The sequence below is a fragment of the Sinohyriopsis cumingii genome, chromosome 1, assembly GCF_028554795.1.
Source record: "Sinohyriopsis cumingii isolate HCF-2022 chromosome 1, ASM2855479v2, whole genome shotgun sequence".
NCBI lineage: Eukaryota > Metazoa > Mollusca > Bivalvia > Unionida > Unionidae > Sinohyriopsis > Sinohyriopsis cumingii.
Window position 1 is genome coordinate 39,904,379 of NC_142961.1, and position 72,089 is coordinate 39,976,467.

General features: G+C 36.4%; 1 protein-coding gene and 1 pseudogene across 2 annotated transcripts; both read right to left on the reverse strand.

Moving 5' to 3' along the window:
• Window positions 1-1,005: 1,005 nt before the first annotated feature.
• On the reverse strand, window positions 1,006-35,330 carry LOC149806751 (thyrotropin-releasing hormone receptor-like). Its single transcript, XM_089978393.1, has 10 exons — window positions 35,150-35,330; window positions 33,342-33,445; window positions 29,210-29,725; window positions 28,061-28,182; window positions 27,223-27,344; window positions 8,808-8,931; window positions 7,268-7,470; window positions 5,234-5,324; window positions 4,231-4,415; window positions 1,006-2,234 (listed from the first exon to the last, which is right to left on the reverse strand). Exons 1-10 carry the CDS (start codon window positions 35,155-35,157, stop codon window positions 2,078-2,080), a joined length of 1,632 nt encoding a protein of 543 aa, XP_089834519.1. The 5' UTR covers window positions 35,158-35,330; the 3' UTR covers window positions 1,006-2,077.
• Window positions 35,331-49,726: 14,396 nt separating this feature from the next.
• On the reverse strand, window positions 49,727-53,193 carry LOC149806752 (uncharacterized; annotated as a pseudogene). Its single transcript, XR_016421408.1, has 6 exons — window positions 52,876-53,193; window positions 52,317-52,502; window positions 51,730-51,856; window positions 51,323-51,488; window positions 50,650-51,291; window positions 49,727-50,545 (listed from the first exon to the last, which is right to left on the reverse strand). The product of XR_016421408.1 is annotated as an uncharacterized LOC149806752 (transcript).
• Window positions 53,194-72,089: the final 18,896 nt, after the last annotated feature.

Consider the following 72,089-nt stretch of genomic DNA (forward strand, 5'->3'; position numbering starts at 1 on the left):
TTAGCCAGTTTCTAGGAAACAGATGTCATAGTGTACAGTATTCACGAAACTTCATGATGGTAAGGATTAGTTTCGTAAAATGGTATTCCAGTTTAGAAGATTGAAATGAGTACAGAGGTGTGTTTGGCCATGCATTTCTTTGTTAAATATTGACGACAGGGACTGCAATGTTTACCACGGAATAATTTGAAAGGGATCTTGCCTTTATTTTTAGATGCATTTTATTGTGGTCGAGAAAGCAGTGTAGTGGAATGGCACACGTAGGAGGAGTGCGACATGCGTATCCATGTATTCGCATGACTTGGAGATTTAATAAGACGTATTGATGCTCGGCTGCGAAAGGCTTAGTGGTGAATCATATAAATGACAAACACGAGAAGGCATGCAATTTTGAAGTTATAGTTGCCTTATTTGTGGTCACTGGATGGTTAGAGAAAAATTGCTTGTAGTCTCTGCGAGTTATGGAATCTTCCAACTGACAGCGAATGTTGTCTTGAAGTTCTTTGAAATAGTGGAAAGCAAGAGATTTCCAGCCAAGCACATGCAAGTGTTAGATTCTCTCGGTAGAGAGACACCTTGCGTGTAGTAATGCCTACGTGTCCACCGAGCTGGTCGGCGTAGGGATAACATATAAAACTCTAATACTGGAAAGTAAATCGCCAGAGAGCAGAGGCGTTTACTTAGCGACGATGGTGCAGAGTGACCAGTACCTTGATAGTACATCCGTGTAGTGATACATTGTGGCCGGGGTGTGGGTGGTGTGAGCTGGTTTGGTAGATATGTGCGAGTTTCACAACAAAACGTTTTATATGAAAACATCGCAGGCAATAAAAAACGAAGGGTGACTAAGCAAGATTGAAAAAAATTATTAAAAATTAAAAACAACAAATCGCGTGGCAAATAAGTTCTTTGTATGGGCCTGAAGAATTTTCGGTACATTTTTAGGTTCATATTCATGGTAATACAGTACCTTAATATACACCATAATTAGTAAGAAACACGAACTGGCTAATAGTATTTATTGTTGAAATATGCATACAAATGTTGCTTGTTTTTTCACGACTGAAAAGAAAATGGGCGAGCTTCGACTCAAATGCATGACAGTAACACTTTGGCCATCTATTTCCACATTTTAAAAGGTCCCACAACATATATTTTCATGTAAGCAAATGAATGTGACTAAAATTCAAATTTGAGGAAAATATTCGCAACTGTGTCCAGCTTAAGAACAAATCGGAAGATACATCTTGGGACTTATTGTCTCTTAATCTTGGAATATACATCTTGGGACTTATTGTCTCTTAATCTTGGAAGATACATCTTGGGACTTATTGTCTCTTAATCTTGGAAGATACATCTTGGGACTTATTGTCTCTTAATCTTGGAATATACATCTTGGGACTTATTGTCTCTTAATCTTGGAATATACATCTTGGGACTTATTGTCTCTTAGTCTTGGAAGATACATCTTGGGACTTATTGTCTCTTAATCTTGGAATATACATCTTGGGACTTATTGTCTCTTAATCTTGGAATATACATCTTGGGACTTATTGTCTCTAAATCTTGGAATATACATCTTGGGACTTATTGTCTCTTAATCTTGGAAGATACATATTGGGACTTATTGTCTCTAAATCTTGGAAGATACATCTTGGGACTTATTGTCTCTAAATCTTGGAATATACATCTTGGGACTTATTGTCTCTAAATCTTGGAATATACATCTGGGGACTTATTGTCTCTTAATCTTGGAACATACGTCTCTAAATCTTGGAATATACATCTTGGGACTTATTGTCTTTAAATACTGAAATATACATCTGGGGGTCTTTCAATCTTGGAATATATATCTGGGGACCTATTGCCTCTAAATCTTGGAATATACATCTGGGGACTTATTTTCTCTAAATCTTGGACTATACATCTGGGTACTTATTGTCTCTAAATCTTAGAATATACATGTGGGGGTCTTTAAATCTTGGAATATATTTCTGGGGACCTACTGCCTCAAAATCTTGGAATATACATCTGGGGACTTAATGTCTCTAAATGTGTTTCGAATGTTAAAAGCTTGCTATTTTTTGGGGTCATAGCACTGGAGGTCACTTGCAGAGCGATACAGGGATGTTGTACTAATCTGGGTGCCATAACTTGATTCCAGGTACGTGGTGCTGCGGCCGAGCGGGCGCTTGAGTCTGGCAATGCTTCTCCAGGCTGCATCCCGAAACTGACTGCATAATAATAATAATAATAATAATAATAACGACGATGATAATGACGACAACATTGTGCTGATTTAGACATCTACAACAAAAAAAATTCCCACCTATATATCGCCATAAAAGGTGTTCGGTGGCTATTTGTAACCAAACGGCCTCAGGCTCTAAATTAATTTTTTAAAAAAATCGATTTATCCAATTTCCTTGTCGGTAGCGTACTCAGAAAAGAAAATTGATTTAAAAAAAAAAGGCTTGGTGATTGAAAGGGTGGGACTGAGTTATCACAGGTAGGGAGCTAGTTACTATCTATCTTCCAGTGAATATTTTGATGGGAAGAAAATTGAAGTCGTAGAACAAAATAAATGGGAAGATAAAATTTGCTTACTTACTTAATAACAATATACATAGTTTTCACTCTATATTAAATTCCCAAAACAAATCCCAGCCCCTTACGCAACTTCCCCACCACAATTTGGAATCGTGCACTATACTAGGTGAGAACAAATTTATTTCCTGACAGAACCCTTTACAAGGCGAGAGTTAAAAATTCTTGAACATTCCAGTACGTGCCGAGGACATCATCTGCAACAGGTTTTGCAGACCTTTCTAATGATATAACGACTTGCTTGACTGTATATGGGTATTCTGACAAAAGGAACACGTACCAAGATGCCTGCCTGCTGTGTTTTTGCCCACCTTAATTGGCACATGTGACGTTATGGATTCGCACATTGATTGTAGCCTGTAGCCGTGCAGGGGCAATGCTGATAAGTCAGAATTTGAATGCATAGTTATGTTCGAGTTTTGTCCCTTGTAATTCAAAATCGTTTGGTTTGTTGCTGTAGAGCAACTCGAGTAGGTTATTTAGTGATTAAGTGACGAGGCAATTGGATTACACACACACACACACACACACACACACACACACACACACACCATTTCTCGAACATTCAAAGATAGAAGAATATTTGTCATCGTAAATGGAAAAATCATTGTGGTGATGCACAATAGTTGGTTGGAAATGGATGCAATAGTCCACGTGATAACACAGAATAGTGGGATATAAATAGATACAATAGTCCGTGTGCTGGCACAGAATAGTGGGATATAAATGGATACAATAGTCCGTGTGCTGGAACAGAATAGTGGGATATAAATGGTCACAAAAGTCCATATGATGGTACAGAATGGTGGTTTGGAAATGTATACTATAGACCATCTGCTGGTAGAGAATAGTGAGTTGGAAATAGATGCATTGGTGTTTGCATGGAGATTGTTCAGCTTCAAAATATATTGCATTCAAATTTTGTTATAAGAAGAGGCGGATATATGTAATCCGTCAATGGTATCAAGGTCAAGCCGTCATTTGAGTAAGACGTGACCATTGTAAGGATATGAATATCCTAGACCATGATAGTGTCTTGCACACTGAGACCATGGTTGTGTCTTGCACACTGAGACCATGATTGTGTCTTGCACACATAGACCATGATAGTGTCATGCAAACTGATATTATATTGTGATTGCAAATTAGGAATCAGTTTTGAATAAGTTTTTACAAGGGCTAACTAATTTTTAGTCCTAGGGACATTCTGTTCTGGCAGATCTGTCCAGGGTAGTTTGTACTTTTTCTTTTGACTTTGGAGATCCACCGTGTGCTCCATAATTTTGCCTGCTCAAATACAAAAAAATGTCCACATATTAATTTTTGAACATTACAAGAGGTGTGGCTGAGAACAGCAAGATTGATTGCCCCCCCCCCTTTTTTTTTTCTTTCTTTCTTGGGGACAGGGAATACAATATCAATAATATTAATATTCGAACGGAAAATGGTGGTGACGACAGAGGTACATGCTCTTTTTTGTATGTTTTTCATTGAATTTATTTACAAATTTTGTTGATCAATTGCAATATTTATTTGATTATCTGAAACTAGTGAAAAGTAAACAGACAAAATTTATAATAATTGTATAAATCTGATGTAATAATTATTTAGGTTACTACTTACGAAGACATCCCCATGAATATGTAAGGATTCAGCGTGCTATTTAGGAAGGTCAATGTCTCAGCTGCCAGACGTATTTTATCTCTATAGGCCCGAATGATACCGAACACACTGAGGACTTCCACAATCAGAGGTGTTCCCCAACAGACCGCGAAGCAGACGACAACGACAACCAGCTGTTTAACTACCTGAAAAATAATGAAAATGAAAGATTTTGGCTTGGTGCTTAACGGTACAGCAATTTAAGTAGGTCATTGTAGTATCGAGGCAATGAAAGTAAAGTGCCTTGTCCACGGACACATCACGGTAGCTTTCCCAGATTGGTCCGATGGCAGGATTCGAACGGATATCATTTTGGTAGTTTGTCCAGAACGCTAAACACTGAGCCATCGCGGTTCCCCAAAAGGAAATGTACACTTATGATCAAACATAATTCGTGTAAAACTCCGTGCTGACAGTGTCATGATCATCTTTGCCTCATTGAACTCCTGATCTTTCTTACAAATTGGACGTGCCATGAAACAGATATAAAACAACTTCAAACGAAATGCACGTACTTCTATGAACTTTAAATATGGATTTTAATTACTAGAAATAAAAATGTGACCAGATACATTTATCAAAAAAGAATGGAAAGAAATCAATGTAAAACAGATAACGAGACATGAAAAATAAATAAATTAATAATCGCAATATTGATAAAATGCACTGAAACCGAAATTGATGTGCTACCGGTAACAGCTGTGCAGGAGTAAATGACACCCCCTCAAGATAATGCAATTATCTAAGCATATTTCTAAATCATTAATTCTAATATACAACATACAATTTATTTATTCCTGCATTTCAGGTAGATCTCGATCTTTGAAAGGTAGGCTATGTCAGGCGTCATGTGATCGATAATTCAGTTATGACTTATTTTCAGTAATTATATCATGAAATGATGAGACATAGCAGTCATAAACTTAGCATGCATATTTATTAATTTTGTAAGCTAGATGCACACCCTCTTTCTGCTGGTAACATCGCTCGTCCCTTCATTCCTGCTTGCAGGTGATCCAGGCATTTTTTTCTTCCCCCCGCCATCAATTTTCTTGCTAAAACAACAAAAGCTATAATTAACGTAAGGACCTAGGCGGATGAGTAATAATTGAATTTCCGTCACTTTGGACATTATTGTATTCTGAATGGAGTGTATGTATGTATGTATGTATGTATGTATGTATGTATGTATGTATGTATGTGTATATATATATACATATATATATATATATATATATATATATATATATATATATATATATATATATATATATATATATATATATATATATATATATATATATATATATATATATATATATATATATATATCGATCAATGTATGTATGTATGTAGAGAGAGAGAGAGAGACGGACGGACAGACAGACAGAGCGAGAGATGTAATCAAAGTTTCTTTTGATACAATTCGACAACGGTTGATATTGAACATTATCATATATATGTATTGTAACATTCCATACAATTGTTAGGTACGGAAAGTTGAACTTCGTATATACATTAGATGAAATCCCATGTGTAAATATATCATGATAAAGTGGCGATAATCTGGCTGAGCATTGACAGGCAGTAACAACTGTCAAATCTTAGCAATGTCACTCCCCAAATTGGTAATTTATATTTCTGTATTCATTGAATATTTTACACTGCAGGATGCCGCGTTGCTCACAAAGCATCAGAAGTGGTTGGAGGCGAATTTATTCATTCTGCAACGGAGGGGAGTGGATCTGTCCGAATCAAAGGAGGTATTTCATCACATTTTATAACTGAAAGAACTGCACTCTATGTGATTGCTTAGATACAATTATGAAAATGACGCTCTTATCATGTAAATTCCGCATATGTGTAGCGTATAACCCATGCTAACAATTTCAGATTTTCTGATAGACAGGGATGGATGCTTTAGAAAACTAGTCGCAATGAAAACCCTTAGATTGTTTGCCAAAAAATGATGAAACATTGGTATTAAATCATATAGGATAGAAGCGACATAACGCAATCATTACTAAAATATTACTTCAATACCCTGCGCGTTCTTAAGACAGTATTGGGTATTCAGAGGTACAATTCGCCTGCCCGTCAATTTCTCCGCTAACCCGATACTCGTCTGTTTTGGAATAAACTTTCTATCACCTGAATTTAGTCTGTATAGCCAGAAACTAAAATAGCTGGTGATACACAGAGATCATCTGCGGAAAATGCTTGAAGTTTGACGGCGGATTTGATAGCAGTAACTTTAAACGTTTATCTATATTCCATGCTAACGAATGACACCCTCTTCACAAACCATCGATCTTATCAAGTGTGATGTTTTGTTTTTGTTTTTATTTATATTCATGTCGCCTATTCACTAGGAGAGTCTAGCTAAATTCCATGCCTTTGTCGACATGTTCGATCTAGCCAATTAGATAACGTTTAATATCTTTCGCATGCTACGGAAAGTAGGGATCATTATGATCCAAATTAGGCTTGGTAATATGGTTTTATGTCTCGTAGAAAGCAATCTGATTAAAATCAGATCTCCACTTTATTACGTGAGGATCTGACAGCGACCACTTTGGGGTCATGTTCTTGTGACCTATGTTATTACCATATCAGCTAATCAGATGACGTCTAATACCTCAGCGTTTGGGAGGCTGAGCAGTATGGCTGAAGTACTGATTTCAATGTGTGCCAAACGATTTGATTCACTTTCAAATGTCTGAAAGCCGCATTTCCATTGGCTAATTCAAAAGGTCACACAAGGATGACCCCTAAGCTGTCGCTGTCAGATCTTCACTTTGAACAGTGGAGATCTGACTGCAGCCAAATTGCGTAGAAAGCTAATGATTTTATGTCGGTTGTATAATTTTAAAATCGAATTTAAAACCTAATTAGCTTTTGGATTTAAAATGTGTTACTTTGATTTAAAATGTAAGACGGTTACTTAATTGCACACATTATCACAATGAAGTTGACATGCAGCTGAATATAGACTTACACGCTTTTTCCTCGAAGATTTTCGGAAACCTCGGCACTTTTCCACAAACGGAAGCAGCTGGAGCCGTAGGTGAATGCCATAGTCGAGAGAGGTACGATAAAGAGCAGGCCCATGTAGTAGGTGAAATATAGCTGGAGGTACAAGTCGGAAGTGGACTGCTGGAGACACTCCGGAACTATCGAACCCACAGGCAGGTACAGTTTCTGCATGAATCAGACCGAGAGAGTTTAACCAGCTTTCACACCTAATTATATGGAAGATCGAGAATTCGAAAGCAAACGAAAAGAGTATGCCCACCAAACATGTAAAATAGGTTTAATATATATTTTATGCAACTTTTCAACATGGATTTAGATATTCTTTGGTTAGAACTTTAAAGCAAAGAGCTGCTTTTTTGGTGAGAAAAATGTGATATCTTTAGGAAAGGACTATATCAATTGAATACGGTGAGTACTTAGTCTACTGCCAGAAATAATTATAGTTAAATTATTATAATTGTTCGTGAGAATTACGGAAGAATGATGTTTCTGCAGCAATTATAGAGAAGCCTCATCCTGGTTTGTTAGCGTGCTTGCCATATCTCTAAAAACAAGAGAGGCACTACAGCTCAACCTAGATCAAAACTCGGTCAATCCTGGAATAAATCATGACGCACATTAGGGGATTTTAATGAATGAAGAGGAAAGAAAAACAACTTAGTATTCTTTTTCGACTGTTGCACATAACTGAATTGTGATGGCCGTTTACCCGGAAAAGAACAAATATTAAATTTCCGCGCGTTTCGAGGATTTAGACGATTCTTAAAACGCCTTGCACAATATATCAATTTATAAACGTTTTAGATTTCTTGCTTTGCGCAGAGCGATTCTGGAAAATAAACTGTATAAATTTGCTTTATTTAATTCTGTGTTGTTAGGTTTGAATCTTTGTCATGTTTCATGGGGAGCCGAATAGATTCAAACAAAACAATATTATCAAAGAATGCACAACAGTTCTAAAAATACACAGAAGGGTGAGCTGGATAAGACATAGGACATAATCCCTTATATAATGGCGGATTCGCTTAAAACAATTCCGGAATAATTCGTACTTACTCTTATTTTAAGGGGAACATATACAATATTTACAACGAACTTGATTCCTGTTTTATAAGTATAGACATGATGGCCTTATTGATTTCATTGCTAAATGTGACAACTCTTTCTTGCTGAAAAGAAATATCAGTTAAATTCTCTTGTAAAAGATGAAGTATTTTAATTTTATTTTGAAGGCAGATAAGTAGTATTTCCATTGCAATTAACACTGAACCATAACCAGGATAAACAAAAGGAGAACAACACTTGTAGGGAACGCTGCCTTGATTAAAAAGACTTAAAGCGATAAAGGAAAGAGAGACATTGATAGATGAAGACTCAAGGAAAGACTCATGGTTCCAGCCACCTTAGAAAATGGAGATAGCTATAACACAAATATTTATGCACAGAGAGAGAGAGAGAGAGAGAGAGAGAGAGAGAGAGAGAGAGAGAGAGAGAGAGAGAACCGTCATAAAGATGGTAGGTGTGGCCAGGGTGGATGAGATCAGCCAAGTAAGGAGTATCAGGATCCTGGCTCTGGTCCAGGTACACCTGTACTGAACCTTCAAGGGATGGCATATGGCATAGTACCTGAAAGAAATAAAAGGATTATATATTGTATGCTGTTGGAGTAGACACGCTTGTGAACTTTTACCGGAGAACAAGAGCTTGAGTATGCAAAGTCAACAAGAGGGACGAGTTATAGTAGGAGTATGCAAAGTCTTTTCCGAGTGTTACGGTAAATGCTTGGACACAGCGAACCTTGTAAGATCTTTATTCTTTCACAATCTGATTAAAATCAGATCTCCACTGTCATAGGTGTAGATCTAACAGCGACCGCTTAGGAGTCATGTTCTGGTGAGTTTTGTTATTATCATAACTACTAATTTTATCAATCAATCAGATTAAGTCTTATATCTTTGCGTTTGAGAGACTAAGCAGTGTGGCTGAAGGACATCAATAAGTTCCGAACGATTTGATTCACTTTCAGATTTTTGAAAGCTTCATTTCCACTGGCTCAATAGAAGGTCGCCAGAACATGACCCCTAACCAGTTGCTGTCAGATCTTTACCTATGGACAGTGGAGATCTGATTGTATTCTTATATTATCAAGTACTATGTACATATATGTTATTTCAAATACCAAAAAGGGAAGTTTTATTTTCTTTTATAAACTCGGCTCAATAACTGTTGTCAAAGATCACGTGGGATTACGATGTTTGAGTACGACTAATTTTATCATACAAGAATAAAGAATTGACAGTTGCTTTACAAACATGACGATATTTAAATGCCACATGTTTAGCTAGAATTTTACTACTGGATGGTATTGGATATCTATCATGAAGACAGTCATACATACATGCAAGGATATTAAGAGTATGTGTTGTCTCCCTTTCTTGTCGAATGGGTTCTTGACGTCGTTGTGGTACAGATTATACCCAACAATTTATCAAGGCAGATACAGATAGACATAAATTTTGTTAAGTAGGATTTAAAAATATTGTCATCAGATTAATTTTCGTTATTCCAACCAAACTATAATTTTAAAGAGATCGATGATGTCCAGTCGACTGTAAGAATTAAAGCGACTGTCCAGTCGACTGTGAGGAGTAGCATTACGTCCACTGTCTAGCCGACTGTACGGATTAGCATTATGTCCAATCGACTGTAAGAATTAAGGCGACTGTCCAGTCGACTGTAAGGAGCACCATGCTCATCGATTTGACTGTAAAGAGTAGGTTGATGTCCAGTCGACTGTAAGCATTAAGCCGATTGGACAATCTAAAGTAAGGAGTTGGGTGATTGTCTAATTGACTCACTGATACATAAGGTACATAAGGCTCGGAGAGTCACATTGACTTGACTGAGAGAAACAAGTTTTACCCATCTGAGTGAAATATTAGAACCAATGAATGACGGAACATTATTCACAGTCAAACGCGATGACTATACCTGTGCAGTATGGTTTTGGCTTTTCTTAGGCTGGGAACAATCGATCAAAAACAAAAATGACCTCCTCCGTATCTATTTTAATAACTCAGTATTCTATTTAGCAGGAAATTCTTTATTGTAGCTCACAGTAGAACAGCTTTTACCGCTGACCTTGAATGAAAACACACAAAAATACACAGGCAGTCAGACACACACAGGCAGTCAGACACACACACACACATACGTAACAAATATTACTGAGCAAAATCGTTTTACCTCAGGTACACAACTGACCTATGCAGATCTTGAAAACTAAATTTACACACACTATAATGTAGTGCAACTGTATTATTACAGTTACATTTGTATCTACGTACATAAAAATGTTGATTAATCCCAGGCATACATAACAATCTGTAGTAATACACAACATCACAGCACATTTATTGAATGTTTACGCGTACTATAGATTCTACAATCAAACCACAACACTCCAATTGCACATCTTATTGTCAACAATACATCAGTATTATTTATTCCTTGCTTGATAATTGGTTTAGTTTTGTGGGTTGCACGCCATTTTTGTTTTGGAGCATATTATAGGTTATACCTGGCGACCGGTATATTTGATGGAGGAAGAATCCAGGAAGACCGTGTGAAGAGCCACGATTACAAGGGAAGCTACTGGCAAGCTTTCTCACATACCCACGTTGGTCGAGACGAGACTCGAAGCCACACGGACAGAGGTGAGATTTGTGATCTGTAAATGCAAGAGCATTTGACCACTTGACTACCCGGCTCCCCCAGGCTTGACGACTACAATCATGATTATAGCAACAGAGTTACACAAGTTGGGAAGTATCTTGCATTGCATAAATTCTAATTTACATTTTTATGTCTTTCTCTCTAATATTCATCAACATATAATTTACTTTTATTATTAACGAAATGACATTCTATATATTAAATTTAACATTTAGCTCAAATGATGCCATTGCAAAGTGAATATACTCTCTCATTTCTCTCCATGTTATCCCATCTGTCTCTCGTATATACTCGCTCATACGTCTGGTGCAGCTGCAAGCAACATAGACCCCGATGTACGGCCGCATAATGCGCAAGCAGATCGGGATCGATGTTGTTTGATCTAATGATTACTCTAACAAGCTGCATAAACCCAGTCTGAGCAGTATATAGTTGACTAGGCTTATATATGGTATTTCTGTATTTAAACCGTGATCGCTAATTCTGAATGTGGAACAAAAAAGGTAAATTCCAGGTGAACATGGCTTAATAATCAGGAACCTGATAAATCGCGTAGCTAAAATGGGCACTAAAATTGTCGTTCAATTGACAATTTTGAAATTAGATTTGTCGCTCAAATGCCCTGCGTCCGGAGCTTGCTATGATTTCTAATTGGTTTTCCCTTCTAAATGGAGAAAAATAGCATCAAATGAAATTGATCGCACAGTCTGGCAGCATTGCAGATATGCACCTCATGCCAGAGAAAGTGACACAGTTATTTATAAATGCTAATCAAAACCTCATGTATGTTTGAAACTATCAAGACACACCTTTTAGCACAGCCTTTTACGCACTCCCTCACTGAATTAGAAGCTTGAATAAAAAGCAAAATGGTATATCAGAAAGTAGAATGGGAGGGCGGAAATATTAAATTCAGACCTTGCATATATTTATATTTTTCTATTAGAGTTAATTGTCAATCATTCGCAGGGACGACCAATCTATATAATGAGCACCGTTATACTGTGTTAATAATATCACGAAATAGACCTTTCAGATTATGCATGAGATGTTGTGATTTTTTTTTCATTTACAAATCTAGGACTGTTCATCGGCCCTTTAAGGACTTTTTATTAGTAATCTCTGAATGCAAAGATCTGGAAATCAATTTCAAGGACAGCAATGTAACATCAGACAGAATATGAAGGGATGTAACAGATCTGTGTATATATATATATATATATATATATATATATATATATATATATATATATATATATATATATATATATATATATATATATATATATATATATATATATATATATAAAAAGAATACAGATCTTATAGCGAATAACAATCCTTTCAAGTGCATTGGATCCAGCAAGGGATCACGTGTGTCGGGGTTTGATTTAGATACATGCAATAAACTGACAACGAACAGTGCGAAACTAGTATCTAACTAGCCGAGCGCTTTCGACTCTTTAATGAGTCTTTTTCAGAGGCAAACACAAAACATAGACAAGACAAGCAAATAAAATATAAAAACGATTATGTTTGCGAAACTTTACATGGCTGTTTCTACAGGAATTAAACCTTTTAACTTTATTATGTTTCAACTAGTTTGTTTTAGCTTGTTGCTGATAATGGAAAATATTTGTATTGACCTAGAAATTGGTGAGCCGTAACGACATCTGTTATTTTATGTAAACTTATGTAAGCGCACATTCTATCCCAGATACTTAATTGTTATAGTAGTCATAGACTATTAAGCAATTTTAGAGAATTATTTTCAAGAAAATGTGTCAGCTGCAAAAGATAATTTCATGTGTGCATGGTTGTCTTTTTCTAGTCTTCTTGGTTTAAACCGATTAGTTTCAATTTTCTAAGGCGGCGTATCCAGTAAGATTCATTTTCTTTCCTGGTTTGGGAACTCCATTTGGGGTTATGAGCAATTGCAATAAGTGTTATGTCAGTAAAAGTGTGGCCAGGGGAGGAGAAGTGTTATGCGACCGGGCTTCTGTACAGCTTCTTAGTCATCCAATCAGATCTATGAAGGTTGATCCATTTGTGTAGCTTTTCAGTTTCTCTGACATACTGAAGGCTACAGATCTTACATGTGATGAGATAAATGACATTCTCTGGTTTGCACGTTTTGTTTGGACCATGTATGTTTAGTTTTTCTCTAGTCAGTGTGTTGGAAAATGCCACGGTCTCTATCATATTTTGACCGGTTTTGCACCTTTTATCGCCACAGGGGCCAGATTGACTAGGGTGGTGTTTATTAGTGATTGGCATTAGCTTCGCCCTGACTAGGATGTCCTTGAGGTTTTTGGACTCCGGTAGGCTACTACAGGTTTGTTAGGGAGGATTAACTTTAGTGCGTCCGACGATTCCACGATGGGCCAGTGTTTCCCGATGATTTTACCTACTTTGGGGTTGTCTGGATGGTAGGTCAGGAAAAGTGGTATCCTATCAGCCTTTACCTTCTTTACGTATTTTAGTAGGTCATCGCGGATTGTTTGTTTAGCCCTTTGGGTTGCCTCTGTAATCAGGTCTTTGTCGTAGCCTCGGTATATTAAATGTTTAGATAGCTCTTCAGACCTTTTTTTAGGAATGTTTCATCGTCGGAGCAAAGTCTGCGTCTCCTCAGTGCCTGACTATATGGGATGTTCCTAATGCAGTGTTTTGGATGACAGATGCTTGGGAGGAGATACTGGTGTTTGTCGATTGGTTTCGAGTAGATGTCTGTATGGAGTTTGTTTTCTAATAGTCTGGCTGTTGTGTCCAGGAAGACGTGGTTTGAACTGGAGACTTCTGCCGTGAATTTTAGTGAGGGATGGAAGTTGTTTGCCTTTGATATGAAATCATCCAGACTTTCTCTTCCATGGTGCCACTTCATTTCTATATCATCGAAAAAGCGTACCCACTGATATGGTGTAAATTCAACCGATGCTAAAAAGTTGACCATCCAGTTTTCCCATAAATATGTTAACATACAAAGGGGTCATTTTTGTATCCATTGAGGTTCCATCTATTTAAAGGAAGTTTTCTTCATTAAATTCAAAGTTACTGAGTTTTAGGCCAAGCTCCAGGAGTTGGACAAGGAAGTGTGTGGGTGTATTGTCTACAGTTATAGTTTCCCATGATTCTCTACACGCCTGTATCCCTTCGTTGTGCGGTATGTTAGTATATAAAGATGTGATATCTAAGAAAACAAGCAATGTGTCTGGCAGCAATGGTTCGCTTGCTTTGCTTTTTATGAGGTAATCTGTCGTGTCCCGAAGATATGATAGTAAAACTCTCTTGAAAGTTTAAAAAAAAAATTATTTCTTAACGATTAGTAAGAATGCAAAAGTTTACGTTTAGAATTTTTAAAGAGGTAATTAAGAAAGAAGAGATTTGTCCGTTATTTTTTTTTTTTTTGGGGGGGTGGTATTTTAGTAACCCGCTACATAGTTATCCTTCCTTAATCAAATAAAGTGGAATCAGATCTTTAGCTGTGTTCAGGTTTAATTTGAGAGCATTTATTTATTTAAATTATTTGTTGAAATTACAAAGTGGTCAAAAATACTTTTGAACCAAATAGATATTTTAGGATTATTATGAATTCATTAAGAGACAATATGAAACATCATAAATGTTAGTACATCAGCACTATTTCACACTATTGGTGCATAAACAATTAAAAGACTGGAAATCATTCAGAACACAACTGGAATCCATTAGTAATCATCTATTCTCTTGGACTTGTGATGAAACGTTTAGGACTATTAGGTATTTTATTCACAATACTGTAAGTTCTTTGTAACTTTTTACTTTGTATTCTAGGGAAATAAATTCTTTAATTGAATTTTAATGAACTTGTTTCTTATTACTCTTTTGTTTTTTTAGTTTAAGGCTATAGAGACGTAACAGAAAACTGGCAGCTCGTCCGGGATGCGATTTTGTCTAAAATATTATAAACCTTAGATAAATTTTTTAATTTAACTTCACTTTGTTTCTGAATGTATTTTAGTGCCCTGTCCATATTTGAGAAATATTTAGTGAAACTAACAAGCTTCACAACGTCATCTAAAACAGAGAACTTTATTTTAAATCCTACCCAGGAGTGGTTGGAGTCCTTGAAAAAGAACGAATTGCTTCAGCTTGACAGACAAAATTATCTTTCTGAAGCGAAGGCTTTTTTTTGAAGCAAGAAATAAAAAATATATTTTGATCCAATATTTGGTGGAAAATACATTTTTGGACAAATGTGCTTTGGGTTTGATTAGCTGGTCGCTATTTGGCTTTGAAATGAAAATAAAATAATTGATATTAAAAATCAAATAGAAATAATGTTTAGAAAGTGTCAGCTTCAAAAGAAACGAGGAAATCAAAACTCATAAAGAAGAAAGAAAAATACGATTGCAGAACTAATAAAAGAAGTGACAAAGAGAAGAGATAACAATGCAAATGCAATTAAAATGAAAGGAATTTGAACTTGCAAGAGGACAGCAGCACTCCCCTCTTTTACACACAAGTTCAGGTCTTGATGATGTTAATATAAATATCAGGTTAATACCGGCTTTTAAAAAATAAAAAGAAGTATATAGTAATTTCCTCATTTTGACAAAATGTATGAAAATTTGAAATGGCCAAGACAGCATTTAGAAAATGTTGCTCGTACAGCTGATGTTTAATCCATGACTGACAAAGTTTCATTTGTCCGTAATTCTTCCATTCAGCAGAATGTTTTGGTAAAACAACCATCTCATTCTCATACGAGTTCTTCCAAATCTCAGTCTAGCGCAACTTTTAGGAAGCGAACGTCTGATAAGACTGATCAGAAATTCGTATATCTTCCTACGAACACTTATTGCAAGAAAAGGCATGTCGTTTCTGATTGCTACAGCTTGAAATATAAACAAAGAATAAAGACAGAGCCATTCCAAATTCTGTTCCTATGAGGTCAAAGTCACTGCCATGTTTTGAAATAATACATATCATGGGTCAAACAAAATCCAGCCTGATTTTATTATGGAAAATTATAAACCGTTTATATCGAAATGTTCAATACTACTTTTTGGTGATTCTGTCAAGCATATCCCCATTAAAATATTAGAGTCTTGTATTATCAGGTCTTTGCCTTTTTATATGAGAAGTCTTCTTTGAATGAAAGTGTTCTTATTCAGGTAGGAGAATACGGATTTGTTAATGTTCATCTTCACTATGTAAACGTTTCTTCAGTCTTTGTCTCAAGACCAGTGACAGTCGAAATAGTGACGTCTTTTCCAATGAAGGTTGTGTATTTATTACTAGGAAATAACCTTGCTGGAGATAAGGCTGTAGTTAATCCATTTGTAACTGACAAGCTTGTTTGGATCAGAAAGTCGATTCCATTCAAAAGAAATCCCTGATTTATTCCCAGCTTGTGCAGTTACTAGAGCTTTGGCAAATAAAGCTCTTGAGAATGACGTTGATCAGGAAATTATTCCTTTAGCCGACACATGTTATTGGTGAGATTTTTTGATGAGGTCACTTTTGCTCCTGGTATGGAGCAATCAATAGGTATTGATGAGAGTGATCCTCTTTTACTACTCTTGTTTTTGCTAGGGTGATAAACGACAATAGCTCATTGTCGAACAGGAACAAGATCCTGAGATCTCCTGTTTGTTTCAGAGGGCCACATAAGTACCTAATTGTTTAAAATCTGATCCTTATGAATAATTGGAGTCCACCTGAGGTACACACAGTTGACGAGTTACCAGTGAGCGATCAAATTGTTGTGCCTAAGACGTAGAGGTAGGAAATATTTAGTCTAGCCCTTGAAACTCATTTGGCTTATCATGTAGGAGTTAATAAGACTCATCACAAGATCTTTAATACTTTTTATTGACCGAAACTTAAAAGTCATATTTCTAAATAATGTAAATCTTGTCACACTTGTCACATGGTAGGAAAACCCAATCAGAATATATATAAGGTTCATCTGCAACCTGTTCCTGCATTAGACAAACCATTTAGCAGAATAGTTGTAGTGTTCAGTTTTCATTTAGGTGGAATTATTTATTCAAATTATTATTCACTGGAAATGCAACGTGCTCATCAATAACATTCGTGGACTGAAATGTTAATTTAGAATTATAATGAATACAGAGAAGAACATTTTTGAATTATAATTATTGTGATATATCTAAAAACTAATAGCACGTCATCAGTCTCAGGCAATTGGCACATTCGAGACTTCAGACTCAGCAACATATTCAATATTGGAGCTTATTCGGAATACCACTGGAATTCATTTGGATCTTTATACTTTTGGATTTGTGATAAAACTTAAAAGACTATTTGTGATTGAATTCACAATACTGTAGGGTCGTTTTTAAATTTACGCTTTGCATTCTTGGGAAATAAACTATTTGTTGTATTTTACAAAACGTGTTGGTTTTTGCTCTTTCATTAGTTAGTTTAAAGCTATAGAATAGTAACAAAATATTATATTCCCATCTTTCACTAAATGTGCACGCTGAAAAAAGTTGCAACGCTATTTAATGTTGAGTAATTCTGCGTTGCAAGGTTTATATCCAATCACATATTAGACAGCCCATTTTGAGTCAATATTATCTTCAGCTCTGTACATTGTAGTGTTGAAAATATTACCCTATGCATATGATGACACCAAGATAGTCAAACAGGTTAGAGTTATGATAAGTTCTAAGCGGTACTCGAACCTAAGACGCTTGGCTGTCATGCACCAGCACTCTAACCAAGACTATCGTTCTGTTAGGGGCTCATTCCCCCCCAAAAAATGAACAAGGTTGACAGAACGGACTCGAGATGAGGTGGTAGGGGACAGTTTCTTATATTGGTCTCTGGCAAATTTTGTTAACTTAAGGGTATGGTGTGACTTTCTGAGCTATGATTGTGTAATAATTCAATATGTGGACATATTTGTGAATTTGATCTTTCCAGTTTGTGTTGTTCTTGAAAATAATGTTAGGCATGTACACATCATGTAGTCACTGCACAGTATGTAGCCAGTGAAATACCAATAGTCGGCTAGTTATGTACACATCATGTAGTCATTGCACAATATGTAGCCAGTGAAATACCAATAGTCGGCTAGTTATGTACACATCATGTAGTCATTGCACAATATGTAGCCAGTGAAATACCAATAGTCGGCTAGTTATGTACACATCATGTAGTCATTGCACAATATGTAGCCTGTGAAATACCAATAGTCGGCTAGTTATGTACACATCATGTAGTCACTGCACAGTATGTAGCCAGTGAAATACCAATAGTCGGCTAGTTATGTACACATCATGTAGTCATTGCACAGCATGTAGCCAGTGAAATACCAATAGTCGGCTAGGAAGCAGAGCTAGCTACGTATAGCAGTAGACACGTTGGTTCGAGGCAAGTAAAATATATCAAAAACTGATTGGATGACAACTATTTTGAATAGCATCAAACTATTAAGTACATAATGTATTTCAAAATTATCACCCAGGGAAAGGGCTTCTGTTTGCACCGTGATCATCACGTGTTCTCAAAACTGGCATTCGGACATGAAACATACTTGCATAAATTTGGGAGTGGGATGCATCGACTTTTTATTAAAGAATTTCCACTGACTTGTCAGATCAAGTGAATTATATTGTTATATGTTACTTTAAATATATATATGCAAAATATAGACCTTTTAGATCTCACTTATGTATTTTATTTTTTATTCATTTTTATCTTTGGCAGGTGAATTTAACATTAAATTTGTGCATAAAACTGTCCGTTACACCCTGAATGAAAACCTGCTGCAAGCGGAAATTCACACTCATCTAATGCACAGAGTCACTAGATTTCTATTGAGAAATGCAAACTAATGCACACAGTCAATGGATTTCTATTGAGAAATACAAGCTACAAACATGAAATTATAATTTCAAACTGACATCTATACACCAAACACAGAGGCAAATTGCTTATCCCCGAATCCTACAGGATATGTATGGATGCATGAGTATATAAAATAAATTTATATATATTCACACAAATATAATCAAACAGGTTAGATGGTTATAAGCAGGGGTGAATAACCTGCTCTGCGATTAACCAGACAATCATGACGTGGGTTCGATTCCTGTGTGCAACAAACCTTAAAGTCTGTAACCGATATTTCCCTTATGTAATCATGTATCCATATATCCAACGTGGGACCCATGGATGTGTGTGTGTGTGTGTGTGTGTGCGTGTGTGTGTGTGTAACGTAGCTTTAACAATTGTTCAGTCTTTTCGCCTCAATGTCTACAGTGTGGCAGTTTATAGTCATGTCAATCATGGGGCATGATACCGCAGACATATATCATCATGTGTAACCCACATTATCCTGACATCAGGCCGGACAATCCTTAATTCTGAGCGCCTAGAGAAGCAGCTGTTAGTACCATTTTTATGTCTTTGGTATGACTCGGCTGGGGTTCAACCCGCGACCTCTCGCATCTGAGGCCACCAGAGTGGTACCGATCCAGGTATACACTTGTGTCTCTGTTTTTATTAAGAAAGAAACCCCGGATTTGAATAGCCGCTGTTGAGAACTATTTTATAAACTACTCTTCTGTCGACCTTTTCTGTTGTAGCCTATGTTATGCACTCCGCTTGAGACAAATCACCAAACCCATTAAACTGATGTGTATTTATACATCTATTTTCTCGACTTGACGGATATTGCCGAGCGATGTTCCGATCGGCATTACCCATGACGTTTACGTTTTAACTGTTGTACATTAGAACTGCAACTTAACATATGGAATCGCTGCATCATAACACATCGAAAACTGAATTTTATTGGTTGAAAAAGACAGGAAGAAAACTTAATTCAGCATTCGAAAGCTGCTCTTACATTTGTCATAAGTTTGATTTTGAGAACGTTTTCTTCTCAGTAGCTAAAGTAACCAAGCTGGTGTAAAAACCTTGATGATATTATAAGAAAAAACCTTACTCATAAACAAAATATATTAGATTTCGGTTGGGAACTATTTTTGAAAAGCAATTTTATACATGGGCGTGCATACTATCTTGCTCTCGAATGTACTAGAATGGATCTAGAATGTACTAGAATGGATCTGAAATGTACTAGAATGGATCTAGAATGGATCTACAAAACCCAGTGACACCTTCATAATTCATTTCAATCATAGAACAAAATTGTAGTGAGTAAAAATCCCCACAAAAACACCAAATTACAAGAGAAATGTTTTCTTTTCAATTTCTTATCATTGTTACCACTTATGTACAAATGAAGAAAAGTAGATAGGTCAAAATACGTAAAATATATGAAATCCAGTTAATGGAGAAAGGACACGAAAATGTTATGTCCAAGTAAAATTTGCTAATCTGCCATCGGATAGAAAGAAAAATATAATTTTATAAGATAAGAAGAAAAAAATCAGAAGACACTGATTTACCTACGAAATATATGACGGAGTTATATTTTTCTTGTAACGTACACACAAGACGAACATCAAGACAATAGCGCCATGTAATACTTAGTACAGTTGTATATCAGTCAAGACTGTTATTGAAGCAGTTGTCCGCTGTCAATCAGATTGTTATCATGTGATGAATGATTGCTTGTCATGGCGGGAAGTTGATTCGCCCCATTAGACTAGTTAATAAGGGCTGTATGATGTTTTAATAATCGGAAGAAAGATACACAGTCAACTGAAGTTATTTTCTTGGTATGCATCGTTGTTTAAATTCACAACTTGTGATGTTAGGAATGTTGACAAATATATATATTATTCAATGTGGATCAATGTCGATAAGTGTAAACAAATTTTGTTGTCGTTACGTCATTGAAACTCGAGGTAGATGACATTATTCTTAATAGTATAACTCCCAATCTTTTATTTGAATTATTACACACGAGTCAAACAGCATTTACTAGAACTTGAACCCAGGGCCGGTGTAGTGTTAAATTTTGACCCTAGTTGAATTCTGACCCTCCGGGTCTGCTTTTAATGTTGAAAGTTGACCCAGGGTCAGTTCTTAACGTTGAATTTTGATTTTCACAGTCGTTGAAAGCTGATCGCAGTGTTGAATTTTGATCAGATTTCCGGGTAATTTTTTAACGGATATTGTTTCAAGTTATGCATAAATGGGTTTATGAATCGTCAATAAGGAAATGCTTAGTACGTATAAAATCAACAAAAGCAATGTAATGCAGTACATGTAGTAATGAAATTATGAATATAGTTATCTTCCATATTTGAAATGGATATAATGTAATTTTGTTTGTACTTCGCCTGCTGCGTTCCGTCAAACAATCAAAGACCCTTTCGAGCCTTAACCAAACAAAATCAACCATGGGAATGGAGTGAAAAACGATAAAGCGTTTGAAAAACTTAAAACAGAATTTAATAAAATAACGCAATAATAGCGTAATTCGATCCTAATAAAGAAACGCAATTACTTGTACATGCAATTCCTGTCGGTCTAGGCACATTATTAACTAATAATGGAAAGATTATTGCCTACGCCTGTAGAGCACTTTCAGATGTAGACCAACATTTAAAGAAAGACATCAGAGTAGTATAGTGGGACGATAGGGCGATAATGGGAATTAGCATTACAAACCACCCTCGGACGATATGGTGACAAGATTTATAGCGACAATGGGAATTAGCATTACAAACCACCCTGGAACGATATGGCGACAAGATTTATAGCGACAATGGGAATTAGCATTACAAACCACCCTGGGACGATGTGGCAACAAGAGTTATAGCGACAATGGGAATTACCATTACAAGGTCCCGTGGGACGATATAGCGACAAGTACTTTGAAGTACAACCTGGGCCTGTATAGCGTCAAGGGAAAATTAACATAGGAATATATCATGGGCCTGCCTAGCATCAAGGGGAAATAAACATGGGAATATATCGTGGATTATAAACACTGATACCACATTTAAAAAATAATTTTGTTTTTGGAGGGTTAGGCATGAAAGTCATTTGGTTCTTCTGCTTTTTCTTCTTCTACTTTCTCCGTTTCTTTATCCATCTCCTAAATTTTCCCAATATTCCTTTCTTTTTGTGTTCCGACTCAGGAATCCAGTCTGGATGATCTATCGCTCTACATTTCTCCTGGACATTCATCCAGTTTTTGTTCATTCTCTCAAATGCTTCTTTTTTCTTTCTGTTCTCTTGTTCTTCCTATCTTTTGCCCATGTGTCTTTAACGTTCTTGACTTCTTCTTCCAAGACCCTTTTCATAATTTCTTCTGCTTTGTGGACTTGGTCCCGTCCCCTTTTGACAAAAGCCCACTCTGTCAAATTGAAGATATCATCCAAAAAACACCTGACTTTGATAACAATTTCAAGAGACTGCTTCATTGTTCCGACTCTTACATATTCAGGCGAGATGGAACCTCTCAACTTCTTTACCTCTTTTTCTATCATCCCTTCAATGTTCTCCCTGGCTATTTTCAGATTGTTTGCAAAGTCCAAGCTGCCTGGGAACTTCCATTCTCTTTCAAGTCTTTCCACTACATACTCCGGATCTATCATCCAATACCAACTCTCCTTCAACTGGTTAAACAAGTCAGATACTGCTACCATCTTCTTTTCGCTTATTCCGTAGAATGGCGCGAATGACGGGCCCTTTTTACATTTATATCTAAAGCACGGACGTGAAGGAAAACATCCCCTACTTTTGTCTTCTCATATTATCTACTATTCACACAAAAGTAATGAGACAAAAAACTAATCACATTATATACTATCCACACACGCAGAGATGCCAAATCAAACCCCAAAATCTACCATCCACACACGCCAAGAAGCAGAAACAAACCCACCATTTACTATCCACACACGCAGAAATTCCAAATCAAACCCCAAAATTTACCATCCACACACGGGAGAAGCTAACAACATAACCACAATCTACAATCCACACACGCTGAGAAGCAGAAACATAACCATAATATACTGTCCACACACGCTGAGAAGCCAAATCAAACCCCAAATTTACCATTCACACACGTCAAGAAGCAGAAACAAACACACCATTTACTATCCACACACACAGAGATGCCAAATTAAACACAAAATCTACTATCCACACACGCGGAGAAGTCAAATCAAACCCAAACTATACTATCCACACACGGGGAGAAGTCAAATTAAACCCTAACTATACTATTCACACAAACCGGGAAGCATAAACAAAACCCAATTATAATATTAACACAAAAGGAAAGTTAAACAACCACACACTCTACTATCCACACAAACCTACGCGAGCGCTTACAAACCCCAATAATCTACTATCCACACACGGAGAAGCAGAAACATAACCATAATATACTATCCACACACGCTGAGAAGCCAAAACATAACCACAATCTACTATCCACACATGGAAAAGCAGAAACATAACCATAATATACTATCCATACACGTGAAGGTTTAAAAAACCATACTCTCTACTATCTACACAAACGTACTTCAGTCTTACAAAACCCAATAATCTATCATCCACACAAACGTACGTGAGCGCTTACAAACACATAAACACACACACACACACACACACACACACACACACACACACACAATTACACCAGGAAAGGAGGGAGTGTTTATATAAACACTACTCTACATTCTCACGTTGGCAAATTGAATAGTGTTTCTTTTCTAGAGTTTTTGGTTAGCCCTGAAAAGGGCTGTTTTTTGGAACTCCACATACACCTGTTAGTGATGGCACCTTCCAGGTCTTGCTCCACAAACACATCTTCTGCTCCAGTAATTATCCCAGTTGACTGTAGTAGATGGGACAAATTTGCACAATATTGAGATTATGCTCAGAGAGCCGATTCCAGTCTTGTCGGTTAAATGTGATATTTTGTGATCAAAGGTCCAATACACTATATATTTGGTTTCCGCTCCATATCACCCTTACATTTTGAGGGATTTTGAACAAATAACACATAATACTAGTTTAAATGTAGCAAAAACTTAAGTGATTTTGCTTGCTTTTTGGAAACTCGATTGCTTCCAACTATTCAATTGTATTCGTCAGAATTTAAAAGATTAATGGAATGTTCGCTACCTAAGCACAATATAATTTAATTCCAAGTGAAGGAAGCCATTTTTGGAAATCTTTTAATACAGGTAAATCGTGCTAAATTAGCGATATTTTATGGTCGCGGGTTTTACGTTTTTCTTGTAATAAAATTAAGAAATGTATTTTTAAAATTTAAATATATATATTGTTTACATTTGGTCTAAACGTAAGCATTGTCAATTGATCTCTGCTTCTCTGCATTGTCGGCCGATAGTTACATGATAACCGTTATAAACATTGGTGTATTTATAGGGAGATAAGTTATACCCATGTATATTGATAACAGTTGAAATGATTCGCGTTAAAATGCATGCCATTGTAAGCTTTTTAAAATCTTGTCTATCAAGAAAGGGTCAATGGTTCTATTCCCAATCGATATGATTTTTAAAAAAGAATATATAATGCATAATACATGCCAATGCAAATCTGAGATTTTTATTTGATGTAATATCATGACAAAACAGTTAGCATTATCGATTTTAAGAGTACCGGTGTGCAATTTTAAGATCGTATCAAAATGTCTTAAATGCACGTATATATAAACCGCAAGCGAAGGCGCGGTCACTTCAGAAACATACACGGCATATTAGATCTAACAAGAGTTACATCGCCACGCCTTTTTTGTCGTATCGCTTGAATATTATTTTGTAATTTAAAATGCAGAATGTTTATGAAAATAAAATAATATGCATTTCCCAAAAATAATTTCAAAAATGCATTATAAACTAGAAAACGTTAGAACAAATTGCATATCAATACTTCAAAATTCGATTTGAAATAAATTAATAAAAGAGTGCCCTCACTGGGATTTGAACGCTTATATATATATATATATATATATATATATATATATATATATATATATATATATATATATATATATATATATATATATATATGGTTTTCTTAAATAATACGCTGAACCGCCTAGGCAATTGATCCATCACAAACTTTAAACTGAACGTTAATTCTTATAACCTGCATTTTCATTTAAAAAATCTTAATTTTACCCGATTTACCTACAGTTTCAAATAGACAAAGTCGTTCATTAGTATGCATCTTTAAACCGACTGTAGATGGTTTATTCATTATTCACGGGTTCTTATTTACTGTTATAATTATCCTCAGGGACGTAGCTTGTATATGATTGATGATTAGGCATGTTGAACGGCGAAGCCTCGAACGGCTAGAGGAGTGGGGTGTGTGTGGGTACGGAGCAACATTGTTACAATCTAAAGGCTCTGAGATAGCATTTCATGCATCTTGTTGAGACTTTCTGAACCTTGGTAGTGTTTTAATACTGTAAAAATGAAAAGAAAACATCAAATTCTTATGAACAGACTCGAGTTTGCTACTATCTTGTTCGTATTTTTGCTTCTAATGAATCCTCTTTTCCGTATGTATTGTATTATATAAATATAGATTTCATATCGGTTTCGTGAGTGAAACTTAAACTATTGAAAAAAATCGTCAAAATTCTGTGTAGGCAGCTACGCTCCTGATCATCGCTAACATACTGTTTAGTTATTTACCTGCCCTGTTGAACCTTGCGACTTTACCGAAGTGAAACATAGTCATTCATTTATCAGTTTGTCCAATTTGTCCAAAGCAAAGTTCAGTATTTTGAAAATGTTCCGCATTTTGGGACATTTAAAAAAAAAGTATAACGGAGAGAATTCCGATAGTGACAGATTAACAGCATTCTATTGCACACAATTGTTTCCTTAAAAGAAAAAAAAATTAAGAAAGACACAGCTCAGTGAGTAATAAGTTGATTTCATTTTAGAAGTGGTTCAAAAATCAACGTTGAGTTTTGATAACAGAACATTTTACCCTAAGGTTATAATTTCACCTGAACGGGTCGTTATTTAACAGGACATTAAAAAAGGGTCAGTTTTTAACGTGAAATTTTGATCACGTTGAAAAATTACCGACCGGGTCAGAATTCAACGAGGGTCAAAATGTGATACTACATCTGGGTCGTTATTTAACTGGACATTTAAAACAGGGTCAGATTTTAACGTGAAATTTTGATCACCGTCGTTGAAAAATGACCCGGCGGGTTAGAATTCAACGAGGGTCAAAATTTAACACTACACTGGCGCCAGACCCGGCCAGACTATCTGGCGCCCTAGGCAAGGTTAGATTCTGGCGCCCCCCCCACCCGGAAAATATCAATTTCCAAATTTATAAATAATAAAAAAAAATTAAAAATGCGCCCCCTGAAATCAGCACCCTAGGCGGCTGCTTAGTTTGCCTATATGGTAGCGCCGGCCCTGCTTGAACCCCTTATGTGCTTGGAGATATAGAATAGTTTCGATGTATCCGCATGTCATATGTGGTAACTAATGGTAACAACCGTGTAACCGTGAGTGACGATGTTGCAGCTGAGAGGTTCTTCGAACTTTTAAAATAGTGCGGTGTCCATAAAGAGATTGCCTTTGAAAGGGATCTTAACCTATTTAAGGGATCTTAACCTATTTAAGGAATCTTACCCTTCTTTGCCTGTACTTTTATTTTGCATACCTTTTCTTGAATGCTGAATCTTACCAGGCATTGCATAGCCATGCATTTGCGTTGTATACACATACATACATACATACATACATACATACATACATACATACATACATACATACATACATACATACATACATTTTGAGCATAGCAATGGTAAATGACAATTAAACAGTGAATTTCGACTCACTCTTTTGGATATTTTGTTTCTCAGAACGATAAATAAACAAGAAATTAAAAAGGTAACTAGCTCTTCAAAGGACATTACTGCAAGATTTAAAAACTGAAACTTTGTTCCTCTGACGGAAAAGAATTGGATGCAATTTTTTTTAAAGGAATGTAAGCGAAAGCTTATCGAAACCCTTACCAAGCGTATTTATTTTTCTTCACTTTAGTCATAGGAGTTCGATCGGGATTTAAACATATATTTATAAAAGGCAGTTATTTATATTGTCCGTGTTCTGGTCAAAATGGAATTGACTATTGCTCTAGCATACGTGTGTATATATAAAATATCAGTTGCATTATATTATTAAGATATGCTGTGCATTTATATAAAAGAATAGAAAATACCTTTCGAAACTGACAACAGTTAATGTGACAACAGAACACAGGAAAATGAAATCTCGGAGATAATACGAGAGCTTGCAGGTTGCCTCCACGAAAGTTCCAGCCAGGTGGAAAAACTCTATAACCTGCAAAAATAAAATTAAACCCGTCAATGTTAAGTCCAACATCAGTCGGGGCTAAATATTAAAGTAGAAAGTATGAAAGAGAAAATTATCGATACGTCCCCTTTATTGGTGAATACAATTACCAATTAGTCGAGTCGATAGCACTTCCGGTTTTTCATGGTAATTAGTAGCTGGAGTTAAAATAAGCAAATTATTTGATAATTATTTTCCTGTCAAGCTCTATTGTTCTTTAATTTCTAGAGGCCAGATATGAAAAACATTTAGCAATTTCTTTATGAGAGACCTTGATTTACAGATCTGCGGTTTTGAACTGAACATTGAATAGTTTCAAGCGATCGAGCAATCTGCATTACTCATTCATTACCAAGAAAGGATTAAACTCCGGTAGTAACTTAGTATTACCTTTCCGATCAGACGAGAAAGAAAAAATAATATAAAAATAATAAAAGGTCTACAATAATTGCACCATAAATTGCTCCATAAATTGTTCAGAATATTTTCATATTTATTGACCAAGCTAATTTTAAAACGTGAGCCCGCAAACGTGAACATTCAAGGCTGACTCATCGGTAACATAGTACATTTATATATATTTTATGTATTTACAGTAATGATGCTTGTAAATAAATATCGTTTATGCCAAGGACACTAGAAAACAGATTTGTGTGCGTGCGTACGTGTGTGCGGTTGTGTGTACGAGATATTAAAACAAATACCTTGATTGGCATGGCTAACAGCAGTAGGAGAAGGTCCGAGCAGGACAAACTTATGATGAAGGCGAAGGTAGGAGATTTACACTTCACCCAACGTATCAGCCCATATATTGTCAGTATATTGCCTGAAAAGATTCAGAGAAGTTGTACTCAAGCAGAAACTGCATATCACTTGCATAGGTAACGGTGGAAAATTGTACACAAATTGCAAAATTGTTTATCCTGTAAATTTGGTATTTGGAACAAATGTACTGGTCGTACTTATTACAAAATTAGATATTTGTAACTTTAAAAAGTCTTATCTTCTCTGTAACCTAATGACATTAATTTATATACTTCGTAAGTAGAATATTGCTGGAATTGATTTCGTGTTACTGTATACAAGTCGAGTCCAACTGTACACTGCACATACCTAGAACTGCCGTCGCATAATGTGCCATCAGATCTGTGTCTATGTTATTTGCAACTGGACTCGATTTATAAGCATGTTCATATTGTCATTTTTTGTGGACTGTGTTATCCCTCTTATTAACCCTAATACGTCAATGTGGAGCGTGTTACCGTCCATCAGTGTAATAAATCATCGATGACCGTGTTATTCCTCAATGTATCAACGCTGATAAATCAATTTAATTTCATACTTTGATCTTGACGGAAATTTTTTGATCCTAATTTTTCATACTTTGATCTTGACGGAAACTTATTTAATCCTGACTTTTCATAATTTGATCTTGACGGAAATTTATGCAATCCTAATTTTTCATACTTTGATCTCGACGGAAATTTATGTAATCCCAATTTTTCATAATTTGATCTTGACGGAAATTTATGTAATCCTAATTTTTCGTACTTTGATCTTGACGGAAATTTATGTAATCCTAATTATTCATACTTTGATCTTGACGGACATTTATGTAATCCTGATTCAATTTTTCTTTTTGAAATATATCGTTTAACTCAAAGATTGATAAAGACATAAAAACTTTTTTCTTGTTTTTGTTAACATATTTATCTCTGTCCATTTTGTCTGGAAACTGTAACAGATTGAATGCAAGACAAAGGCACATTTAACCTTTGATTTTATAAAAAGGAACAAAAGGTCTTTGGTGAAAATACCACCCTCAAGTATTGAAAACATAAGCCATGGTTTACCGAATGCCCCGACGATGAGAATGACAATGTAGACGACAACAACGGTGATGAATGTCTCAATGTTGTGCTCTGATAGGGGGTTGTAGACATAGTAGGCCCATATTTCCTCTCGACCTTTAGGAGACAGGGTGGGCATGCTGCAAAGTCCGGTACAACGGCACAGCACGAGGTGAAGCTGTTCTCGGGTGTACTTGTACAACAAATTCCACGTGCCGTATTCCCACAATACAGTGCAAGGAAGAACATCAACATCATCTGGAAGATTCATTATTTGTTTCCTCGTTGTATTTCCTGGCGTTTTTGCGATATTGATTGATGAATACCCAGACGTCGTGTCTTCACAGAGAATGCTTGTATAAGGTGTTGTACTGTTCAGAATGGTTTCATTTTCGTACATTTGTGATGATGACGAATTCGAACAACCTTGATAAGTCGAGGTTTGGTTGGTGATCAGTGTCGTGGACTGGAACGAATTTTCTTGATTCGTGCTTGTGCTCATGTGAATGACATTCGAATCTGTGGTGAATAAATTCAAATTTGATCGGGATGAAAACGAGAAGTACAGTAATAAATGACAAAAGTATGTTAATATATTTTGGATGAAAATAGTACATATTATTGAAACCATATAGATATCGTCCATCAAATTTCAAATTGGTGGCATCAGCAACCATTTTTTAAATTGATTTTGACTGTACAAATTTGAGCGCAAGATTGAAAGTGTTATAAAATAATACTTTTTTCAATCACCATCTCACAGTTGCTTTTTACACAACGCAAACTAGATAAAATATTAAATATATACCTGACTGACATTTAGCAAACGCGTCCATTTTGGACAAAGTCACCGATTGGCAACCTTCTTACCCTTCTTAGACTGAATATTTTGATCGAAAATTTAGGAGTGAATACGGTGTTTTCTGGTGTTCGTTAATTAGAAAACAATCAATTAAATTACAGAAGTTTATAAGGCGAGGTAAAGACGAACATATGGAATGTAAAATAGTGTGCATGCGTTTCAATTTCATATTATTGTGTACAGAGAGAGAGAGAGAGAGAGAGAGAGAGAAGGCCATATGCACCAATCATATTTACGTATGTTAAACAGCTGGAGAGTGATATAGTTTTATACATGAACTTTCAAATTGTCAAACTTAATAAAGGTGACCCGTTGCAATGAGCGATAGAATTAGTTATAAAATGACCATCAACAAACATGCAGTCACAAATCTGTTGCATTACAATGGTTGTTGTTACCATTTATTTTAACAAATAAATAATTACATTTAATTAGGTTATTGACGGGATACGGTAATTTTCTTCCATACTTTACACTTTATCATATATATATATATATATATATATATATATATATATATATATATATATATATATATATATATATATATATATATATATATATATATATATATATATATAAACATGTTCAACTAGATTTAGCCTGAAGATTTATGGGTATTTGCTTCATTGTGGAGGAAAACTACTTATCACAGGCAAACGGAGGTCACAGTGACCTAGATACAGTTTACTCTTACGGATGTCAGAGTGAGCTAATTATAGTTCGCTCTCCCGTGACTTCGCTTGGCCTTTGAAATATGTATCGGCGGAGCAGTCGACATATCATTCTGCGGAATTTGGGCTAAGGAATTTTTTTGCCAATCTAAAGTCATTTCATGGTCTTACTGTTATAGGTTACCACAGATACTATGAATAACTAACTGTTCCCAAACACGTACTAGTCATTGTACGCAGGTTGATAACAGTATGCAAATATGATGTTTGTACACGAGTCCCGTTAGATGAGAAGTTTTTGTGAGAGTCGTCCAGAAGTGATAAACTTTAATATAGGAACATTGCTGACATCAGAATCAAATCGAAACATATTGAATTGTGAACAGTGCTAACGTCCTACCAGTTCTCGTCAGCAACTATTCTCGTGAGCAACCAGTTCTCGTCATGCCACTGAAAAGCGTAGACATTAAAATTTAAATTACATTGGTGATGTCCCAGCCTTTAGTAACCCTCAAAGAATGTTTGAAGAGCACAAATCAACATCGACCTGTAATAGCGTCGATTCAAGCAGCGAACCCGAACAGTTTGAAACCATCGTATTTACATTGAACTGACGGGAGAAGCACGCACTGAATTAGCAAGTGCGCAATAGGGGAGCAATAATAGGGTACAAATACAGACGATTATTTGATTACATCTTCTGCATGTAGTAAGCAGCTAAGCTAATTAAACATACACATTTAAAAATTAAATTAGCGATACATTATTCTGAGATCGAACTGTTTGCGAAAAGTTTGACTGCAACTGATGCCATTTGTGATGTCTATATTCAGAACATTGATGGCACGATTATCACCACCAAGATAACTTGGTACAATCATTCAGAACAAAATGCGTTTTCTGCTATTTGTATCAAATACATGTACGGTCAGCGTTTCGCAATTGAATTGTCTAATAGAAGTTTCTTACAGATAAAGATGAAAACTGATTTTATGTTTTAGTATTGAAAATATAGTGACCAATGATTTTCAAAAGTGAAAAAATGTTTGATTATTTTGATGCAATTACAAACTAAGTCAGTGATAGCTCATCTTTTATACTTTTTAAATATATTTTGAACTTATTTTTTATATAAACAAAAACTTTTTTTCAGAATGCCATGGGGAGTCAAAACATGACGCGATTTTCTTATTTTCTGGATAAACGTTGTACTGGTTTTCCATCCCGCAGATAAAATTAATTAAAAGCTATCACGGACGTATTCATGTCCATTCACACATAGACATGCAAATATCGTATCTTCGACTAAAAGTATTTGCTTTTGAATATTAAACAGAATTAATCCATATATCAGAGATTGGCGATAGATACAACAACCACTTTTTCGTAACTGTCAAGAATGGATTTACTGGATCTGTCAACAACGACATGGTTCTGACAGTGAGATCCTGCCATCGGGTGTACTTGTATACTGACTAAGCTATTTGAGGTACTAGGATGAGTTTTGACAGACGATGACTGCATGACCCAAACTATAAATACAATAATGGGTTTTGACAGACAATAACAACATCATACAGACTATCTGAATTACGAGGATGGATTTTGACAGACAATGACAACAAGATACATACTATCTGAAATACAAGAATGGGTTTTGACAGACAATGACAGCAAGATACAGACTATTTGAAATACGAGGATGGATTTTGACAGACAATGACAGCATGATACAGACTATTTGAAATACGAGTATGGGTTTTGACAGACAATAACATCATACAGACTATCTGAATTACGAGGATGGGTTTTGACAGACGATGACAGCATTATCCAAACTATAAATACAAGAATGGGTTTCGACAGACAATGACAATTAGATACAGACTATTTGAAATACGAGGATGGCTTTTGACAGACGATGACAACATCATGCAGACTTTAGAACGTCCCTATTGGTTATCGAAGTGACGCATTTTATGTTACAACCGACTAAATTCGCGCGCAGTGTTTTGGTTTGAACATAAAATAACCGGATGATAGTGACTTATAGACCATAATTCTGGGTAATAAAGTGAATCTTTTTTTGTGATGTTAAAAGGAAGATTTATAATCATTCCCTGAATGCCTTTCTTCTAATAGTTGATGGAGTAATATTTAAAAGGATATAGCATGGCACATTAGCTTAAAAGGCATTTCAAAAAGCACTTTAGTTTAATTGCCATTCTTATTAAGGAAGCAATCTTTCAATGTGACCTTTTTTTCCAGCCAAATCAGACGACGAAAACGTCTAGACTGAGTTCCTGGTTCCTGTTTATGATCGACAGTTTGTCAGTAATGGTTTCAAAATTTGAAAGTAAGGAAGACAGAATAAGGAAAAAGAATGGATACATGAATGTTGATGTATTATTGTAGACCTATATGCAAGTCTGTCTCTGTCACTCTCTCTCTCTCTCTTTAAAAACCCCAACACATTACGCATATTAAAGGTAACAAATGAATCCACAATTAACAAAATGCTGTGAAGAAGAGTTCGATTATAGTGTATCGATTTTGCCACTTAAAGCATTTCTAGTAATAGTTTGGTGAAACTGTTTACCATTGTGATTATCCACTGTCGTGACGTCATCGCTTATATTAGCTTTTGCACGGCTGACTTGAGAGGAGATAAGTGAATACGACGCAAGGAAAAAGAGACACAACCTGTCGTAAAAGATAAAAATGATATAAAATATGGATGCTGTAAACGGCAAAATTATAGCTTGTATGGAAAGAAAACTAGTAGCTGTTGTTGCTGTGTATGCTGAAGAGGATGTCAGTCAGTGAGACGATTGACGGTAAATATAGGAGAATTTACTAATTCAAACAGTAATTATTTGAATATACAATCGCTTGAATAATATAGTCAGACCCAATGATTTTTTTCTTCATGAGCTTCGAAGCCCGAAGCCCCACCAAAAATAGCAGCAATAACAACGACAAAAAGATTTAAAAACAAAACTCCAAACAACAACTCGAACAAACAGCCACAAAAACTTCGAACCACTGCGCTTCAAGTTTTCAAAATAATAATGTAATGATTATTAAAGACAGCAAGCATACAATTTTCAGAAACTGAGGGAGATAAAAACAACTACTAAAATGATTTGACGTGCCTCGTTAATGCTTTATGACGAGACTGAGGTGCAGGCGTTACGAAAAACGGTAGAAAATGTGATGTACAATGCAGTTTCTTCAACTGAAATGGCTTGCAAAAAAAGTATTTTAACAATATGATTGCTTGCTCTCAGTCATTCAGTTTGTTCTTCCAGTTGTTTGTTCATTTTCTTGTTTCTTTCATTTTTCAGTGGTCATTCTGATTTGTATGAAGATTATTTCTCTAACTGGATTTATAAAATGTTACTTAGTTCGCCTTAGAAACCAGTAGTAATACGAGGATATATATATATATATATATATATATATATATATATATATATATATATATATATATATATATATATATATATATATATATATATATATATATATATATATATATATATATATATATATATAAGAAGGACTTAGTCCATTTCATTTCCGAATTTAGTCTACAGGCTTTATCGCAGTGTTTGTTCTCGTGTCATTTTCTTCTTATTTTGAGTCTTTCCATATCGTTATGATCGTCATTTCAACTAGGAAAAGAATTGTGATATTTTACTGTTTCAATAAAAAATACAAATAAATAATCTGCAGAAGCTGAAGACATAGGTTGAGTGAGATATAAGCTGATTGATAAGTAACTATACAAAAATATCAAAATCTAAAAAGCATTTTGAAAAGCTCAAAGAAACTAAGAAGCTTTCTATCTCCAAGAAATTATGGCAGTATGAAACGCACCTCTTTTTGTCTCCACTGCATGTTATTATGTTCGTTCATAGCTTTAATTTTTGTTTACAAAGCCATTACATGACATAAATATAAACACATTCCAAATCTATAAGAGATAAATTGAACTAGAGTTTATATCTATCTCCGCATCTTCCGATAAAAATAAAAGGAAAAATAAAAGAAAAAAAATCAGCCCATTAAGTAACTTTTCATACGATGAGGACTCATATAATCTCATTTTTAGGTATATGGAATCAACTTGATCGTCCCTAACTCAGCAGACGTGGAGGGTATACATATTAAATAAACACACACACACACACACACACACACACACATAATAACCATCTTGCGTTTATAACAATGAAATTTGTAATTTATGACATAAGTTAAAACAGTACTCTTGAATGCGTGACATTTATTTACTATCATATACAAAGGGGCCTTGAAATTCATCGGATGGACCTATACCTTATACAACGTTAAACGAGGTTACATTTTTATATTTGCAGAAAAATAAATATTAAAACCTACCTTTCCATTTTACTTTTCCCTGCAGCTTTTCCAATCCGATTTCAATAGGAAAATAAAACGCACGGCAGCAATTGAAAACAATAACTTAGAAACTACTGGTATTTACTCTTGAATTCTGAGTTAAGATGCAGATTTCGTGTAAGTATTGTTTTGCCAGTCTAAAGTGTAATTATCCATCAATTTGGACCACATCACGCTGCCAGAATACATCCGATGTAACCAATTACATTCACGCAATACGGTGACCCACGGAATTGCATCCATCCCAGTAATCGATACGGTCCTGCGCGTTTTACATGTAACTATTTTTGGTAAATCGATATTAGAGACTATCGAAATATTTTTACTGTTGTTATGTTCAAAGAAGTTTATGATTAAACTTGGTTTGAATATGAGCTAGCTATATATATCTATATATATATATATATATATATATATATATATATATATATATATATATATATATATATATATATATATATATATATATATATATATATATATATATATATATATATATATATATATATATATATATATATATATATATATATATATATATATATGTATTCTTGATATTCCGAACACATCCTCTGTAGTAATAAACTTAAGATTGAGGAATATTACATATCGCACTGGTAAATGCCTACATGCCAGCACGTGCAGTCAAGATTTTATTGTTTATTGTTGTTTCATCAAACATCATGCATAATTTATAGTTGTTATTGTAGGGTTTAACGCCATTTTTCAGCACAAGATAGGCTGTACATAGCGGCTAATATAAATGGTTGAGGAAGAAACCAGGAAAACCCCGGAAACAAACACCGACCCACGAGAAGCTACTGGCAAGCCTTCTCACATACCCACATTGGCCAAACCCGAGACTCGAACCCACGCGGGCAGAGGTGAGATGGCAGTGATCCGTCACGGAGAGCGCTTTAGACCACTCGGCCACTCGGGGATCCCTGCATAATTTGTAATGAAACCACTGAGAATTAACGTCATTAAAATGATAATATGATATTGTGTTAATGAATAATTTAAAAAAATGAATTTATTAAATAAATAAATAAATAAATAAATAAATAAATAAATAAATAAATAAATGAAATTGCTTACACAGTTGTTGCGGACGAATATTATTTTCTGATATAAAAACATACAGCAAAGATAATACAAACACATTTGATTGCATAAGGGTTTTCTTGCTGAAAGGCAATTTATTAACATTGTTCATTGTCCGAAATAAAGAGATGTGTGTCACTTTTATTCAGATTCAAAGAATTTTAAAGGATATATTAAACTCGATTTTTATTTAACTACGATTTCTGTCTCCTTATAAGCTTGTAATGTTTCAAAAGATAAAGTTATTCCATGAGGATGGATGTGTAGTCGACCAATATATCAATTGTGAACTTATTTTCAAGGTCTCCAGTTTATGTTGTTTTGCTTCTGAAAGACAGAAAGAAAAACAGGAAGAGAGGTAGGATGGAAGGAAGAAAGATTTGAAAAAAGAACGAAAGTAAAACTTAGTCCCTGCAAAATATGTAACTCTCGCAGTGTACTTAGTATATACAATACAGTAAATTAAATACATGACCGCATATGTATGTATGTATGCATGCATGCATGCATGCATGTATGTATGTATGTATGTATGTATGTATGTATGTATGTATGTATGTATGTATGTATGTATGTATGTATGTGGGTAGGTAGGTAGGTAGGTAGATATGTATGTAGGTAGGTAGATAGGTATGATAACGCAATATGGTACCAATTAAAACCAAATTCTTTAAATGTAAAAATGATTAATTGCGCAGAACCTTTGTGAAGATAAACCCTTTCAAAAAAATGCAGCAGGATAAAATATAAAAAGTACAGATTAAAAAATTCTGTTAAAGGTACTGTATATACAATAAAACATCAAGGTAAAACATGTAAAATCCTTAAAAGGAATTATCAATATATGTTATACAAACCTCATTCCCCCCAACATGATCATGATTTACCGGGCGGTACAGCATGATAAAGATTTTTCATCGGGTTCACGGCAAAATACTTCTATCTTAAATGCTAGAAGTTGACACATTTGACAAGAATCTGTTCCACCGTCTGTCGTCACTGGCAGGGTATGCGCTGAGGTCTAGGTTCAGTCTGCAGAACGCATGCATATATCAGGCATGTGTGTTCGATACACAATCGGCAAAATACCGTATTAGCTCTGTGTTGTATTCCATACAAGTAATGCCACTTGTAAAAAAAAGTATATGCACATCAAATGCTGTATATGGATGCCTTGTATATACATCTTCGAGTTCCTCAACGCGCTATGTTACATGGTCACATGACTCGTGATTGTTTGAATCTCTAAAATGTTATGATTTGGTTCAACTGCCTACATGCGTGTTGGATAGAGTAAATGCAGTTTTCTCCGTCTTATATAGTTCTACCTCCATTGCCTGTAGTTTGTCTTGCGTTAGGGCATAGTCAGACAAATAAATAAGTTTAGACGTGTGCATATTTGTTATTGTTTATTTGAATAAGATGATTCGGCCACATTTTGTACACATGGCACATGTACTTTCGAATCTTTTCTTCGGCAGTAGACCCGTCCCCGTATACATACTCTGCTGAAAGGTCAAACCGAAAGGTCGTTCTAGTCTATCTTAATTTTATGTGCAAAAACAAATGATCAGCTGTATTTTCTTAATGCCAGAAACATATAAAATGCAAAATTAAATTTGTATTAAAAGGTTTTTATAACTAATAAAACGTTAAATATCATTCCGGTTATGAAATGTAATTAGAAAAGGGATTAAAGCTTAACTGATATCGAGAAAATCTTAAACCGTCGTAAAGATCTATCTCTAAATTTATGTCAGAAAGAAATTGCCTTCGTGTGCTACGAAAAGTACTGGAATCGTTCAGATGTTTGATAGAAAGATCTGCAAACAACGAACAATGAATGAGTCCGTTTGCAAGACGCAACATTTAATACCAAACGATTTCTTTATTCGTTCTGGTTTTCTCCAAAATAAGCTATTCTACGTAGTCTCAGATTTGCCTGTTTGTCATGTGACCGATATATATATATATATATATATATATATATATATATATATATATATATATATATATATATATATATATATATATATATATATATATATATATATATATATATATATATATATATATATATATATATATATATATATATATATATATATATATATATATATATATATATATATATATATATATATATATATATATATATATATATTCATTAATCCTTACACCACACGGACTGCTATATCTCTTCTATATTCACTTATAAGTGGAGCACAAGTGCAAACTGCAAAAGACACAGATGTGACGTTGCATATTGCGCTGGAAGATCTGGTTATATGCATTTTGTAAGGAATAATCAGTAGCACAAACCTTACATGACGGCATATCTGGATCTATGATATTTACAGTTGGACTCGCCTTATTAGCCAATACTGACCACACTCCAACTCCCTTTGATACTGATTTATAGAAAATCTCGGAAGAAAGTAAACTCTATATTAAGCTATTCCATAAACAAACCAATTATACCGATCAATCAAATACAGTTAGCCACAAAGGCCGGACAAGTGCGACATAAAATTTTGAATTATCGCCAATTATAGACGAGATGTGAATTATGGCGTGCAAGATAGACACGCTAGGGTAATCGACTTTCCATTAGAAGCCCAGTGCTGTTCGATCTCCGATCTAGCTAGACTTTCATAGTCTTCGCATTATCTTCTGCTTAATTAATTGCGGCATGCTACCTGCTGTAGAAAAAAATCGATGCAATTGACTTCAAAAACGGAAAATTGAGAAAATCAAACGCAAATATTTGTCAATTACATATCTTCAGGAAGGAAGGAAAATGAGCATTTAACCTGGTGCGGAACGCATTGAAAAACTGCTAGCTCCTTTGTTATCACAGAATGCGTGACTTATTACTCAGTAAGAACGGTGAAAAACTAAAAAAGAAAAATAAACAAACAAACAAAGAACAAAAATCGAAAAACAAACCGCAAAACAAAACAGCAGTCTGAGTTTTAAGAGAGTGATTGTCTGTCTTCGAAGGAAGTGGGTAACTGAAAAAATATATGTACTTACATCTTTATAGTTTGAATCAAACCAAGATGGTTGGTCGATATGTAATTCAAACACATCTGTTTTTACATGTGAACAAGGACAATTACAGAGATTGAACTATGTGAGAATACCAAGGCATCTTTAAGCTCTAGTCTACAGCGTATCGAGTCTCTAGTCGACGGTGTCTTCAACCCCTGGTCTACGGTGTCTTCAACATCTAGTCTGAGGTGTCTTCAACATCTAGTCCACAGCGTCTTTAACCTCCGATTTACGGCGTCTTCAATCTGTAGTCTACTGTTTATTTAACCTCTAGTCTATGGCGTATTTTACATTTAGTCCACAGCGTCTTTAACCTCTGTTCTACGGCTACTTTAACCTCTAGCCTACTGTGTCTTTATCATCTAGTTTACAAGGTCTTTAACCTATAGTTCGCGCTTTATTTAGCCTCTAGTCCACAGCGTCTTTAGCACCCTGTTCTTTAACCTCTAGCTTATGGCGTTAACCTCTAGTCCACAGCGTATGTAATCTCTGGTCTACGGCGTCTTCAATCTCTAGTCTGTTGTGTTTTTAACCTCTAGTTTACGGCGTCTTAATCCTCTAGTTTACAGCGTCTTTAACATCCCGTCTACAGCGTCTTTAACCTCTAGGCGATAAAGTTGTTGTTGTTGTTGTGGGGTTTAACGCCATTTTTCAGCACACGATAGGCTATACATGGCGGCCAGTATTAATGGTGGAGGAAGAACCCTAGAAAACCCCGGGAAGAACCACCGACCCACGAGAAGCTACTGGCAAGCTTTCTCACATACCCACATTGGCCGAATCCTAGACTCGAACCCACGCAGACAGAGGTGATCCGTAAAGGAGAGCGCTTTAGACCACTCGGCCACTCGGGGCCTCAGGCGATAAAGTATTTAACCTCAAGTCAATAGCATCTTTAATCTCTAGTCCACACAATCTTTAACCTCTCGTATACAGTACCTTTATAAGTTCAGTGCAAAACGATGTTGCTGTTTCATACAAGGCGTGTCATTGAACATTATGATAACATTTATTTCGATTTTAAGGAGCCCGGAAGAAGTTTAAATTTTATCATAAATTTAGTTTCGTATCTGTTGACACTAAGTATCTGGATAAAAATGATACCTGTAGCTTCATCAGCATGATATTAATTTATTATTAATTTATTATAGATGAATGTTGTAGTAATTAACATCCAAAGCAGTTTGAATATAATTTTAACTGATTTGTCCAGGTTGTGTGAGACTACATAAATAATACATTTCTCGTTATTTCTGGTGCTGGCTGTCGTCGTTGAAGTTCGTGTTATTAACCTTCATCAGTGACTGAGGATAAAATCTGAGCTTATTTGACTATCGTCATGGTTTTATTTTATGTTTACTTAAATTTGAGTTCAAGATGTAGCATTGGTTACGACCTTAGAATGTTTTGGAAGCAAATTTGTTGACAATATTTGAAGGAATTTTCCATTTTATACGATCCACATTTTGGGCATTTTGTTGTGTCATAGGAAATGGTGACAGTCTGTATATAAAGGGCTAGGAAAACAATTTGTCATTCCTGTTTAATATCAGTCTTTGAGAAATATGACGAGAGTTTATAGTTGTGTTCAGTTTTATTCTGAGAGGAATTATTTATTTACATTATTCATTGGAGTTACTAAGTGCTCACTGACCTTGTGGACTTGGACATCATTTTGGGATTATTGGGGAATCATTCAAGGACAGTTTGGATTATATCATTGTGATACAAAAAGACATTCAGAACTATTGGAATTCATTCGAAACATTCAATGCTTTTGGACTTTGATATACCATTTAAGATTATTTTGGATTAAATTCACAATAATGTAAGTTACTTTTAATTTTCACTTTGTAACTTAGAGAATTAAATTATTTGTTGGTTTTATTAAACTTGCTTGTTTTGCTTGTTTGCTTATCTCTGTTACATAATGTCAGACCACAGAGTCGAAACGCTTTGCCGAGCGAAAAAGAACTTTCCAATTTAGCTCATGTGTGTGTGTGTGTGTGTGTGTGTGTGTGTGTGTTTCCATGTGTGTGTCCATGGGTCCCTTTCATGATTTTTATAGAAAGAGCTTTCCTATTATAAATATTTAAAAATGTTATGTAAATGAATTGAACTCGTGATAGCCGCCTTTTGTATTCATGTGTTTTTTTTATTTGCTACAAACGCTCCTTGCCCTATGCATATCCATTTGAGTCAAGTCTTGACAAAGCCACATCTTTCCGGCCATTACTAGACATATTCGTTGACCAAAGGGACACGCTTTCTTCCAGACATTTACGTCTGGCTGAGATGTGTCCAGATGCGAGGCCGTGGTGCAGATTTTCTTGGATTTTTTTTTAATGTTCGAGCTTGTCGTCAAAATAGCAAATTTCAGATATGCAGTAGGAACCAGCAGGGTCGTAGAGAGCGATCACGGACCCTGGGGTAAGAAACACCCGGCCCTCTCCTAGTTCTTATTCAAAGAAACTTTTTCTTTTATAAAATTAAAAAGTGTTGTTCGACCTGGGCCCCTTTACGGGCCTGGTCTCCGGGGATATATCCCCGGTTTACCCCACGCCCACGCCCCCACCCATGTCGGCCCTGGAGGCTAGTCGCTAAGATCAGTGTCGGGACTCTATATGAAACTTGCGAGTCAATATAACACCTTTTCTTGATTTTAAGACGTATTTATTTTTTCGCCTACGAAGATGAGTGGGTATTTAGAATTATGCTTTTTCTTTCATGTGTTAGTTCGTACAATTGGTAATTCGCTTGCTAGTTCGTTAATAATCATAATCTTAGACTTCATTTCCCGTAGGCTTACGGGTGCAGGCCAAAGAGAATTGCTCAGCCATAGGAAAAATATATCTCACTATGATTTAATTTTTACGCTGGAGTGACTTTCGTATTTTCAGATATTCGTTCGATACGTCATCAGTATATTGGATCATATTTCATATATACTCATGAAAAATGGTATTTGGACGTATCTCAATGTGAGTAGCCCAAACATATTAAAGGTAGGTCGCTGTTACCTAATTTTAATACTTTCTGCTATCTGGTATTAGACCCATACTATTTTGGAACTATTTCTACTATTAAAATTAGTATGTAACTGAGTTTTAAACATAGTAACTAAACCGTGCTCAGGCTGTGTTCGTGTCCTAAATTTGACGCTTGAAAGTTTATTGTATTTTCAGATATTCGTTTGTTTCATCCAGAATATCATTGCCACCATTTCACCTAGAGTCGTTCTTAATAGAATGTTGATTCATCGTGAGAATAGTAACTGAATCATATCCAAACTTGGTCACAGTGACATAATTTTTACAGGTGATTGGCTTTTGTTACTAAGACCCATTTTCACGCTGGTCTTTTGAGCTATCATTTATTATTTACTCCATATCTTAGGCTGTATTTCACTCAAGAAGATTGACATGTTGATGCATCTTTAGGAGTGTGACATGTTGATGCATCTTTAGGAGTGTAAGTCAACTTTATAAAAAAAAAAACTCCTAGAAAAGTGTTCGTAACCTACTCTTTCACATGCAATGATTACATCTCCTCAAACTTTGCTTTCGTCATAGACTGATAATATTTGATGTGGTAATGATTAACATACTGTTTAAAGATTTCGTTCTTCCACATGGTTGCTTAGTCGTTAGATTACACTGATCAGTTGTCTTTATAGACCAAAGTAATTAAAGAACTTTATTTGGTTACAGGTAACTAATTGTTTTATGAGTTACGAAACCATCTTATGTGTGGTGTATATTAGATACCGTATTTAAACCAAAGAAGATCGCTGATTGGCTGAAAATAAGTGTCGGAGAAATGAAAAAAGAAAAAGAAAAAAAAATAATGTGATTTTCAGAAGGCTTCAGTATAATACCTCTTTCATTTTATCGATATCGCGCACAGATATTGCTGGATGAAAAAAGGAATATCTCAATGGGCAGGACTTTTATAATTGGCACCGTGATGAGGATCTTTCTTAAAAACGAGGCTCGCAGCATATCGTTTTCACTTTATTAAAAGTTTCCTCTTGGATACATCGTTTATAGGATGTAAAAATGTTTGGTTGATCTTACCAAGAAAGTGTAGTAATTTGTCCAGATATTGGCATTACGATCTGTGGGTACTTAATCAGTGGTGTGTGCCCTATACATCACACAGTATTGACTTTGGTCGTTCTTCATGTCACAGGTTCGTGTGGATGAAATCATGAAAAAACAATTTTTGGAGAATTATGGCAGTTTAGTTCAGAGGAGGTTAGCTTGCATGATTAAGAACGCAAAGTCGACAGCATCAAGTGCAATAACACCAATAAAACGGAGAAAACAAATGAGAGAAAGCAAAAAAGCTGATTGAAGTCAATATATTAGAAATTTTCCAGCAAGGGGAAAAGAGAAAGGGACATGGATAAAGAGCCAAACGCTTGATTACCATCCCCAATGGAATTTTGGACGAAATGTCGAAAACGGGAACAAAAAATATATAACTAGTGATATGTGGAAGAAAGTTTTCGTAATTGAAGACAAATGATTGCAATGACCATGACAATATTTAACTGAAGGAAAAACAAAATCAGAAATGACATTTATAATATAGGTCGAAAGAAAGAAGCATAATATAATAATGGAAAAATGTATTGACATGCGTCAGTAGGGTGACCTCGAAGATTGTTCCTCTCACCCTCACCCACAAATATCCCCCATTTTATCCTGAAATAATGATGACAAGCGATTTGCATTTAAACGTGTTGAGTGGGGTTGGGGTTTTAGGTGGGGTATGGTAAATTTGTTTTTGAATATGATCAAATATATAAAACGTCGGGAGCAAATTTTGCAGTAAAAATCATTCGAGTGTGCTCTGGATGGAATGTAGGGACCCAGATCTGCCGGTGCATTATGTATAGATTTTTGTTGTTCTAGGGTTTAGCGCCATTTTTCAGCGCAAGATAGGTTATACATGACGGCCAGTATAAATGGGAGAGGAAGAACCCGGGAGAGAACCATCATCCCACGAGAAGCTACTGGTAAACTTTCTCACATACCCACATTGGTAGAACCTGAGACTCGAGCACACGAAGACAATTGTTGTTGTTGTGGGGTTTAACGCCATTTTTCAGCACAAGATAGGCTATACATGGCGGCCAGTATTAATGGTGGAGGAAGAACCCGGGAAAACCCCGGAATGAACCACCGACCCACGAGAAGCTACTGGCAAGCAATCTCACATACCTACATAGGCCGAACCCGAGACTCGAACCCACGCAGACAGAGGTGAGATGGCAGTGATCCGTAACGGTGAGCGCTTTAGACCACTCAACCACTCGGGGCCCCTCCACGAAGACAGAGGTAGGTTGGCAATGATCCGTAACGGTGAGCGCTTTAGACCACTAGGCCACTCAGGGCCCCCATTATGTGCCGGTAGATCCGGGTCAGTGCAGTTTCTTAGGTGTACTCAGTTGATCAAACAATATAAACTTTGATCTGCCGGCGCATTAGGCGACGATATACAAGGGTCTTTGTTCTTTGCACTGGACTCAATTTATAAGCGAGCACATAAGGTAATACTATATGCAAGGAAACGGTAAATTCAAACAGAATAAACGCCGTCTCTTACTTCATGCTAATACAGCTTTCTTAATGTAAAAACCCTCTTCCACCTCCTGCTGTAAGACTTTTTGTTAATGACAAAACCTATTTTCATAATAAAACTGTATTGATTTTTATCCCTAACAAAATGGTATTAAAAGGAGGGAAACTCCAGAATGAAAGCAAATAATTAAGAATCCATTAAAACCCAATATAAATGTTTCAATGGAAATTTAAAACTGAAAGTTTTCATCTTGGAGGTCAAGAAACATAAGATGAGGTTTTGTTCTAATAACGCAGGGACGTAAGTCTGTGCAGTTGTTGTTGTTTCAAGTTTAACGCGATTTCTCGGCGCAAGATAGGCGGCCAGTGTAACTGGTGGAGGAAGAACCCGGGCAAGCCCTGGTAAGGACCACCTGGAAGCTACTGGCAAGCTTCCTCATGCACCCACATTGGTCGAGCTAAAGACTCGAACCCACACAAACAGAGGTGAGCTGGCAGTGATCGATAAAGGCGAGCGCTTTAGACCAATCGGCCATTCGGGCCACCTTTGCGGATAAAGAGATTATAGAATCCACAGAACACAGAACAAATATTGTGGTGATACGAAAGTGTTGCAGTCGTAACCACGAACCAGAAACGAACTGAAATATTTGAATCGATTTTGACGATGGGTTGATATAAGACAAGCATGGACTTGACTATGCTACCGATACAATATTCAAAGTAAAGCAATAATCACACAAAATAAAATGAAGCTTCTAAATTAAATATGTTATTAATTAGTTTGACGAATAATGTTATTTTCATGTATTGATATGATTTGATAAACTAATGCAATCAGAGTTTTCTTTAGTGATCTTTGTCTTAAATCGTACATTCATTTGTAGCCAACAGAGGTGAGTCGGTGTGGAAATGTACACTCAAAGGGTAAAAAAGAACTTTGAAGATTTTGTTTCATTCTTGATTGCTTAATAGCTGAGTGCGTATTACTGATTATCGATTGTTGAGAGTGGGTTGATAACCTTTTAAATAGAATCAATTGCCTATTGTACTATTGTACTGGATTTTAATTTTCAAAGATAATTGACAAATCAAAACAAACATTTCGTTGAAGCTTTAAATATTGCATTCGCGAGAAAAGGACCTGTTCGTTATAATATTTGCCTAAAAAAAACTATCCCAACAAATCTTAAGTGTATTACATCATTGTTTATTCACTCAAGAACTATTTGTCCTGACACAAACGTATTCACGACCTTTTAAATCGTTTTTCAATCGTTGCTTTAAGAATGAAGGGAAAACAAAACACACATCAAATCATGTTATAATTAAGACGAATAATATTGGCGATTTGTACCTGTAAATGAAAGGTAAAAGGTTAATGACATTTTGCTTTCAAGGGGAATTATTCATGTATTCATCTGCAAGGAGTTATACCTTTCATATGTTGTCTCTCTTGGACAAACACATTAACAGTGTTACCATTGAGTTTTGAGGACGGACAATCTGGGTCTTTGCAGTTTGTAAGGAGTAATCAGCAAAACAAAAAAAAAATAAAAAAAAATAGACCCGGATCTGCAGCCGCTTAATGTGACGGCAGATCAGGGTCTACGTTGTTTGCAAATGGACTTTACTTCAAAGCGAGCATGTACGATTGCCAATTTTTGTGGCTATCATGGTAGATACAAACCAACAAATAATAAATCTTCTATGAAGAAAACAGAACGCTATCCCCATTTCACGAAGTTAAGTAACGACGAATACATCAATTAGTTCGCAAAACCAAGAAAGCTGATGCTTACAAAAACATAATTGTAATATGTTGACCATTGCAGTTATTACGTTCATGATGAAAAATTCCAGTATTTTATACTCTAGTGAAAGTTGTTTTTTAGGAAGAGTTTCTAAAGACACTCATTTGCTCACGTATCAAAGGTTGTTTAGGTTAGGTGGACGATTCAAATATTTTGACATAAAATATTTTACAAGAGTTCTGTCATTTGACCAAAAGATCGTACAATGTTGGCGTGTTTCCTGACAAAATACTTTATATATAAAAATGTTTATACAGCACATATCTGTGATATAATAATGCGACTATTTTGTGTCGAATAAAGGAAGGAAAATAATCTGTTAATGCGATTCACTTATGGAGACCATGGCTAAACCAGAGTTTGTGATCATTTGAACTATCGCTGCAAATTGTGTCCTGGATTGTAATGTAATGTGTATATGTGAGTAACATGTTATGTTTATAAGGAGTATAAATATTGGATGGTTGTCCATGCAGCAGTATTGCTTCAACGTGAAACATCTCTAAAGATATCCTGACATCGTGGAACTTAAACAGGAAAACTGTGACACGCATCGAAAGATACCATGACGTTTATGAACGTAATTAGGGAAATTGAGCAAAGTCTATAAACGTAAAACAAGGATATTTTTGAAATTTTCCTTAGGATACCATGACGTAGTGGAAGGTAAAATTGTGAAATTTGTCTAAAGATACCATGACGTAGTGGAACTTAAACAGTGAAACTGACATTTTTCTGAAGATACGATAACGTTATGGAACGTAAATAGGGAAATTGCGACATTTCTCTAACGATACCATGACGTTGTGGAACGTAAACAGGCAAGTTTTGACACGTATCTAAAGATACCATGATGTCGTTGAACGTAAACAGGAAAATCGTGACACGTATCTATAGATACAATGACGTCGTGGAGCGTAAAAAGGAAACTTCTGATATTGTTATTTGCTAGATACATATTGTTGAGTATGTGTGTGTTCGTGCGACGAATTTTTATGTTCTTCCTTGGAAGTCTAAGGATTAAAACGGTTTAAAATAACTAAATTCTTAATCGATAAATGCTCACATGACATATCCAAAAATGTTATTGTCTTTTATAGAAGTTCTTTTGTATCTAGATGTAAATTTCCTCTTTCATCAGAAATCAAAAGCTTTTAAGTGTGTTTTTTATATTGGCATCTACACAAGGCTGGTTTACTGATTCAATTTTTCTATGGATATACAACTGAAGAATGTATAAAATAACAGTGTATCACTTTGACGTATTTTGAGAGAACTTGGTATTTTGCTCTTTCACTTCCTCTTGTGGGATATAAGTAGATTTGGCGTGGGTGTTATTTAGGTAGCCCTTGCATTGTATACATTGTACCCTTCCTACTACCCGTACACAAATTGTTTTGTTGATACATTAAATAGGCACGTAAATAACGAATGTGATATCAGTCTATCACATTTGAACATTCGGATACTCTGATGCGTTTCCTCAAACCCAGCAAATTTCGCAAAGTTACAGTATTATGTGCTGATTCTGCGAAACAAGGGCACACAATTTAAGAATGTTTTATGACAGTCTGTCACATTTTAGCATTTTGAGATGAGTTCAAAGCAAATGTTCTAGTATCAGTTTGATTTTCAAAATTACGAGTGTAAAATTATTTTTGATACTTTTCCCCATTCGCTGTTACTCATAGGGTTAAACAATAAGAGAATATTGCAGTTGCTTGTATAAGCCTTGTATTTTTAAAGACTTTTTTGTCTTCTGATATGAAATAAAAGGGAATTTAAGCTAGGAAGGCGACTGAAAACTGCTTACAATGCTATGTTCGTGACTTGGGAAAGATTTTGGATGGTTCCTCATGAGTAATAAGACGTAAATGTGTAGCTTCTCTTTAAGATACCATGCCCTCTGTAGCGAAAGATAAACGTGAAACATGTGACATTATCTCATTGGTAAATATCTGTTGTAATACTATTATATACACAGATTTTAATTTATATATTCAAATAATAATTACAGATGCGACAATTCCCTTGTTTTGATGCACTCTAGCGGGCCAGTGAATAGAGCGATTTAAAACTAAACAAATAAATAAAAAACAATCTTCTTTATCAAGCTTGGCACAGTCAGATTTGACAGTTGGCATTTTTCAGCGCCTAACGTAATTATTTATGAGAAGTATTTTAAGACCTTTATCCCACGTCATGCCTAGGGGATAAACACGTAGGCGCATAGGATTTGCCAGATATATTCGGAACATTCTAATTTTTTATGTTTAGGTGTAAATTAAGCTTTTAAGTCTGGTATGATTGTTGATTGTGAACCGTCTATTTTCACAAGCCCTATTCACATTTTGATCGGCAAAGGTTATTCTCCTGAGTTTCGCATTTTTGCAAAGGGTTAAAAAGGTAAAGTAAAGATATCGCTCCGATTTTGTATACAAGTAATCAATCTCATGAAGAGTAATCCTTGTAAAGAAGAGAAAAATAGGTTTAAAAAGCTAAAATTTTATTTTTTGGATAGCGGAAGGAAGGGATTGGTTTGGGTACACAATAAGGCCTTTCTTCTGATGTGCGTCCCGTAGAAAATACTAGATTTGCTTGTGAGATCATTTTGTCAACTTCAAAGAGGAATTATAAGAATAAAAAAACAACACAATCCGGTAACTTTGTTTGCCAATATTTTAATATTTCATAGGCGCACTTTCAAAAAATAGTAATGTAAATGTTATGAAATTCCATTTCTAGAATTCAAAATGAGGCAAAGTTTAGTGCAATCTGTGCTATTTCAAGTATATTTCCCCAGCACGCAGAATATGTCATGTTTGTCAGTTATTTGTTCAGGTAGCACATAAGTTTTCCTTACAATGATCGAAACTAAATATCAGACTGAACTACACGGGTCGCCTTCGTTCTCTTTGATTTTAGTACATGGTTGGTTTCTAACGTGTCTTATAACACATTAGTTGTATCGTGTTCTGGAAACGGGACGTGCCTTCTAAATGACATGAAGTATATTGATATATTCTACGAGACGCACATCAGAAGCAAGGTCTTTGTGTATACCAATCCATTCCTTACTTACAACCTGGAGTGCCCTGGGCTGTACTGGAACCGCTATCCTTGAATTACGAGTACAGATCTCTTACCAGCTGTAATTGCCTCTAATTTCACCCTGAGAATGCATACTTGTTTCACAATTTATAAGGACAAGACTTGTCATTTGACTATCTCTGACGAAACATTATATGATGACGCTGCACAGATATCTCACAATTTCATTTGTGGCTTCACGACGCCATTAGGCGGTCTGTAACAGGATGAAGCCGGGTGAGCGAAGATAGAAGAGAATGCGAATGAGATCTATATTTATCAGGCAAAATAACGAACATGTAAACTCTGTTGCTAACAACCATACTTCAATCTCGCACAAACTAGTTCTATTTAAAGGCATAAACTACACATGCACATAAATATAATATTATTGACGCATACAATTTCTACAGAAACCTTTTTTACGCATTAACTGGCGCGTATATTACTTTCATGGACTTCAGTGAACAAATGTGGAAATGTTAAAAACTAATTTTCCTTAAGCGGGGACAGTACCACTTTCCCCTTAGATTTCGGCGCACATTTACACATGCATAATGGAACCACTGGAATGCGCAGTCATCGTTGTCACATTTTATCATTATTCCAAATTCTTGCTGATCACATATGCAATATGTGGCCACATTATCATTGTCAACAGCATCAATAATACGATTTTCAAGTTCCCGAGTCACAATTTCTGGTAGAACAAATGACATAAAAAACTATCTGCATGCCATCACCAACTTCTGGCTGAATGCCGAGTCACACTTTACTCTAGTGATGCAAAGTTCCTTGCTGGTAAACAAACAAAGTCACGATATTGTACTTCATGGATATGCATCTGAAATTGCACTTGTGTGAAATACCTATGTGTTGTTTGTAGTGTCAAGTCCTGTCAAGCAAAACTCTTTATCACTTTGTGCAGCATCTGCCACTGATGACTCCCTGTGTTTGTAGGGGCACTTAATTTCAATGACCCCCTTTCCACAACATTTACGTTTGGTAAGGCCATCGCTTGAGACACCCAAAAGTGAGTTCTCTTCGCTAATCAGGAACCCTGTCAATCGGGCCTCAAACTCTGTATGTTGACTGCTCATGGTACTAATGAACAAATTCTTTGCCTTTTCTTCATTACTTAATCCCCATTTTACAGCCGGCTTTCTGCTAAGGTCAAATTTAGAATAACCCATTATATTTTTAACTAGGGTGTCCGGCAAAGTGTCTGTTCTTCTAACTAGGACATCGTGGGCTTTTGTTCCCGTAATCCGACCTTGCCTGTGTCTATACCACAGTGGGCACACTGTCTGTGATCTCGTCATTTCTTCCAAATTTAAGACTTGCTCTTTTGAGCAGGAGTAAGTACTCCCAATCTTGTCAAACATCAGCCGTTTATCCTTTGCTTGAAGGCCTGTAAATATCTCATCAGTCAGTGAAACTAAAAGTGGTGGAAATGCTTGCTTCGTCTCAACTGCAGATTCAGTGTCCAGCTCTCCATCTAGAGGTGGGATACAGGGGAAAAAAAGCAGCATATGGACATGCAGCCTTTAGTGATTTTAATGTCTCTATTGATGGCATCTGGTTATTTCGACTTGGTATAATGGAGTCCACTGGTTTAATCCGATAACCAACCAAACTTTGGAACTCATCAACTGTCATGGGTTCCATCTAAAACAGAGAAAAGACTTGCAATATTCTTTTAAAGTAGCAGCACAGATAAAAATAAAAAGGTGTTAAAAAGGTATCCAATACAATTCCTTCCTATTCTTAATTTGTACAAAAATGAACTGATTCATTGGTTGGGAAGTAACATAGACATACTTTGACTTAATCCGATTAATTTCTTTTTCGTAAAATAAATATTTATTAGCTGGCACTTTGCTGGAGACACTTGAACTATAATATTTACCTCATCACGAAATCTTTTGTTCCACTTGCACGCTTGACTAGTGGATGATGTTTGTGTCATGCCAAGTCGAACTCCAATTTCCACCTTGAAAAGAACAGAAGTCACATGGCTGCATATCTCTCCAAGCCTACAATAGAAACCCAATGATTTTAGACAATGTTTATATTCTAATAATTCTTCACATGTTAATTTTACTTCTAAGTAAGAAAGCACGGTTAAATAATTTCTAATTTGAATAGTTCTGTCATCTTTGTGTATTTCTCATGCTCAATTGGTTGGACTTGAGTGTGTTAAATCATTAATTCTCAATCCCACATTGTCCAAATTTTATAAATAAAACGATTTCACAACAAATAAGAAGTGGTGGGAATTCAATGCATTAGAAACTATAGCCATTTCCTTATATATGCAGTTTATTGGAGCATTTAAAAATAACAATGTTTATGTTTACATGTATCATACTTTTAAATTATTCTTTCCAACTTCAAATTTAAGTACAATATGGTATGGAATGTACTATTTTTTCACCAGATGCATATATACAAATTTAACAATTATTGGCTAAGCATGAAGCAACGAATGATTACCCAGCCATGCAAGTGCAATGTGCACAATGGACTGTAGCTTCCTTCTTTCTCAGACACACCCAAGGGTGGTGCGGCTTGTCTTTCATTCTCTGAGACGGTGTCACCTTAGCAGAAAGGAAGCAGACAGGGCTGTCCTCTTCAATAGAATGGTAATACATCTCCTTCACATGCCCACTGACAACATAACTGAAAAACAAATGACGTACAGCCAGCAATGGTTCTTCAGAAATGCAAATAATTGTGTTCATGTAGTAAAACATGGAGAATTGCGATTTAATGCATATGTCTGCCGTGCATCATATAACTTTAGTTTAATTAAAATTTACTTTTAAATGGACAATTTGCTCAATATTATTAGATATGTGGGAAAGTTAATATGCTCATATACAAATATTAGTTGATGCAAACACTACTGTACCATTTCGATCCACACACCATCCCCCGTCAAACCTACAGCAAAGTTTTTTTTACACGTCTGGTTTCCTTTCATGTATTTAAAAAAATACCTATATACTATAGTTTCTCCTATGGATAAAAATATATTGTTTTGTAAGCTTACCTGTACGCATCAAGGGATTTAAAAGACTTCATCTTCTCGGCGGAGTAAAATGATGGTGTGTCAACCAGGAAGCAGTAAATATCGCCAAATATCAAGTCTGGCCAAATGCAAGGATCCGATGTCCATCCTAATTTAAGATTATATGGATCCGGCAGACTCTTATAATCTTTAATGCTATTTAATTTTTGCATATAGCGAGCACGCGCTTCGTTTGGTAAGCCATTTGCATAAGTTGATCGATCGTCTTCCTTCGCCGCCATAGTGGTTCTGCCAACCAGAGCTCTGCGCAAGCTTAGTTGTGACGTCATACAAGGAATCTCCGATATTCCCTTTTCTCAAAAATAGATCAATATACTTCATATAATAGAGGCATAATTCATTAACAAGTGAACATATAAGTAGCTTGTCAACAAACATGACAAATGCACAAAGAGTGCATGGACGGGTTTGATAAATATATATATTGTCAAGAGATATAATCAATGTACATAGAGTTCATAAACAGTTTTAACAGATTGAATAGCTCATCAACAAGAGTGATGTTGCATTTGATTGTCATACAAATAACGACACAGAAGTTCACGTAAAAACCCCAGATATTCTGCTTCCCAACAAATATAATGCTGCTATTCCTTTAAATCCGCACGACGATCACAAATTATCCCTGTCCACCATTCACGATGAATCTATGAGGAATGCTTCCATGTATCTCACCCTTCCCGGCCTGTTGAAGGATTCCTCCGGAGCATCGCTACTGCGCAGATCCGTTAAACATTCGGTAACGTCACCGAAGTTACCATGAACAACAATATGCGAGTTCAAACAACGTCACTAAACTGAGTTAAACAAGTTCCTTGAACAGCAAAAATACAAGAACTGAACTTTGTAATATACGAGTCATGCATCAAAACGTGTTTAAGTACGAACGCTGTGACCTATATTACGCATGCGTGCAAATAAAATACATGTAACTTTGTTATACATTCAACTGTTTTTCTGTAAGAACGAGTATATAAGATTACGAATGTAACAACCATTATCGTACATAAATCTATCTACGACAATACTAATCGTACTAGATAAAAAAATCTTGAAATTTCTCCTTGCTTGCTACGTTTGTGTCATACCCGAACAGTCTTTATTCCATATGACAGCAATACAGAGGATAGATTGAAAGAATAGTATTTACACTTTCACACCTATAGAATCGAAGATTACTTCTGTTAAGTGGACAAATCCCGAGCGAAATTCCATGAAGATACAGAAAAATAGCTCTTTAAATACCATGACCTGTTCACACCCACTGCCCGAGAACACGAGGGCCTCGACCCACCCATCATGATTGCCAAACTTTACGCGTGCTGCAGTAAATAAACAAAAGCCACTATTTTGCAATCGCCTTGACTAAAACCAGACACAACAGATACCGCTGTACGCGTCATCGAAACCCAGTCTATATTTATGTTCGAGAGGGTATTTTCGTGCACATAATTCCGACACGTGGTATTTGCTTAAACAGTCTATTGTCGCTTCTTTTTAGGTTTTACCAACTTCATCTCATAACCTTATGTTATGCAGCCAGTGCTATATGTTTTTGGCTAATGCCAGCGCGGAAGGTTCGAAGTGGAAGCGTTTCCATGAAACTTTCCCCTATCTCTACAAACTTATCTGGAGATGATTTTCGGTCAGGACAGAATGCCCCGATATGTTCCGAATAAACGAAGGAAATGCATCACACATTACCATGTAGCTCTTTCCAAATAACTTGTCTCCTTGATGTTGGCTACGACTGTTGTTGCTGGTGAGGACTTGGTAAAAGTGAGGACATAGGTATCGACAGACTGGTCAGCAGAAAGCATGAGTTTATTAGAGAACTGTCTCCCCAAAAGTGTGTGTGTGTGTGTGTGTGTGATTAGGATTTGTAACGTAGTTTTGACAATTTTTCAGTCATATCGCTACGATGTATACAGTGTGGCAGTTTATAGTGATGTCTAGCACTGGGTCATCATGACGCAGACATGTAGCATGATGTCCCCCCCCCCCCACATTATCCTGAAACCAGGCTGACCAGTCCTAACACTAACCTCTTAATGCTAAGCGAGGCAGCTGTTAGTACCATTTTTGTAGGTCTTTGTTATGACTCGGCCGGGTTCGAACCCACGACCTACCGCTTCCGAGGTGGACGCTCTAACCACTAGGCCACCGGAGCGGTCTCTCCCCAAAAGTAACAAGATAATAAAAATCTGGAGTCTCGTACATATGGTTATAATGGAAAGGGTACAAATACACACACACACACACACACACACACACACACACACACACACACTCATGCACGCAGTCATAATGAATAAGGACTAAATCAATTTATTTAAAAAACTTACCAATTTAATTACTTAAATATTTTAAGTCATCCTTAACAGACTAAACTATTTGCGTGTAGAGAACGTGTGCTTGTTTTATCTAATCAGTGCTTTAACATTAATAGTTATTAACATCTCACCAAATCTGATTGTGTTTACATTTATTTTCTTTTAATCTTTAAGCACCCTTGCACAGAAAGCTACATGGAAAAAAGTGAAGTATCAAGCCTCTCCATTATTGTTATTTGTTGCGGAGTATTTAAAGCGCTCATTTAACCATATATTGCTGTATAGTATTTAAGGATCTCAATTAATGATATTTTATGGAGTTGTTGAGGCACTTAGTTAACAATATATTGCTGTAGAGTAATTTCAGAACATTTAAGACGCTCAATTAATGACATTTTGTCGTGGAGTCTTTAAAGCGCTCAAGTAACGATATATATATATATATATATATATATATATATATATATATATATATATATATATATATATATATATATATATATATATTACTATAGAGTATTTAAGGCGCTCAATTAATGATATTTTGTCGTGGAGTATTTAAAGCGCTCAACTGCCGATATATTACTATAGATATATTACTATAGAGTATTTAAGGCGTTCAGTTAATGATATTTGCAGTTTACACCAAAAATATAGTTACCAAACTCATAAATCTACTTTCTAAATAAGATGTTATACTGGGTACGTGAATAACATGTTACCTGATACTGAGAGCTGATATGATGTTAGGTAACTTCCTTGTTCGCTACAAAGCATCTGAAATGCTCTGTTTAGAAGGAAAAAAAAAACAACAGGTCAAGGGAAACCAGTTTGTATCTCTTTTCGTGGTACATCCCACCTGTAAATCCAATTAAACTATTCAAACCGGAAAGCAGGACTCCTACGAAAACATCAGAAGTAGACATGGTATGAAAACCAGGTGCTCATGAATTTTGTTAAAGGGAGATATCAAACAGCTTTTTAAAGAAACGCGCCTAACCTCAGTAAGTAAACATGATATGATTTTTAAAAAAAAAAAAAACCAGGTTATAAAATAACAGACTACAGTTACGTATATTTAACTGAGTCAAAGTGATAATCATGAAAACTTGCCTGGAAGTAGGATCACTTTCCTAAAATTCTACTTGCTCAGCTTTATCTCAATTACGATTTTGATACAATTTGCTTATTCATAGATAAGAGCCTGTATAAAATCATGCCATTTTGTGTTATGATTGAAATATACATTTTACAGATCTTCTTTTGAGATACGTATTATTTGTTTTAAATATCACGGATAGAGGTCACTGTATTTTGCTACCATTCTCTTTAATCACAAGAACACTACTTTGTATAGAAATGGCAACTGTGAAATTCCTTCAATAACATGTTTTCATTAGTTCATTTAACGTATGTGAAGTTTCAAACGCATTAAATTTCTTTCAACCAATAACCACGACGCTGATATACAGTATATCTGTCTAGATCACATAAAGTACATTTATCTAACTCACCCATATACAGCACATCTAAATCACGCATAAACAGTGCATCTATGAAACTCACTCATAAATCAGTATATTTGTCTACAGAAGACAACCTTGTCCCCTTTAATGTTTTCCTCAAAAGGGTTCCACTCTAAGGCGGTAAATTTACTTGTCTCTATAATTTGTTCTTATTGATTTCATATCCCTTTGTCATACAATATAAATCATATAAAAAAGAGTTGCTTCAAAAGTACGGGACCATTCTCCAATTCTGATGTCACCATCTTTCACACTTAGCGTTTACTTTCTTTAAGTTTATTAAACAAGTACAAAAGACAGAAAAGATTGAGTGCAAACAGGTGTATTTATTTTAAAAAGACTAATCCAGCTTAATCTTCTTAGTAATCAAAGATGCGTCATTAACTTTTGAATAATTACAGACCTATTATCGAATGCAAAGCGAGGAGATATATGCTATCGCTTTTTTAAGGCCAGAGTTTTTCGTTCAACGGAAAAATTCAAAAGGAGCAGAAAGAACACTCCAGTTTACAGCCTAGCTTTCACGCGGGAAGTGATGTAGTTCGTTTCCTACAGAATTAGAATACCATGCAGGACCTGATTGGCCAGTGGCAGGGTGGTGGTGGTGGCAGAGGTCTTATCATGTTTCCGCCTCCCTCCGGCTAGAAAAACAACACACACACACACACACACACACACACGTAGTCACTTGTCACTTGAAATTTTACCATCTTTTTTAGCTTGCGCAGCGCACGTTTATTGAGTATTACGCTGACTTTAAGTAAACAGATAAACATTGTTTTGGGTGTCCTTTCGAGGAAAGCCAGGGTCCTTTTAAAAGTTTGGGAACCCACCCACCCCTCACAACACTTAACCCGACCCTGCAATATATGCATTTAGATTATCACTTTTGTTATTTCTTATGTAAATTAAGATACTTTCAGGTTTTATTGTATTTTGTATGATGAAGTCAGTACAGAGGTGTTCTGAAAAACAGGCTTGATCCTATTGACTGAACTCTAAAGAAATGTTATACATTATTTTCAGTGAGTATACAATACACATATGTCAAGGACACTGCAAGATTAAAACGACAGTCTGAGAGTACATACTGTTTAATTTATATGGTTTCGGTCATTAGGAAAATCTGTTCCCCATAGGTAAATGACAAGATAACGAACAATTTGTGCAAGCGATTTCTGTGACTTTGAGGACATAGTGTTGTCACGTGACCTTAACCACACAGTTTTGTCATGTTTAACCAGTATATTGCATAGGCACTCGTTTCTGTCGGTTATAAAGGGACGATTTGGAGAAAACCCACTCCTCTCTTATTAAATAACAAAAAGTAATATCTAGCAGTTTAAAATTAAAACAATCGCAAGATTCCTTTTCTAATTTTCGTATTCCGTGTGCGTGTTCAGCCTCTATTAAGTTGTATCACTACAAATGAGACTTTCCCAACTTTTTAATTACCTTATTGACTAATTAATAGAATTTTTTTCTTGAACAGTTTTTTTGTTGTTATTTGGTATCTTGTCTAGTTTATTCGAGTTTGGAGCGACAACACTTCTTATATGTCGCGCAGCGTTCAGCGTTTTAAAACTTGCATACGTGTTGCAAACTGTTCAACTCTACGTGGATTATTCTTCGTTTATATAAATTTCTACGATTGGTCCAGAGAAGGTTCTTTGGACCAATCTTAGAAATTTATACATACATACATATATATATATATATATATATATATATATATATATATATATATATATATATATATATATATATATATATATATATATATATATATATATATATATATATATATATATATATATATATATATATATATATATATATAATCCATTTTAATTTATTTTGCAACAAACATAACAATTAACCTAGTCATGATCTTTGAGTCTGTAATTAATTATTAAACAAATTGCTTTATCTAACGTTCGGGGCCCCGAGTGGCCGAGTGGTCTAAATCGTTCTCCGTTACGGATCACTGCCATCTCACCTCTGTCTGCGTGGGTTCGAGTCTCGGATTCGGCCAATGTGGGTATGTGAGAAAGCTTGCCAGTAGCTTCTCGTGGGTCGGTGGTTCATTCCGGGGTTTACTCGGGTTCTTCCTCCACCATTAATACTGGCCGCCATGTATAGCCGTGTGATGAAAAATGGCGTTAAACCCTACAACAACAACAACAACAATTATCTAACGTTCCTTTTCCACGTGAAATAATTTTAAATGAGTCTGAAAGAGAGAAGCAGTAAAATTGTACGTGTACACATGAATTGAAAAATATAGTACAAAACAAACTTGGATATAAACATGTACCCGATGTGACGAAGTAAAAGATATACCTCAGTTTTATAAATGGAATAATATAAAAGAAGAACATGTAAATTAAAACAACAAAGAGTATATTAAATATATATATATATATATATATATATATATATATATATATATATATATATATATATATATATATATATATATATATATATATATATATATATATATATATATATATATATATATATATATATCATAACGACTAAAATTTCTGATTAATTCATTGGACGAGAGTTAAAGAATTACAGGTGATGCAGCAAAATAGAATACCTCGTACGACGTCGAGAAAAAAGGTTAATTATGAAGTTATTAAGTGATATTGATGTATTGTATTAAACAAAAACAATGAAAAACAGTTGACTAACCATCTTATATTTTCATCACTTGAAATCATTCTATTCATTTATTCTTCAGTCATTCCGCTCCGTATTCAAATGTTCCAGCGCCATGTTTATGATGTCGACCATAGGAACCTTTGACTCTCATGTACAAGTTTATTTTCTTTAGAGCCACTATCAATCAAGGATTTATTTTCTCATTAGTGTGCTTATGTAGGTACAATACGAATTAAAAATTCTTTCAATTTATTATTGATGACAATGTGTGGCCTCCACCTGAAAATGATCAAAAGCCTAACCAACCAAGAATCAGATTTGTCCTTGAAAAATTGAAAGATCCAAAAGTCGCAGAAGCCTTCCAAGCAATGATAGGTGGTAAATTTGCACCTTTGATAACTCTGGACAGTGAAGACACCAACCTAGAGTCCTTAACAACCACATTCAACACAGCTGTGACTTGCACAGCTAGTGAGATCATGGGCAAATATCGTCGAGCAACGAAACCTTGGGTCACAATAGATGTCCTTGAACTATGCGACAAAAGAAGAGAAATGAACAAGAGAAAAGAGATCACGAAGGAGCTAGAAAATAGAGAGAGATAAACAACATGATCAGAAAAAGCATAAAAAAGGCAAAGGAATCATGGATAGAAAGACAGTGATGCAAAATCGAAGACAGTCTGAGTAGAAATGACAGCAAAATCGCATATCGGCTAGTGAAAGATCTTACAATCCATAAACAAGGGAAAACTGTGACCACCATCCAAGACAAATCAAGAAAATGCCTCACCGAAGATCAAGAGATCCTCAAGCGATGGACTGAATACTTCTCAGCATTGTACAATCATAAGACCCAAGGAGATGCAGCAGTACTAAAGTGCCCTCAGGGCAGAAGAAATGTATGACAAACCCATTCTTCGTGAGAAAGTAGAAAATGTAGTTAGGTGACTAAAGAAAGGAAAGTCAGCCGGCGCTGACAACATACCAGCAGAGCTCATTCAAGCAGGAGGAGAAGAGATAGTCACAGTCCTAACAACAATCTGCAACAAGATATGGCAGACAGGAGAATGGCCCACCACATAGACTCAATCCTTGATCATCGTACTCCCCCCGTAATGAAACCTAAAGCTATGCCAAAACTACAGAACCATCATTCTGATCAGTCACCCGAGCAAAGTCATGCTGGAGATAATTCTCAACAGACTAAAGCCTCAAGCAGAGAAAATTATTGCTGAAGAACAGGTAGGCTTTTGAGCAGAAAGGAGCACCACATAACAAATCTTCAATGTCAGACTCCTTTGCGAGAAATACCTTCAGCATCAGCAGAATCTTTACCACGTCTTCATAGATTTCAAAAAGGCCATTGATAGGGTATGGCATGCAGCCTTATGGGCAACCATGAGGAAGTATTTCATCAGCTCAAAACTGGTACAGGCTGTTGAACACCTCTATGACAAAGCCACCAGTGCTGTCCTCATCAATGGAAGCAGAGGAGATTTGTTTCGAACAACAGTTGGAGTCGGACAGGGATGCATACTGTCACCTACACTCTTCGACAGATTCCTGGAAAAGATCATGGAGGATGCCTTGCATGACCACAAGGACACTATCAGTATCGGAGGAAGAACAATCACCAACCTTGGCTTAGCAGATGATATTGTATATTGATGGTTTAGCAGGAGATGTAAAAGAACTGGCTGACATAGTTATGTGTGTTGACACAACCTCCACAGCATACGGTATGGAGAGTAGCGCCGAAAAATCCCAAACTTATGACCAACAACACCAGTGGCATCAGTGCAGAAATAAAGGTCAGTGGACAGAAACTGGAAAGAGTCACAAGCTTCAAGTACTTGGGATCAATTATCACAGATGAGGGCTCCAAACCATAACTAATTTGCAGGAGTGCCCAGACAACATCAGCAATAACAAGGTTGAGACCAATATGGAAATATACCAACATTGCTTTGGTTGCAAAATAAGGCTGATGTGCTGTATTGTCAAATCCATCTTTCTCTTTGCTTGTGAAATATGGATACTCACATCAGATCTACAAAGAATGATTCAAACCTTCAAAATGTGATGCTACCACAAGACCTTGGGCATCTCATACCTTGACCTGGTAAGAAACTAAGAAGTCCACAACATGATCCATCGAAGCATCGGATCATATGAAGACCTCTTGACTACTGTAAAAAAGCGCAAACTGAAGTGGCATGGTCATGTCTCAGGATCATCTGGACTGGCAAACACAATCTTGCAAGGCACAGTACGAGGGTGCAGAAGAAGAGGCAGACAGAAAAAGAGATGGGAAGACAAAATTAAGGAGTGGACAGGCAAGGGATTTGGAGATTCCTAAAGGGCAGCAGAAAACAAGAAAGATGGAGAGAATTGGTTGTAAAGTCAACTTTGGTGCCCCAACGACCTCTTGGGTTAAAGGATTGATGATGATGACGATAACCTGTATGATAGTATTATTTGTGTTAATTATTAATTCTGCCTATTACTGTCAGCCATTCTCCCATAGGATTCATGGATAGCACCTTCCATTCTATTTGGTGTATATTTGTAATTTTCTCTGTCTCCCTGTCTCTGTCTTTATGTCTGTCTGTCTTTCTGTCTTTCTGTCTGTCTTTCTGTCTGTTTATTGGTGTCTGACTTTCTGTCTGTCTCTGTCTCTGTCTGTCTCTGTCTGTCTGTCTGTCTGTCTCTGTCTGTCTCTGTCTCTCTCTCTCTCTGTCTGTCTGTCTCTCTCTCTCTCTGTCTCTCTCTCTGTCTCTCTGTCTGTCTGTCTGTCTCTCTCTCTCTCTCTCTCTCTCTCTCTCTCTCTCTCTCTCTCTCTATATATATATATATATATATATATATATATATATATATATATATATATATATATATATATATATATATATATATATATATATATATATATATGCTACTCATGATGAGTAGGAAATTATAATAAGAGCCAATATTATAATACATAGTGAACAGGAGAGAGACTGGATTGTATTGGGAAGCCATCAGAGAAGCAAATGGATAGATTAACCATTTATGCATGCCTACATATGTATCCACCACCTACCAGCTTCTATAAATACACACACACACAAACAAAAACACACACACACACGCACACACACACACACACACACGTGTGTGTGTATTTATAAAAGTGCGCGTGCATACACATATATTTTTTGATTACATATTGTAAAGAATCAAAGGTTCTGAATTTTAGCATGCTTTAAAGCTTATTATAAACGTTAGCACATATTTCCCCAATTCGTTACGATGTATACAGGTTTAAATCGAGTATAACCAATGAAGATACATTCCTTGTTGAAACAGTTGATTATCCGATTGAAAACAGCTCTAAATGCATGCTTCAGTGAGTATGAAAAGCTGCATTTCGTAATTTACTATATGCAATTATAGCTGAATAAGGCAAAGAAGTTCTTATTTATCTTCATGCAAACAAAATTTGAATGTTGTCATTTCTATATTATTTTAGCGTATTCATAGTCCAAACGCCTCTGATATAACGAGTCTTTGGTTGAATAATAAAAAAAATGTCAGACAGGGAACCTGATGAAACATCGCGTAATGTACTTGGATTTGTTTGCAGCAAAATGAGAACAAAAGCAATAGAGGAAAATAAAGTTTACTACATTAAAGGCAAAATAAACTTTAGAGTAACAGTGAAATAAGAACATTGGTTCTTCATTATTGCTATCTTCAAGTAGTTCAGTGTCATTTTAAACAAATAATAATGAAAAAGTCTTTACAAAACGTGCTATTAGCAAGCTCAACTAATGCAGTGACTGTTATCATTATGGACTGCTCTGTTAATAATCTATCTATACGTTTGCATGTCTGTTGTCGCTCTATCTCATTCAAAGACACCGTGCTATGCACGAAAGAGACTGGTGGCCGTGTTACAGAGATACAAAGGCACATTCAAAACTTTTGTTTGGTAGAAGTATTTGTTGGCAATTCCTTCTTTCGTAAGGTTATTTACGACATACTTTTTTTCTGATATTTACTCAATATAGTGCAATAATCCCAAGGTATGTGCTGTTTATATTTACGTCTCCTTTTACAGCATTTTAGATTTTAGTGATTATTTGCTGATTGTGGGGAGTCGGTGATGGGAAGATATTCTTCAGCCCGAGTAATTAGTAAATTTCTAGGAGCAAAAGTCGTAATTTACATGTTTCACGAGATTTTATGAAGGTCGTGGGTTCGATCCCCGGCCGAGTCATACCAAAGACTTACAAAAATGGTACTAACAGCTGCCTCGCTAGGCGCTCAGCTTTAAGAGGTTAGTGTTAGGACTGGTCGGCCTGGTGTCAGGATAATGTGACTGGGTGGGACATCATGATACGTGCCTGCGGCATGATGCCCCAGTGCCAGACATCATTATAAAATGTCACATTGCAGACATCATAAGTAGTGAAGTGGGTCACCCTAGCGTCAATGGGAATTAGCATTACAGAAACCCCTGGGTCACTCTAGCGTCAAGGGAAAATTAACATGGAGAAAAATTGTGGGTCACTCTAGCGTCAAGGGGAATTTAACATGGGAATAAATCGTGGGTCAATCTAGCGTCAATGGAAAATTAACATGGAGAAAAATCGTGGGTCAATCTAGCATCAAGGGAAATTGAATATGGGATTTTTTTTTTATTTAAAAAAAAATAAATAAAAATTTGTTTTAAAAAAAAGGGGTAGGCAATTGAAAGTCATTCTCTTTTCGAGAAATGTGGGTGGCTCTGAAAAGGGCCTTTGGGGTTTTTCTTTTTCTTCTTCTAACTCCTTAACTTCTTCCACCATCCTCTTATTTTTTCCATCATTCCTTTCTTCTTCTTCTTTTCTGTTTCCGGCATCCAGTCCGGGTGACCCATGGCTCGGAACTTCTCTTGGATTTTCATCCAGTTTGAGTTTAGTTTCTCTAGTTCTTCCTTTTTCTTTCTATTTTCTTCTTCTTTTCTTTCCTCTGAACACTTTTCTTTGATCTTCTTGACCTCTTCGGTCAGCACATTCCTCATTACTTCTTCCGCTTTCTTAAGCTTGTCTAAGCCCCACTTCACAAACGACCAATCTGTCCATTCTACAATGTCTTCTAAAAAACACCTTACACTCGTCACATAAACTATGGCTTCTTTACCCACTTTCACATACGGTGTGTTAATTAAACCTCTGATTCTCTTCTCCTCATCCTCTATCATTTCTTTTACAATATTGATGGCTAAGTGGAGGCTGGTTACTTGTCTTGAGACGAAGTCTTTTGTCACTGCATGCCTCCATTCCTGTTCAAGCCTTTCTGCTACATTCAATCCATCCACCATCCAATACCAACTTCCCATAAGGTTGTTATACAAAGCTGAAGCTGCTGGCATCTTCTTGTTTGCTTATTCCGTAGAATGGGCTCCAATGGCAAACACTGTTAGTTTTATAGTTAAAGCACGGACGTGATGGAAAACATCCCCCTAAAAACATAAAATTGATCTTACCTAGATCGTGACCAAAAAAACAACGCGCGGACGTGAAGGAAAACATCCCCCTACTTTCTCATTTCATATAATAAAACCCTAACTATACTAAGGCCACAAAAAATTAAAATAGGAAAATAGGAATTAATTAAAACAGGACTCCATAATAACATACAAACAACCATAAAACAAGTTTTCATTCCAAACCAATAAGATAGGGAATCAAAATAAATAAGGAATTCATGAATAAAAAAGAAAGAAGAAAAAAATACTCCTAACCGTCTCCTTGTCTCTTAAACAACATCTGGCTGAACTTTTAAATCAAGCTTCCACAGCTATTTCTACTAACATACTCAGCCAAATCCAGGCAATGTTGGCAGACGACACTGAAGAATTTGAAACTTCCACGCTGGCAGCGGCCCTGGAAGTATCGTCATCCAGCGGCGATGAAGCTGATGAACCTGCACCACCTAAACAGAGTGGAAAAAAGGAAGGCTCTGTCTACCGGAATATGGGACTGGGAAAGGCAATTGATGATATCAAAAAAGCGGGCCACTTCGTCAATGCCACAAGACCGGGTGTCCTAATGTGACGTCATCGCTGCCGACCAATCGTAGCGGGAGTCACATACTGCTTGGTTTGACACCTGGGTCATTTCAATCCAACTAAGAAACACGAGTGTGTGGTGTGACTATTCCCACTCATGTCTATTAACCTTTCAGTCAGGTTGTTAAGGACTAGTTAGTCCTACACCTGAGTGGCTAAATTAAAAAGTACTCTTTTGAGTACATAAAAGCCTGGGGGATGAGGCTCCTTTTCCTTCCCCCAGGAGTAATTAAAAATCACGCAGTGCGTGAATAAAAAAGTGGTACATGTTCAAAAGAACGAAAACCACTATAATCCAACTAACGAACTAACTATACTCTCCACATACGCTAAGAAACAATAAAGAAACCCATAATCTACTATTCACACGAACTTACGTGAACTGTTACAAACACAAACACTAACACACAAACACATACACTCACACTATTTAAAAAGAGTTAGTGTTTACATTCACACTACTCTACCTACACACATTGGCAAATGGATAGTTATTTCTTTTCTTGAGTATTGGGTAGCCCTGAAAAGGGCTGTTTTTTTTTTGAACTTCATGGACACCTGGTTAATGGTGGCACCTTCCAGGCCTGGCGCCACATACACATCTTGTTCCCCAGTTGCTTTTTACTTTTTTTGGGGAGAGAGCAGAGGCAGGATAAATAGCTTCAGAATCCCAATTTTCGGTCTCTGGGATTCTGAAATTTCTTCTTCTTCTCTCCTTTTCCTCCTCTTCTTTGTTTCTTCTCTCCTCCTCCTCTTCTTTGTATCTTCTCTCCGCCTCTTCTTTGTATCTTCTCTCCTCCTCTTCTTTGTTTCTTCTCTCCTCCTCCTCTCTCATCCTTCCCTCTTCGACAATGGCCTCCGCGGCCAGTTCGTTCAACAGGCGCCTGGCATATTCCAGATGCACATGAAGTTCCAACAGTTTCGCCAGTCTCGTGTTCATTCTGGTGTTGATCAATCAACAAGGGTAGCTGGACTGCCGAACGAGTTTCAATTCATACTAAAAGTGCGGACGTGAAGGAAAACATCCCCCTAAAAAACATAAAATTGATCTTACCTAGATCATGACCAAAAAAACAACGCGCGGACCTAAAAGAAACACTCACTCACTTTTTTTATGCTACCCATTACTATTGTAAAAAAGTTTCATTAATCACTTCAATAGACTATTCACATACGCAAAGCAATCCAATCTAACCCCAAATCTACACCTCAAACACCAAAAAAAGACATGATCTTAATCTACTATCCTCACCAACGTACGTGAGCACTTACAAACACACAATCTTATACACAAACACATACCCTCACATTTTAAAAAAAGAGTTAGTGTTAATATTCACACTACTCTACCTACACACATTGGCAAATCGATGGTTATTTCTTTTCTTGAGTATTGGGTAGCCCTGAAAAGGGCTGTTTTTTTGTTTTTTTTGTTTGCTATGGCAATCTTTTAGTTTCTAAGAATGCGATGTCCTCTGAGGATAGACTTTCTGGCGATAGGTCTGCTTCTTCGGAAAGAGAAGAAGAACTCTTTGGTGTCGATACGACAATCGACAAAGCCTCTGTCAGGTTCAGGTTGTTGCTGCTGTTGTTGCTGTTGCTGCTGTCTCTGAAGTCTGTACTTCTCTGTCCATTCTTCTTTCTCCCTGTTCACTTCTTCTCTGAAGAGCTCTTCTATCAGGTCTTCAGTACTTTTAAAATTCTCACATTCTCTATTTCTTCTGGCTTCGGTATCAGACTGTGTCTGACCCTATGCAAATTCACGTAGGCTTCGTTTAGCTTAGCTAGTTTGGAGCACATCTTCGTAGAAGGATGAGTCGACAATGAATGGTTAGACTGGAAACAACCCGGTTCTTAAAGTCAAAGCGCGGACGTGAAGGAAAATATCCCCCACACGGTTTTCGAGTCGCAACGTTCAATGAGTGTCATGAGAGGGATAGTAAGAAGTCAAAGAGCATCAATCAAACATTCTTATAGCCAAACAAAAGACAAAGGTATTTTTTTCAAAACAACATTATTTATTCAAAAATCACTTAACACTAACCAACAACAACTCTAACATTTTTTAACAATAATCCAACATTATAACATCAAACATTTTTAAAAAAAATGACAAACATTTTTTCAATTCACAGTCTACTTTAAACAGGGCTGACAACGTTGTGAATGAAATTGTGATTTCCACTGTTGGAAGTCATTAGGCCATTGATGGACACTACGTTTCCTAGCTTGAGACAAAAGATAAGCATAATGGTCACAAAACCATCGATCTACTTTCACATCGTTTCTAGAAAAAGAACGAGGATCAAAATGAGTCACTAAATGTTCTAAGGAATAGCCCAGGCTGCGATGATGCAGAGAATACACACAGTACTGTCCACACACCAAGGAATCTGTGCCTTGTAATTTCACATTATTGAATCGGGTGGTTTGAGCATTTCTTCTCATAAAGTCAATGATATCGTCTTCCAAAGGAGGCAATCCGTACGAATCGAAATATTCCACACATCCTTCTTGAGGAAAGTAGACGGCTACCCAGTGGGTTCCTGGGAGATGACTGTCGCCCGTGTTGATCACATAAGCTTGATGGTCTTGAGGTTTGCGATGAGGGAGTTCATCTTTAGCACAGACGACAGGATTCCAAGAAGCCGTATACGAACTGTGGTTCAAAATGTAATAAAGTTCACAGGTATCCATTGTTTTGTGTGTTTTTTTTTTCTCCACAGGTAATAATAAGTCATCAATTCGATCCTGACTTTTTGCTTGAAAATGTCTGACAAATAACTGTTTCTTCGTTTCGTCTCCTCACTTTGATTCAGGAGAGCTTCGATACGATCGATCTCTTGAGTGGTTAATGGTGGACAAGAATGTTCACGCAAGTCTTTATACCACTGATGTAACACGTCTTCGTCCGAGATGAGACTCCAAGCTTCGTCCAGATACTCGTCCAATTTTTCTTCTTGACTCAACATCAGGCATTTATCATGTTGAATTTGACTGGGATGATCGTTTTGACATCCATAGCAATTTTTCTTGATCAATTCCGTCATTTTTTCGACCAAGTGTTTGGCAAAACAGGAGACTAAATGGGCTTCTTGTTCTGGCCATCTTGACTTCATCATGATCACTTCTTCTTTTTCCATGGTCTCCTCACATTCCATCTCTAAAGTTTCTTCTCTAGGCAAAGAGGGATAACAGTCTTCCATAACTTCTAATAATCTAGAATGACTTCTCTCAAACTGTTGATTTCTATCGTATTATCGAATTCGGCATACAGGATGACGTTCACTGTGTCGTCCAGTGGCTTTGCAAACTGAAGTTCCACACGAATCTGGCCGGATTTTATAGGGTGGAAATGTCCCTCGTCGCTGCCTTGGTCTGGAGTGAAATCGAAAGCCCACAAAGCATAACCTCCTGCATAATCCTCGTACGTAATGCCGTGACTGGTGTTGGTTCCTAACTGACCGGTGGCTTCGTACAGGGACAAGTACGATCTCAAGTAATTTTTGTTGGTAAAGTCAGGTTCGAAAGGTCGGGTACACAAGGTCTTGCCATCGCGACTGACTTCGATCTTGGACACGCCAAAGTGTTGAAAGTTGAAAGGATTTTTATTGATAGCTCCGTTGAAGGCTTCATTCTCGACCATACCAAAGATTAAACGTTTCTGTAACTATCCTTGGAACAAATGATCTTCGATCATGGATCGCTGTCCCCTAGGAATGGTGAAGGTTTTCACTTCCACGCGTCGTATGGGATACTTGGCGGTCGTTCTGCTCAACGTCTGACTGATGTCGTTTCCCACTTTAGGTAACACTTCCACACGGCGTATGTAGAGTCTGGCTTCTTGGATTTTGGTTTTGTACTCGTTAGCATTAGCCAATAAATGGAAAGCGGTACTGCTCCGATTCAGTCTCAGGCGGACATCCACCCCGTTCAGCAAATACCTTTCTTGCAACCACATGTCCAAATGTAAACGATCCATCAGTTCTAAACTCTTTCCATCTTTGATTCTGTTTCTTCGTTCTACAAATCCCTCATTGACGTTTGCTTTTGTTTTGGGGTCTTCACCAATATCTTTATCATCAAAATCGCCCGCTTCGTCAGGTTCCCATAGCACGCAGGCATTGAGATGGGTGTTCTTGGCATCTATTCCGTACGTCAAGAGATTTTCCAGGTAGGCACGATAAGGGTAAGTATCCATGCTGCTACTGACTAGTTTGTTATTCAAGTACAAATCCACTTCACTGAACAAGGAATGCATGAAATTGTTGATGGGAGCTACTGGCTCAGTGTTTATAGCATTTCCATCCTTATCTTGAACTTTGACTTTCAAGTACAAGTAACTGCTATTCAGATCGATGTAATCTTCGGGCTGTCCTTTGATGTCAAACTCGATGGGAGCGGAATCGGTCAAAGAGGAAACGGGATGAAATTCCACCCACTGGGATTCTTGCATCGTCATCATGGTGGGGGGCATGGCAAACAGATCCAGTTCCGACTTGGAACAAGCGCAAGACTCTCGGTGCATCATTTTATTCTGTTCTTTCTCAATAATCGAAAACGTCTAAGTCTCGAACGGTTCTTCTTTTCTTGATCTTTCTCGCTTGAAGTCTGGTGAAAGGGTGTTTTCTTCGTCGTCTCTTTCTGCCTTGTCCTTGCTGAATGCCTGACTCGGTAGCGTGCAGGGCATTTATAGGTGTGTGTCGGCGGCCCAAAAGGTCTTTGCCCGTTTGCAGCAAGACATTTTTGCCTGCCCTCATGAAGGCTTCTTTAGGGTTTTGTTGTCGATGATGACATTTTTGGAGAAATTCTTTGCCTTGTGTCAGTGCCGCATCTTTCAAGGCGTGCAATCCGCGTGTCACCATCGGTTTCAACACCGGGGCCACCGAACGAAAGGCCAATTTTAACATATCTCCTAAACCGTGTCCTCGCTGTCGTGCAACCCCTCGGTACACTGGATACATGACTTACGAGTCGTGAGAAAACCGTTTTCGAAAATGGAGTTTCACCGTGACTTTTCCTTTGGTGAATGGAATATTTTGTCCCAAATCTCCTTTTACAGCAATGTTGACCATGTCCAAATACGACTTGCTGACAGGCAAATAGTGAGGATGTACAAATTCGCGGTGGACGTGATAAGTGTTTCCACGTTCCTCGTCATTGGTCGTGGTACTATCCACTTTGAAAGGAATGACACGCAGTAACGGTACGGAGGAGTGTCCCACCACGTTATACTCCACCACATCGGAGTACACAAACATCAAATTCAGTCCTTCGTTCAGTTCTACCGGGGCATGAAAATACTGGGCAAAAGTATCGTTGTCGTAAATGACTGGTAATTCGCCTTTTTCTTTTTCTACTTTCTTCCTCATCTTCATTTTCCCGCCCAACATGTCAAACAATGGACACGATTGTACTGTCAGAAAATTTCATCAGGAAGCGACGAGCTGCTTTGTGGTACTCCAGGGTGACACTTTTTCTGGCATGCTTCAAAGCTTTCAGAAACACTACATTAAATCTGGAGGTAATGGTGATGACCAAATGTTGACCACTAAAATAATAGCCTTCGGGAATGAACAATCGGTAGGTCCACGTTTTAGTTTTGTCATTATATCTTTTGTGATCATATTTGACATTGGGGGAATTCAAGTGTTGTTGCACTTGCTCGTCATGAACTTCCACCGTAAAAATATTTTGATTGGCAAGGACATTGTAGACTTGAGTTGGGTGAATGATTTCCACTAAAGCCACTTCCCAATGGGCTTCGTGATCTAACTGGATGGCCTGAGGTAATTTGGCCGTGTAACAGCACAACGTGTTCTTGGGAAACACCTCCATGGAACTGTCACTGGGTAAGGTTAAGTAAAATTGGTTTTGGTGACTCATAATTCCAGAGTTCTGTGGCTGTCCGAGGGGTTACTGGACGTCAGAGGCGTGTCTCCGCTCAAAATGGGGTTGTTGTTGTTGTTGTTGTTATTGGAGTGGTGACTGACACTGGCACTGGACACTAGGTTCCCGTGGTTCCCGTTCGAAGAGAATTTCAGGGAGGGATTGGGAAGTAGGTAACTGATGCAACTGCTCAATAAAATGGTCCACAATTGTTTGTCTCCTTGTTGCAAACTCAAATTGGCAATGGCTGCCCCGATGACACAATACACCACGAAGATTTGGCAGAAAAAGACGATTTGCGTTTTAGGCACACGTTCTCCACACCACACCCACAAGGGTTGTTTTTGTAAATCTTGCACAGAAGAACTAGGTGAAGGAGTGGTCGACGTAGCTGCGTCTGTGTGAAAGGGCATGATGGTCACTTCTTTTTATAGTCGATGACTTGCGAAGCGTCGATCCAAGAATCAAAACTGGGTGGATATCCTTTCCAACGTACTTTGACTTCCTTGACACGTCGTTTGCCCACTTTACGGGTTCTGCGTTCGAGAATGCTTTCGATGTCGTACACGTCGTCTTCTTTTTTGGTCACACGTTGTAACTCGGGCAAATAAAACGTTCCTTTGAGCACTTCTCCGTTCATGTCTTCCAATTT

Excerpts from the sequence above, each read along its gene's own strand:
- LOC149806751 (XM_089978393.1), bottom strand. Across the intron at positions 27,345-28,060 it reads TGTTAGCCATGCCAATCAAG|GTTATAGAGTTTTTCCACCT; the intron begins GTATTTGTTTTA and ends TTATTTTTGCAG. Across the intron at positions 4,416-5,233 it reads ATGTTACCAGCAGAAAGAGG|GTAGTTAAACAGCTGGTTGT; the intron begins GTGTGCATCTAG and ends ATTATTTTTCAG.